Raw genomic sequence first — 72,089 nt, 5'->3', positions numbered from 1 at the left:
TGTTCCTTGATTTTGCGTTCCTTACGCGGTTGGGTGATTTATGGGACCCCCTTGACAGTTCGCTTTGAATAAAACTCCTCCAGCAAGGCCCAAACTTGGTTTTACCATTTGCCACCTATACCCTTTTTCCCTTGGGTTTTCGCGAGCCCGAGGGTCATCTTTATTTTAGCCCCCCCCGGGCCAGTGCTCCTTAGAGCGTTGGTCCGAACTGAGCCGCCTGTGGGGCCACCTCGGGGAAACTTGAGGGTTGGTTTTACTCGTAGCCTGTCTCATCCGGTGTGCCCTGAGAACGAGATATGTGCAGCTCCTATCGGGATTTGTCGGCACAGTCGGGTGGTCTTGCTGTTCTTGTTTTACCATTGTCAAAATGTCTTGCGAACCGGGATTCCGAGACTGATCGGGTCTTCCCGGGAGAAGGTTTATCCTTCGTTGACCGTGAGAGCTTATGATGGGCTAAGTTGGGACACCCCTGTAGGGTATATAATCTTTCGAAAGCCGTGCCCGCGGTTATGAGGCAGATGGGAATTTGTTAATGTCCGGTTGTAGATAACTTGACACTTGACTTCATTAAAATGCATCAACTGTGTGTGTAGCCGTGATGGTCTCTTCTCGGCGGAGTCCGGGAAGTGAACACGGTTTGAGTTATGCTTGACGTAAGTAGTTTCAGGATCACTTCTTGATCGCTTCTAGCTTCTCGACCGATGCGTTGCTTCTCTTCTCGCTCTCACTTGCGTATGTTAGCCACCATATATGCTTAGTGCTTGCCGCAGCTCCACCATATTGCCTTTTCCTACCTATGAGCTTAAATAGTCTTGATCTCGCGGGTGTGAGATTGCTGAGTCCCCATGGCTCACAGATTCTACCAAAACAGATGCAGGTGCCGAGGATACTGGCGCAGATGGCGCAACCGAGCTCAAGTGGGAATTTGATGAGGCTCTTGGTCGTTACTATGTTTCGTTTCTAGATGATCAGTAGAGGTGCCCAGTCGGGACGATCGGGGATCTGTGTAGCATTTGGGGTAGTCTTCTTTTATTTTGGTTCCGTAGTCAGACCTTGAGTGTAATCTGGATGATGGATGTTTATTTATGTATTGTGTGAAGTGGCGACTGTAAGCCAACTATGTATCTTTTTCCATTATGTAATACATGGGTTGTGCGAAGATTACCTCACTTGTGACATTGCTTTCAATGCGGTTATGCCTCTAAGTCGTGCTTCGACACGTGGGAGATATAGCCGCATCGAGGGCGTTACACATATCCTTATTCCACTAAGGATAATTTTGACCAATGTCCAGTGATCTACTCTTAGATCACTATTGTACTTCCTTGCCAAACCAGGGCAGAGTACACAAATAGGTCTGGTCCATAGCATGGCATACTTTTATAGAACCTATGACTGAGGCATAGGGAATGACTTTCATTCTCTTTCTATTTTCTACCGTGGTCGGGATTTGAGTCTTACTCAATTTCACACCTTTGCAACACAGGCAAGAACTCTTTCTTTGACTGTTCCATTTTGAACTACTTCAAAATCTTATCAAGGTATGTACTCATTGAAAATCTTATCAAGTGTCTTGATCTATCTCAATAGATCTTGATGCTCAATATGTAAGTAGATTTACTGAGGTCTTTCTTTTAAAAACTCCTTTCAAACACTTCTTTATGCTTTCTAGAAAAATTCTACATCATTTCTGATCAATAATATCTCACTCACATATACTTATCAGAAAGGCTGTAGCACTCCCACTCACTTTATTGTAAATACAGGCTTCACCGCAAGTCCGTATGAAACTATATGCTTTGATCAACTTATCAAAGCGTATATTCCAACTCCGAGATGCTTGCACCAGTCCATAGATGGATCGCTGGAGCTTGCACATTTTGTTAACACCTTTAGGATTGACAAAACCTTATGGTTGCATCATATACAACTCTTCTTTAAGAAAAGCATTAAGGAATGCAGTTTTGACATCCATTTGCCAAATTTCATAAAATGTGGCAATTGCTAACATGATTCGGACAGACTTAAACATCGCTACAGTTGAGAAAATCTCATTGTAGTCAACACCTTGAACTTGTCGAAAACCTTTTTGCGACAAGTTGAGCTTTGTAGATAGTAACACTACTATCAACGTCCGTCTACCTCTTGAAGATCCATTTATTTTCTATGGCTTGTCGATCATCGGGCAAGTCCACCAAAGTCCACACTTTGTTCTCATACATGGATCCTATCTCAGATTTCATGGCCTCCAGCCATTTCGCGGAATCTGGGCTCATCATCGCTTCCTCATAGTTTGTAGGTTTATCATGGTCTAGTAACATGACTTCCAGAACAAGATTACCGTACCACTCTGGTGTGGACCGTACTTTAGAAGACCTACGAGGTTCTGTAGTAACTTGATCTGAAGTTTCATGATCATCATCATTAGCTTCCTCACTAATTGGTGTAGAAATCACTGGAACTAATTTCTGTGATGAACTACTTACCAATTTGGGAGAAGTTACAATTACCTTATCAAGCTCTACTTTCCTCCCACTCACTTCTTTTGAGAAAAACTCCTTCTCTAGAAAGGATCCATCTTAGCAACGAATATCTTGCCTTCAAATCTGTGATAGAAGGTGTACCCAATAGTTTCCTTTGGGTATTCTATGAAGACGCACTTCCCTGATTTGGGTTCGAGCTTATCAGGTTGAAACTTTTTCACATAAGCATTGCAACTCCAAACTTTAAGAAACGATAGCTTATGTTTATTGCTAAACCATAGTTCATACGGTGTCGTCTCAACGGATTTTGATGGTGCCCTATTTAAAGTGAATGCAGCTGTCTCTAATGCATAATCCCAAAACAATAGTGGTAAATCGGTAATATACATCATAGATCGCACCATATCCAATAAAGTGTGATTATGAAGTTCGGACACACCGTTACGCTGTGGTGTTCCAGGTGGCATGAGTTTGTGAAACTATTCCACATTATTTTAACTGAAGGCCAAACTCATAACTCAAATATTCATCTCCACGATCAGATCACAGAAACTTTATTTTCTTGTTATGATGATTTTCCACTTCACTCTGAAATTCTTTGAACCTTTCAACTATTTCAGACTTATGTTTCATCAAGTAGATATACCCATATCTGCTCAAATCATCTATGAAGGTGAGAAAATAACGATACCCGCCACGAGCCTTAATACTCATTGGTCTGCATACATCAGTATGTATTATTTCCAACAAGTCAGTAGCTCGTTCCATTGTTCTAGAGAACGGAGTTTTAGTCATCTTTCCCAAAAGGCATAGTTCGCAAGCATCAAATGATTCATAACCAAGTGATTCTGAAAATCCATCTTTTATAGAGTTTCTTCATGCGCTTTACACCGATATGACCCAAACGGCAGTGCCACAAATAAGTTGCACTATCATTATTAACTTTGCATCTTTTGGCATCAATATTATGAATATGTGTATCACTACGATCGATATCCAACAAACTATTTTCATTGGGGGTATGACCATTGAAGGTTTTATTCATGTAAACAGAACAACAATTATTCTCTAACTTTAAATGAGTAGCCGTATTGCAATAAACATGATCAAATCATATTCATGCTCAACGCAAACGCCAAATAACATTTATTTAGGTTTAACACTAATCCCGAAAGTATAGGGAGTGTGTGACGATGATCATATCAATCTTGGAACTATTTCCAACACTCATCGTCACTTCCCCTCAACTAGTCTCTGTAAACCCTGTTTCGAGTTACTAATCTTAGCAACCGAACAAGTATAAATTACTCAGGGGCTACTATAAACACTAGTAAGGTACACATCAATAACCTGTATATCAAATATACCCTTGTTTACTTTGCCATCCTTCTTATCCACCAAATATCCAGGGCATTTCTGCTTCCAGTGACCATTTCCTTTGCAGTGTAAGCACTCAGTTTCAGGCTTTGGTCCAGCTTTGAGCTTCTTCGCGGGAGTGACAACTTGCTTGTCATTCTACTTGAAGTTCCCTTTCTTTCCCTTTGCCCTTTTCTTGAAACTAGTGGTCTTTTCAATCATCAACACTTGATGCTCTTTTCTTGATTTCTACCTTCGTTGATTTCAACATCGTGAAGAGCTCGGGAATCGTTTTCATCATCCTTTGCATACTATAATTCATCACGAAGTTCTACTAACTTGGTGATGGTGACTAGAGAACTCTGTCGATCACTATCTTATCTGGAAGATTAACTCCCACTTGATTCAAGCGATTGTAGTACCCAGATAATCTGAGCACATGCTCACTGGTTGAGAAATTCTCCTCCATCTTTTAGCTATAGAACTTGTTGGAGACTTCATATATCTCAACTCGGGTATTTGCTTGAAATATTAACTTCAATTCCTGGAACATCTCATATGGCCCATGACGTTCAAAACATCTTTGAAGTCCCGATTCTAAGCCGTTAAGCATGGTGCACTAAACTATCAAGTAGTCATCATACTGAGCTGGCCAAACATTCATAACGTCTGCATCTGCTCCTGCAATAGGTCCGTCACCTAGCGGTGCATCAAGGACATAATTCTTTTGTGCAGCAATGAGGACAATCCTCAGATCACGGATCCAATCCGCATCATTTCTACTAACATCTTTCAACACAGTTTTCTCTAGGAACATATCAAAATAAACATATGAAAGCAACAACGCGAGCTATTGATCTACAACATAATTTGCAAAATACTACCAGGACTAAGTTCATGATAAATTTAAGTTCAGTTAATCATATTACTTAAGAACTCTCACTTAGATAGACATCTCTCTAATCATCTAAGAGATCACGTGATCCAAATCAACTAAACCATGTCCGGTCATCACGTGAGATGGAATGGTTTTCAATGGTGAACATCATTATGTTGATCATATCTACTATATGATTCACGCTCGACCTTTCGGTCTCAGTGTTCCGAGGACATATCTGTATATGCTAGGCTCGTCAAGTTTAACCTGAGTATTCCGCGTGTGCAACTGTTTTGCACCCGTTGTATTTGAACGTAGAGCCTATCACACCCGATCATCACGTGGTGTCTCAGCACGAAGAACTTTCGCAACGGTGCATACTCAGGGAGAACACTTATACCTTGAAATTTAGTGAGAGATCATCTTATAATGCTACCATCAATCAAAGAAAAATAAGATGCGTAAAGGATAAACATCACATGCAATCAATATAAGTGATATGATATGGCCATCATCATCGTGTGCTTGTGATCTCCATCTCTGAAGCACCGTCATGATCACCACCGTCACCGGTGCGACACCTTGATCTACATCGTAGCATCGTTGTCGTTTCGCCACCTATTGCTTCTACGACTTTTGCTACCGCTTAGTGATAAAGTAAAGCAATTACAGGGCGATTGCATTGCATACAATAAAGTGACAACCATATGGCTCCTGCCAGTTGCCGATAACTTGGTTACAAAACATGATCATCTCATACAATAAAATATAGCATCACGTCTTGACCATATCACATCACAACATGCCCTGCAAAAACAAGTTAGACGTCCTCTACTTTGTTGTTGCAAGTTTTATGTGGCTGCTACGGGCTGAGCAAGAACCGTTCTTACCTACGCATCAAAAACCACAACGATAGTTCGTCAAGTTAGTGTTGTTTTAACCTTCTCAAGGACCGGGCGTAGCCACACTTGGTTCAACTAAAGTTGGAGAAACTAACACCCGCCAGCCACCTGTGTGCAAAGCACGTTGGTAGAACCAGTCTCACGTAAGCGTATGCGCAATGTCGGTCCGAGTCGCTTCATCCAACAATACCGCCGAACCAAAGTATGACATGCTGGTAAGCAGTATGACTTGTATTGCCCATAACTCACTTGTGTTCTACTCGTGCATATAACATCAACGCATAAAACCTGGCTCGGATGCCACTGTTGGGGAACATAGTAATTTCAAAAAAATCCTACTCACACGCAAGATCATGGTGATGCATAGCAACGAGAGGGGAGAGTGTTGTCCACGTACCCTCGTAGACTGAAAGCGGAAGCATTAGAACAACTCGGGGGAAATATATAACTTTGTGCAAATCAAAGAAGAGAGTCTCCCACAAGCTTGGGGGAGGCTTCTTCGATCACTTAGTGCTTTGCTTGATCATCCTCTTAAGAAAAATGAAATACTTGATATCTTTTATAATGGACTAACCGATGCTTCCAAGGATTACTTGGATAGTTGTGCTAGTTGTGTTTTCAGGGAAAGAACAGTCGCCCAAGCTGAATTGCTATTGAATAATATGTTGACTAATGAAAATAATTGGACTCTTCCTGAGTTAATTCCTGAGCCAATTGAGCCAACTCCTGAGCCCATTCCTAAACCAACTCCGAAGAAGAGGGGTGTTCTATTTCTCAGTCCCGAAGATATGCAAGAGGCAAAGAAATCTATGAAAGAAAAAGGTATTAAAGCTGAAGATGTTAAGAATTTACCTCCTTTTGAAGAAATACATGGTCTTAATCTACCTATTGAAGAAACACATTGTCTTGGTAACCCGACACGGGTAGTAAAGGTAAATTCTCTCTATAGATATGATAAGGTTGATATCCCATCTACTAAATTTCCTAGCCAATGTTTAGATGAATTTGATGACTTTATGGCTAGGCAAGAAAGTTTTAATGCTTATGTTGGTAGAGAATTAAAGAGTAATGCTTTCATGATTGGACGCTTGAGTGATTATATGGCTAGAGTTAAAGGTGAACTTAAACTCATTAGCAAATATGCTTCTATGGTTACCACTCAAGCAGAGCAAGTACTTAAGGCTCAAAGTGATTTGCTCGATGAATTAAATAATAAACATGATTTTGTTGTTATAGTGGCTACTAAAACTGGTAGAATGACTCAGGAACCTTTGTATCCTGAAGGCCACCCTAAGAGAATCAAGCAGGACTCTCAGAGAAATAATTTAGAGGCACCTAGTTCTTCTAAAAGGAAGAAAAAGAAAAATGATAGGACTTTGCATGCTTCTAGTGAACCTGTTATAGACACACATGAGAATCCCAATGATATTTCTATTTCTGATGCTGAAACACAATTAGGTGATGAACATGAACCTAGTGATAATGTTAATGATAATGTTCATGTTGATGCTCAACCTAGCAAAACTAATGATGTAGAGATTGAACCTGTTGTTGATCTTGATAACCCACAATCAAAGAATCAACGTTATGATAAGAGAGATTTTGTTGCTGGGAAGCACGGTAGAGAAAGAGAACCATGGGTTCAGAAACCCATGCCCTTTCCTCCTAAACCATCTAAGGCAAAGGATGATGAGGATTTTGAGCGCTTTGCTGAAATAATTAGACCTATCTTCTTACGTATGCGCTTAACTGATATGCTTAAATTAAACCCTTATGCCAAATATATGAAGGATATCATTACAAATAAAAGAAAGATACGGGAGGCTGAAATTTCCACCATGCTTGCTAATTATACTTTTAAGGGTGGAATACCAAAGAAACTTGGAGACCCAGGGGTACCAACTATACCATGCTCCATCAAAACAAACTATGTTAGAACTGCTTTATGTGATCTTGGAGCCGGTGTTAGTGTTATGCCTCTCTCTTTATATCGTAGACTTGAATTGAATAAGTTGACACCTACTAAAATATCTTTGCAAATGGCTGATAAATCAACTGCCATATTGTTGGCGAACGTAGTAATTTCAAAAAAATTCCTACGCACACGCAAGATCATGTTGATGCATAGCAACGAGAGGGGAGAGTGTTGTCCACGTACCCTTGTAGACTGAAAGCGGAAGCGATAGAACAAGGCGGTTGATGTAGTCGTACGTCTTCACGGCCCGACCGGTCAAGCACCGAAACTACGACACCTTCGAGTTCTAGCACACGTTCAGCTCGATGACGTCCCTCGAACTCCGATCCAGCCGAGTGTCGAGGGAGAGTTCTGTCAGCACGACGTCGTGGTGACGATCTTGATGTTCTACCGTCGCAGGGTTTCACCTAAGCACCACTACAATATTATCGACGAGGACTATGGTGGAGGGGGGCACCGCACACGGCTAAGAGATCAAGAGATCAATTATTGTGTCTCCAAGGGGTGCCCCCCTCCCCATAAGTAAAGGAGTGGAGGAGGGGGAGGGATGGCCCTCTCTATGGCGCGCCCTAGGAGGAGTCCTACTCCCACCGGGAGTAGGATTCCCCCCCTTCCAAGTAGTAGGAGTAGGAGTCAAGGAAAGGGGAGAGAGAAGAGAAGGAAGGAGGGGGTGCAGCCCTTCCCCCTAGTCCAATTCGGACTAGGCCTTGGGGGGCGCCCAACCTCTCCTCTCTCTTTCCCCTAAAGCCCAATAAGGCCCGTATACTCCCCGGCGAATTCCCGTAACTCTCTGGTACTCCGAAAAATACCCGAATCACTCGGAACCTTTCCGATGTCTGAATATAGTCGTCCAATATATCGATCTTTACGTCTCAACCATTTCGAGACTCCTCGTCATGTCCCCGATCTCATCCGGGACTTCGAACTACCTTCAGTACATCAAAAGACATAAACTCATAATATAACCGTCATCGAGCTTTAAGCGTGCGGACCCTACGGGTTTGAGAACAATGTAGACATGACCGAGACACGTCTCCGGTCAATAACCAATAGCGGTACCTAGATGCTCATGTTGGCTCCCACATATTCTACGAAGATCTTTATCGGTCAAACTGTTGGGGAACGTAGTAATTTCAAAAAAATTCCTACGCACACGCAAGATCATGGTGATGATATAGCAACGAGGGGAGAGTGTTGTCTACGTACCCTCGTAGATCGAAGCGGAAGCGTTGACGCAACATAGTGGAAGTAGTCGTACGTCCTCCGGTTCAACCGATCCAAGTACCGTTACTCCGGCACCTCCGAGTTCTTGACACGCGTACAGCTCGATGACGCACCCTCGATCTCCGATCCAGCAGAGGCGCCGAGGGGGAGTTCCGTCAGCACGATGGTGTGGTGACGATCTTGATGTTCTCCTGTTGCAGGGCTTCGCCTAAGCACCGCTACAATATGACCGAGGTGTAATATCGTGGAGGGGGGCACCGCACACGGCTAAGGAACGATCAATGATCAACTTGTGTGTCCTAGGGTGCCCCCCTACCCCCGTATATAAAGGAGGGAGGGAGGAGGTGGCCGGCCCTAGGGGGGGCGCGCCATGAGGAGGGGGAAACCTACTCCAAGTAGGTTTCCCTCTTTTTTCCTTATCTTATTTGGAGGGGGAAGGAAAGAGTACTAGTATTAGGAAGTAGTACTAGTAGTAGTAATAGGAAGAGGGGGAAGGAGAAAGGAAAGGGGGGGCCGGCCCCCCTCCCCAATTCGGATTGGGCTTGGGGGGCGCGCCCCCCTCCCTTGCTCCTTCTCTCTTCCTCCTACATGGGCCCAATAAGGCCCATATACCTCCCGGGGGGTTCCGGTAACCTCCCGGGGCTCCAAACTTCTCCGGAACCTTTCCGGTGTCCAAATATATCCGTCCAATATATCAATCTTTATGTCTCGACCATTTCGAGACTCCTTGTCATGTCCGTAATCATATCCGGGACTCCGAACAACCTTCGGTACATCAAAATACATAAACTCATAATATAACTGTCATCGAAACCTTAAGCGTGCGGACCCTACGGTTCGAGAACGATGTAGACATGACTGAGACACATCTCTGGTCAATAACCAATAGTGGGACCTGGATGCCCATATTGATTCCTACATATTCTACAAAGATCTTTATCGGTCAAACCGCATAACAACATACGTTGTTCCCTTTGTCATCGGTATGTTACTTGTCCGAGATTCGATCGTCGGTATCCAATACCTAGTTCAATCTCGTTATCGACAAGTCTCTTTACTCGTTCTGTAATACTTCATCTTATAACTAACTCATTAGTTACATGCTTGCAAGGCTTAGGTGATGAGCATTGCCGAGAGGGCCCAGAGATACCTCTCCGACAATCGGAGTGACAAAACCTAATCTCGAATTATGCTAACTCAACATGTACCTTCGGAGACACCTGTAGTACTCCTTTATAATCACCCAGTTACGTTGTGACGTTTGGTAGTACCCAAAGTGTTCCTCCGGTAAACGGGAGTTACACAATTCTCATAGTTACAGGAACATGTATAAGTCATGAAGTAAGCAATAGCAGAATACTAAACGATCAAGTGCTAAGCTAACGGGATGGGTCATGTCAATCACCTCATTCTCCTAATGATGTGATCCCATTAATCAAATGACAACACATGTCATTGGTTAGGAAACATAACCATCTTTGATTAATGAGCTAGTCAAGTAGAGGCATACTAGTGACTATATGTTTGTCTATGTATTCACACATGTATCATGTTTCCGGTTAATACAATTCTAGCATGAATAATAAACATTTATCATGATATGAGGAAATAAATAATAACTTTATTATTGCCTCTAGGGCATATTTCCTTCAGTCTCCCACTTGCACTAGAGTCAATAATCTAGATTACATAGTAATGATTCTAACACCCATGGAGTCTTGGTGTTGATCATGTTTTGCTCGTGAGAGAGGCTTAGTCAACGGGTCTGCAACATTCAGATCCGTATGTATCTTGCAAATCTCTATGTCTCCCACTTGGACTTGGTCCCAAATGGAATTGAAGCGTCTCTTGATGTGCTTGGTCCTCTTGTGAAATCTGGATTCCTTTGCCAAGGCAATTGCACCAGTATTGTCACAGAAGATCTTCATTGGTCCCGATGCACTAGGTATGACACCTAGATCGGAAATGAACTCCTTCATCCAGACTCCTTCATTTGCTGCTTCAGAAGCAGCTATGTACTCCGCTTCACATGTAGATCCCGCCACGACGCTTTGTTTAGAACTACACCAACTTACAGCTCCACCGTTTAATAAAAACACGTATTCGGTCTGCGATTTAGAATCGTCCGGATCAGTGTCAAAGCTTGCATCGACGTAACCATTTACGACTAGCTCTTTGTCACCTCCATATACGAGAAACATATCCTTAGTCCTTTTCAGGTATTTCAGGATGTTCTTGACCGCTGTCCAGTGATCCACTCCTGGATTACTTTGGTACCTACCTGCCAAGCTTATTGCTAAGCATACGTCAGGTCTGGTACACAGCATTGCATACATGATAGAGCCTATGGCTGAAGCATAGGGAACATCTTTCATTTTCTCTCTATCTTCTGCTATGGTCAGACATTGAGTTTGACTCAACTTCACACCTTGTAGCACAGGCAAGAATCCTTTCTTTGCCTGATCCATTTTGAATTTTTTCAAAATTTTGTCAAGGTATGTACTTTGTGAAAGTCCTATTAAGCGTCTTGATCTATCTCTATAGATCTTGATGCCCAATATGTAAGAAGCTTCACCGAGGTCTTTCATAGAAAAACTTTTATTCAAGTATCCCTTTATGCTATCCAGAAATTCTATATCATTTCCAATTAATAATATGTCATCAACATATAAAACTAGAAATGCTACAGAGCTCCCACTCACTTTCTTGTAAATACAGGCTTCTCCAAAAGTCTGTATAAAACCATATGCTTTGATCACACTATCAAAACGTTTATTCCAACTCCGAGATGCTTGCACCAGTCCATAAATGGAACGTTGGAGCTTGCACACTTTGTCAGCACCTTTTGGATCAACAAAACCTTCAGGTTGCATCATATACAACTCTTCTTCTAGAAACCCATTCAAGAATGCAGTCTTGACATCCATTTGCCAAATTTCATAATCATGAGATGCAGCAATAGCCAACATGATTCGGACAGACTTAAGCATCGCTACGGGTGAGAAAGTCTCATCGTAGTCAACCCCTTGAACTTGTCGAAAACCTTTTGCAACAAGTCGAGCTTTGTAGACAGTAACATTACCATCAGCGTCAGTCTTCTTCTTAAAGATCCATTTATTCTCAATGGCTTGCCGATCATCGGGCAAGTCAACCAAAGTCCATACTTTGTTTTCATACATGGATCCTATCTCAGATTTCATGGCCTCTAGCCATTTTGCGGAATCTGGGCTCATCATCGCTTCCTCATAGTTCGTAGGTTCATCATGGTCTAGTAACATGACTTCCAGAATAGGATTTCCGTACCACTCTGGTGCGGATCTTACTCTGGTAGACCTACGAGGTTCAGTAGAAACTTGATCTGAAGTTTCATGATCAATATCATTAGCTTCCTCACTAATTGGTGTAGTTGTCACAGGAACCGGTTCTTGTGATGAACTACTTTCCAATAAGGTAGTAGATACAGTTATCTCATCAAGTTCTACTTTCCTCCCACTCACTTCTTTCGAGAGAAACTCCTTCTCTAGAAAGGATCCGATTTTAGCAACGAAAATCTTGCCTTCAGATCTGTGATAGAAGGTGTACCCAATTGTCTCCTTTGGGTATCCTATGAAGACACATTTCTCCGATTTGGGTTCGAGCTTATCTGGTTGAAGTTTCTTCACATAAGCATCGCAGCCCCAAACTTTGAGAAACGACAACTTTGGTTTCTTGCCAAACCACAGTTCATAAGGCATCGTCTCAACGGATTTTGATGGTGCCCTATTTAACGTGAATGCGGCCGTCTCTAAAGCATAACCTAGCGGTAAATCGGTAAGAGACATCATAGATCGCACCATATCAAGTAAAGTACGATTACGACGTTCAGACACACCATTTCGCTGTGGTGTTCCAGGTGGCGTGAGTTGCGAAACTATTCCACATTGTTTCAAATGTAAACCAAACTCGTAACTCAAATATTCTCCTCCATGATCAGATCATAGAAACTTTATTTTCTTGTTACGATGATTTTCTACTTCACTCTGAAATTCTTTGAACTTTTCAAATGTTTCAGACTTGTGCTTCATCAAGTAGATATACCCATATCTGCTCAAATCATCTGTGAAGGTGAGGAAATAACGATATCCGCCACGAGCCTCAACATTCATCGGACCACATACATCTGTATGTATGATTTCCAACAAATCTGTTGCTCTCTCCATAGATCCGGAGAACGGTGTTTTGGTCATCTTGCCCATGAGGCACGGTTCGCAAGTACCAAGTGATTCATAATCAAGTGATTCCAGAAGTCCATCAGTATGGAGTTTCTTCATGCGTTTTACACCGATATGACCTAAACGGCAGTGCCACAAATATGTTGCACTATCATTATCAACTCTGCATCTTTTGGCTTCAACATTATGAATATGTGTATCACTACTATCGAGATTTAATAAAAATAGACCACTCTTCAAGGGTGCATGACCATAAAAGATATTACTCATATAAATAGAACAACCATTATTCTCTGATTTAAATGAATAACCGTCTCGCATCAAACAAGATCCAGATATAATGTTCATGCTCAACGCAGGCACCAAATAACAATTATTCAGGTCTAAAACTAATCCCGATGGTAGATGTAGAGGTAGCGTGCCGACCGTGATCACATCGACTTTGGAACCATTTCCCATGCGCATCGTCACCTCGTCCTTAGCTAATCTTCGCTTAATCCGTAGTCCCTGTTTCGAGTTGCAAATGTTAGCAACAGAACCAGTATCAAATACCCAGGTGCTACTGCGAGCATTAGTAAGGTACACATCAATAACATGTATATCACATATACCTTTGTTCACTTTGCCATCCTTCTTATCCGCCAAATACTTGGGGCAGTTCCGCTTCCAGTGTCCAGTCTGCTTGCAGTAGAAGCACTCAGTTTCAGGCTTAGGTCCAGACTTGGGTTTCTTCACTTGAGCAGCAACTTGTTTGCCGTTCCTTTTGAAGTTCCCCTTCTTCTTCCCTTTGCCCCTTTTCTTGAAACCAGTGGTCTTGTTGACCATCAACACTTGATGCTCCTTTTTGATTTCTACCTCCGCGGCTTTCAGCATCGCGAAGAGCTCGGGAATAGTCTTGTTCATCCCTTGCATATTATAGTTCATCACAAAGCTCTTGTAGCTTGGTGGTAGTGATTGGAGAATTCTGTCAATGACGCTATCATCCGGAAGATTAACTTCCAGTTGAATCAAGTGATTATTATACCCAGACATTTTGAGTATATGCTCACTGACAGAACTGTTCTCCTCCATCTTGCAGCTGTAGAACTTATTGGAGACTTCATATCTCTCAATCCGGGCATTTGCTTGAAATATTAACTTCAACTCCTGGAACATCTCATATGCCCCATGACGTTCAAAACGTCGTTCAAGACCCGGTTCTAAGCCGTAAAGCATGGCACACTGAACTATAGAGTAGTCATCAGCTTTGCTCTGCCAGACGTTCTTAACGTCGTCAGTTGCATCAGCAGCAGGCCTGGCACCCAGCGGTGCTTCCAGGACGTAACTCTTCTGTGCAGCAATGAGGATAATCCTCAGGTTACGGACCCAGTCCGTGTAATTGCTACCATCATCTTTCAACTTTGCTTTCTCAAGGAACGCATTAAAATTCAACGGAACAACAACACGAGCCATCTATCTACAAACAAACATAGACAAGCAAAATACTATCAGGTACTAAGTTCATGATAAATTTAAGTTCAATTAATCATATTACTAAAGAACTCCCACTTAGACAGACATCTCTCTAGTCATCTAAGTGATTACGTGATCCAAATCAACTAAACCATGTCCGATCATCACGTGAGATGGAGTAGTTTCAATGGTGAACATCTCTATGTTGATCATATCTACTATATGATTCACGCTCGACCTTTCGGTCCCCGTGTTCCAAGGCCATATCTGTATATGCTAGGCTCGTCAAGTATAACCTGAGTATTCCGCGTGTGCAACTGTTTTGCACCCGTTGTATTTGAACGTAGAGCCTATCACACCCGATCATCACGTGGTGTCTCAGCACGAAGAACTTTCGCAACGGTGCATACTCAGGGAGAACACTTCTTGATAATTAGTGAGAGATCATCTTAAAATGCTACCGTCAATCAAAGCAAGATAAGATGCATAAAGGATAAACATCACATGCAATCAATATAAGTGATATGATATGGCCATCATCATCTTGTGCTTGTGATCTCCATCTTCGAAGCACCGTCGTGATCACCATCGTCACCGGCGCGACACCTTGATCTCCATCGTAGCATCATTGTCGTTACGCCATCTATTGCTTCTACGACTATCGCTACCGCTTAGTGATAAAGTAAATCAATTACAGGGCGTTTGCATTTCATACAATAAAGCGACAACCATATGGCTCCTGCCAGTTGCCGATAACTTCGGTTACAAAACATGATCATCTCATACAATAAAATATAGCATCATGTCTTGGCCATATCACATCACAACATGCCCTGCAAAAACAAGTTAGACGTCCTCTACTTTGTTGTTGCAAATTTTACGTGGCTGCTACGGGCTTAAGCAAGAACCAATCTCACCTACGCATCAAAACCACAACGATAGTTTGTCAAATAGACTCCGTTTTAACCTTCACAAGGACCGGGCGTAGCCACACTCGGTTCAACTAAAGTGAGAGAGACAGACACCCGCCAGCCACCTTTAAGCACGAGTGCTCGTAACGGTGAAACCAGTCTCGCGTAAGCGTACGCGTAATGTCGGTCCGGGCCGCTTCATCTCACAATACCGCTGAACCAAAGTATGACCTGCTGGTAGGCAGTATGACTTATATCGTCCACAACTCACTTGTGTTCTACTCGTGCATATAACATCAACACATAAAACCTAGGCTCGGATGCCACTGTTGGGGAACGTAGTAATTTCAAAAAAATTCCTACGCACACGCAAGATCATGGTGATGATATAGCAACGAGGGGAGAGTGTTGTCTACGTACCCTCGTAGATCGAAGCGGAAGCGTTGACGCAACGTAGAGGAAGTACTTGTACGTCCTCCGGTTCAACCGATCCAAGTACCATTACTCCGGCACCTCCGAGTTCTTGACACGCGTACAGCTCGATGACGCACCCTCGATCTCCGATCCAGCAGAGGCGCCGAGGGGGAGTTCCGTCAGCACGACGGCGTGGTGACGATCTTGATGTTCTCCTGTTGCAGGGCTTCGCCTAAGCACCGCTACAATATGACCGAGGTGTAATATCGTGGAGGGGGGCACCGCACACGGCTAAGGAACGATCAATGATCAACTTGTGTGTCCTAGGGTGCCCCCCTACCCCCGTATATAAAGGAGGGAGGGAGGAGGTGGCCGGCCCTAGGGGGGGCGCGCCATGAGGAGGGGGAAACCTACTCCAAGTAGGTTTCCCTCTTTTTTCCTTATCTTATTTGGAGGGGGAAGGAAAGAGTACTAGTATTAGGAAGTAGTACTAGTAGTAGTAATAGGAAGAGGGGGAAGGATAAAGGAAAGGGGGGGCCGGCCCCCCTCCCCAATTCGGATTGGGCTTGGGGGGCGCGCCCCCCTCCCTTGCTCCTTCTCTCTTCCTCCTACATGGGCCCAATAAGGCCCATATACCTCCCGGGGGGGTCCGGTAACCTCCCGGGGCTCCAAACTTCTCCGGAACCTTTCCGGTGTCCAAATATATCCGTCCAATATATCAATCTTTACGTCTCGACCATTTCGAGACTCCTCGTCATGTCCGTAATCATATCCGGGACTCCAAACAACCTTCGGTACATCAAAATACATAAACTCATAATATAACTGTCATCGAAACCTTAAGCGTGCGGACCCTACGGTTCGAGAACGATGTAGACATGACTGAGACACATCTCTGGTCAATAACCAATAGTGGGACCTGGATGCCCATATTGATTCCTACATATTCTACAAAGATCTTTATCGGTCAAACCGCATAACAACATACGTTGTTCCCTTTGTCATCGGTATGTTACTTGTCCGAGATTCGATCGTCGGTATCCAATACCTAGTTCAATCTCGTTATCGACAAGTCTCTTTACTCGTTCTGTAATACTTCATCTTATAACTAACTCATTAGTTACATGCTTGCAAGGCTTAGGTGATGAGCATTGCCGAGAGGGCCCAGAGATACCTCTCCGACAATCGGAGTGACAAAACCTAATCTCGAATTATGCTAACTCAACATGTACCTTCGGAGACACCTGTAGTACTCCTTTATAATCACCCAGTTACGTTGTGACATTTGGTAGTACCCAAAGTGTTCCTCCGGTAAACGGGAGTTACACAATTCTCATAGTTACAGGAACATGTATAAGTCATGAAGTAAGCAATAGCAGAATACTAAACGATCAAGTGCTAAGCTAACGGGATGGGTCATGTCAATCACATCATTCTCCTAATGATGTGATCCCATTAATCAAATGACAACACATGTCAATGGTTAGGAAACATAACCATCTTTGATTAATGAGCTAGTCAAGTAGAGGCATACTAGTGACTATATGTTTGTCTATGTATTCACACATGTATCATGTTTCCGGTTAATACAATTCTAGCATGAATAATAAACATTTATCATGATATGAGGAAATAAATAATAACTTTATTATTGCCTCTAGGGCATATTTCCTTCACAAACCGCATAACAACATATGTTGTTCCCTTTGTCATCGATATGTTACTTGCCCGAGATTCGATCGTCGGTATCTCAATACCTAGTTCAATCTCGTTACTGCCAAGTCTCTTTACTCGTTCCATAATACATCATCCTGCAACTAACTCATTAGTTACAATGCTTGCAAGGCTTATAGTGATGTGCATTATCGAGTGGGCCCAGAGATACCTCTCCGACAATCGGAGTGACAAATCCTAATCTCGAAATACGCCAACCCAACAAGTACCTTCGGAGATACCTGTAGAGCACCTTTATAATCACCCAGTTACGTTGTGACATTTGGTAGCACACAAAGTGTTCCTTCGGTAAACGGGAGTTGCATAATCTCATACTTATAGGAACGTGTATAAGTCATGAAGAAAGCAATAGCAACATACTAAACAATCAAGTGCTAAGCTAACGGAATGGGTCAAGTCAATCACATCATTCTCCTAATGATGTGATCCCGTTAATCAAATGACAATTCATGTCTATGGTTAGGAAACTTAACCATCTTTGATTAACGAGCTAGTCAAGTAGAGGCATACTAGTGACACTATGTTTGTCTATGTATTCACACATGTATTATGTTTCCGGTTAATACAATTCTAGCATGAATAATAAACATTTATCATGAAATAAGGAAATAAATAATAACTTTATTATTGCCTCTAGGGCATATTTCCTTCACATACCTATCGGTATTTGTGAGGATGTGCCTGTTGTGGTTGCGAATGTCACTATCTTAACGGACTTTGTTATTCTTGATATTCCTGAGAACGATAGTATGTCGATTATCCTTGGTAGACCTTTTTTGAATACTGTAGGGGCTGTTATTGATTGCAACAAAGGCAATGTCACTTTTCATGTTAATAGTAATGAGCATACGGTACACTTTCCGAGGAAACAACCTCAAGTTCATAGCATCAATTCTATTGGAAAAATTCCAACTATCATTATTGCAGGTTTTGAATTTCCTCTTCCTACTGTTAAGAAAAAGTATGATATTCTTATTTTTGGGATGTTCATATCCCCGTTGAGGTAACCTAGTGTTATTAGAAATTTCTCCGGTTTCGTGTGAGTCGGAATGAGTTTGTTAACAAGACTTGATCAACCTTGTTATGGATTCATTTTAATGATCATGAGATGGGTGAAACTAGAAGGCACAACCTTCTGTACCCTCTTTTTACTTTCTATTATTTAGAATAAATAAAGCAAAAATAGTATTATCTGTCTATTTTCTGAACTATCCGTGCAATAAAAAATATCCCGAAAATAAAAGTGCTCCAAATGCCTTGCAAATTTAGTATGATTTTTTATGGAATATTTGAGGATTTTAGGCACTAAGAACACTGCAGGGGGGCAAGCACCTGGCCACGAGGGTGGAGGGCGCGCCCACACCCCCTGGGCGCGCCCCCTGTCTTGTGGGCCCACGGTGGGCCCCCTCCACTTATTCCTGCACCCACACACTCCATCTTCCTCCCAAAAAAATCCCCATCTAGATCAAGCACGAGTTCTAGCTCATTTTGTTGCGATTTTCGATCTCCTTGCTCCAAGCTCCATTCACAAAACTGCTTTGGGAGATTGTTGCTTGGTATGTGACTCCTCCATTGGTCCAATTAGTTTTTGTTCTAGTGCTTTATTCATTGCAAATTTTTGCTGCATAGGTGACCCTGTTCTTGAACTTGCATGCCAAATTTATGAGGTCCCAAGTAATTCTAATGCATGATATAGGCTCTAGGCACTTGTGGGAGTAGTTGCTATCAATCTTGTTTAGTTTTATTCACTTTTATTTTGAAGTTACTAAAAATTTCAGAAATTTTCAGAAAATGATAAGGAGATTTTTGAGGGGCTCCTCTAGCCAAGGCTCCAAGGATAAACAAGCTAAAAGAAGGAAAAGTCCAAGTATAATCTTCCTCGCGCAGCGGAAGTACGGCCGTGTGAATGGCCTTGTGATAATTTCTTGAGAGAAGCCGGGATTTATGAAGACTTTTATTCTTTGGCTGAAAATGCGGGCCTCATTGACTTCCTCCACGACCGAATTGATCAGTATCTCTTACTCACCAATACTTTCGTGCAAAACTTTTATTACTATCCTAAGAATTCACCTCCTTCAGATCATTTCATTTGTATGATGAGTTCAAGGAAATGTCATTACGTAATTTTTGCGTGGTATGTAGAATACCCTTTGAGGGCAGCTTAGATGAACCACATCGTAGAGATGTGGATGGTTTTGTTAACACTATTACTGTAGGGGATTCGAAGAAGGGTTACGATGAGAGAATCACTAGCATACATTTTCCTGTCTTACACTACTTTGCCATATTTGCTAGTCGATGCTTAATTGGTCATGGAAACAGTGGAAACTTCAGTGTTCCTGATATTATTATTCTGTTCCATGGCTTGTTTGGTGATAACAGTTTTAGTATGGGTGTCGTTATTGCTAAACGGCTAAGCCTGACCGTACAAAGGGCCCCATCTTTGGAGGTATCTATGATGCACGTCTTGCTAAACATTTTGAGATACCTATCAGGCACTATGAGAAAGAGGGAGACAATGTTGCCTCTTTCCTTTTTAGATTACAGGAGCATGGTAGCACATGAGTTTATTGTTGACAACAAAGATAAGATGCTTCTGTATAACTTAAGATTTAATAAGAAACACAATGAGATTATTACCCTGCCTACGCCTTTGTTGTTTGATTTGACTGCAGATAATTACCTTGTCTTGCCGGAAGCGGTGTACACTCATCGAGGCCAGGCATCCGCTCCCGAGTCTGAGCCGGAACCTCCACTGGACCCTTATCGTCCATCATCTTATCAATGGGATCTGGAGGAGATTGCTAGCCAGCGGTATCCTGATGACACTCCTCAGTACACCGGGGATAGTAGTCGCGGTCCTTGGCATTAGACCAACTTAGGCCAAAATCCTAAGCTTGGGGGAGTACGTATTTCTCACCGACTTTACATTCATGTTCACACATTATTCTAGTTGTTGGTGCTCATACTCTTTCATTGTATTATCCATACTAGTTTAATTTCTTTTTCTAGCTTTCTTCTTGTGTGTTTGTTAAACCTTAAGAAAAACCAAAAAAATAGTTAGTTTAATTTCTATGCTTGTAGTAGTAATTAAATGAAAAACCCAAACAGATTTCTCGTTCTTCTTTTTGCTTGTTGGGACCTTTCCCGTGTAAATTGTTTTATTTCTTTTCTTTCCTTTGGGGGTTAAGAGCAGAAGACCATACAGAAAATGTATAGTGGCTCTCATATGCATGATTGTTTATTTAACTTAGAGCCCATATTACTTTGTCTTCTCCCTTGAGTTGAATGCTTGCAGATTCCAGCTTAGTCCAATGCACGTGCACTATTATTATTATACACACCGTTCGGTCGTGCAAGTGAAAGGCAATAATGACGATATATGATGGACTGATTGAGATGAGAGAAGCTGGTATGAACTCGATCTCTTTTGTTTTGTAATTATGATGAGTTCATCGTTCCTGATTCAGCCTATTATGAAGTAAACATATTTGCAATGACATTTAGAGATTATAGTTGCTTATGCCATGCTTAATTAGCTATGAGTTTATAATGGTTTACCTTGCGTGCCAACATGCTATTAAATTGATTATGATGTGGTATGATGGGATGGTATCCTCCTTTGAATGAATTGAGTGACTCGACTTGGCACATGTTCACACATGTAGTTGAAAACAAATCACCGTAGCCTTCACAATATTTATATTCATGGTGGATTATATCCTACTCATGCTTGCACTTGGTGTAAATTAATTTTAATGCATGTTCATGACTGTTGTCGCTCTCTCAGTTGGTCACTTCCTAGTCTTTTGCTAGCCTTCACCTGTACTGAGCGGGAATACTGTTGTGCATCCAAACTCCATAAACTCCAAAGTTGTTCCATATGAGTCCACCATACCTTCCTATATGCGGTATCTACCTGCCGTTCCAAGTAAATTTGTATGTGCCAAACTCCAAACCTTCAAATGAAATTCTGTTTTGTATGCTCGAGCAGCTCATGTTTCAACTAGGGTTGTCTGTATCTTCCATGCTAGGTGGGTTATTCTCAAGGGGAGTGGACTCCGCTCCTCAGTCACGAGAAAATGGCTGGTAACCGGGATGCCCAGTCCCAAGATAAAAAAGATGAAAGCAAATCAAAATAATTAAATAAAACTCCCCCAGGGTTGTTGCTAGTTGGAGGCACTCATTATTTCGAGCAAGCCATGGATTGATGCTTGTTGGTGGTGGGGAGTATAAACTTTTACCATTCTGTTTGGGAACCGCCTATAATGTATGTAGCATGGAAGATATCACCATCTCATAGTTGTTGCGTTGACAGTGATAGTATACCACTCAAAATGTTATTCTTCTCTATTTTAAAATCGAGCTCTGGCACCTCTACAAATCCCTGCTTCCCTCTGCGAAGGGCCTACCTATTTACTTTTATGTTGAGTCATCACACTCTTATTAAAAAGCACCCGCTGGAGAGCACACTATCATTTGCATGCATTACAATTAGTTTATATTGGGTATGACTTGACTGGATCTCTTTTACCATGAATTACAATGTTTAGTCAGTCCTTGATCTTTAAAGGTGCTCTGCATTTATGTTTTGCGGTCTCGGAAAGGGCTAGCGAGATACCATCTTGTTATATCATATTATGATTGTTTTGAGAAAGTGTTGTCATCCGAGTTTTATTATTATTGCTCGCTAGCTGATTATGCCATTGATATGAGTAAATGTGAGACCTAAGTGTTATTGTGAATATGGTTAGTTCATAATCTTTGTTGAAAACTTGAATGCTGGCTTTACATATTTACAACAACAAGAGCAAACAGAGTTTTTAAAAGTTTTTCTTTATCACTTTCAGTTTATCAACTGAATTGCTTGAGGAAAAGCAAAGGTTCAAGCTTGGGGGAGTTGATACGTCTCCAATGTATCTACTTTTCCAAACACTTTTGCCCTTGTTTTGGACTCTAATTTGCATGATTTGAATGAAACTAACTCGGACTAATGCTGTTTTCAGTAGAACTGCCATGGTGTTGTTTATTGTGCAGAAAACAAAAGTTCTCGGAATGACCTGAAAATCCACGGAGATAACTTTTAGAAAATATAAAAAATACTAGCAAAAGAATCAAGGCCAGAGGGCCCACACCCTGTCCACGAGGGTGGGGGGCGCACCCCCTCCCCCTGGGCGCACCCCCCCTGTCTCGTGGGCCCCCTGATGCTCCACCGACCTCAACTCCAACTCTATATATTCTGTTTCACGAAGAAAAAAATCAGAGAGAAAGTTTCATCGCGTTTTACGATACGGAGCCACCGTCAAGCCCTAATCTCTCTCGGGAGAGCTGATCTAGAGTCCGTTCGGGGCTCCGGAGAGGGGGATTCGTCGCTGTCGCCATCATCAACCATCCTCCATCACCAATTTCATGATGCTCACCACCGTGCGTGAGTAATTTCATCGTAGGCTTGCTGGACGGTGATGGGTTGGATGAGATTTATCATGTAATCAAGTTAGTTTTGTTAGGGTTTGATCCCTAGTATCCACTATGTTCTGAGATTGATGTTGTTATGACTTTGCTATGCTTAATGCTTGTCACTAGGGCCCGAGTGCCATGATTTCATATCTGAACCTATTATGTTTTCATGAATATATGTGAGTTCTTGATCTTATCTTGCAAATCTATAGTCACCTATTATGTGTTATGATCCGACAACCCCGAAGCGACAATAATCGGGATACTTCTCGATGATGACCGTAGTTTGAGGAGTTCATGTATTCACTATGTGCTAATGCTTTGTTCCGGTACTCTATTAAAAGGAGGCCTTAATATCTCTTAGTTTCCACTAGGACCCCGCTGCCACGGGAGGTAGGACAAAAGATGTCATGCAAGTTCTTTTCCATAAGCACGCATGACTATATTCGGAATACATGCCTACATTACATTGATGAACTGGAGCTAGTTCTGTGACACCCTATGTTATAGCTATTACATGAGGAACCACATCCGACATAATTATCCATCACTGATCCAATGCCTACGAGCTTTTCACATATTGTGCTTCGCTTATTTACTTTTCCGTTGCTACTGTTACAACTACTACAAAACTGTTATCTTTACTTTTTGCCACTGTTAACCATTACTATTATACTACTTTGCTACTAAATACTTTGCTGCAGATACTAAGTTATCCAGGTGTGGTTGAATTGACAACTCAACTGTTAATACTTGAGAATATTCTTTGGCTCCCTTGTCGAATAAATAAATTTGGGTTGAATACTCTACCCTTGAAAGCTGTTGCGATCCCTTATACTTGTGGATTATCAAGGCCAACTTAGCATCTGATACTATGTTGGATAATGAGCAACTAGTATCCACTGAGGGCCAAAACCCAATACATGTACATGTGTGGTAAAATGCAGAAAACCCCTTATACAATGGGGATATACAGAAAGGGGACTATACACATCTAACACCTAGGACTTCATCTATATACAACAAGAGTTTGTAAATTACTAGTTGTTCCTGTGATATTGTTGTACGTGAACTACTAATGCTTTAGATGCTCACAATCCACATTTCTGATATTAAATGGAGAAGGCCTTTACATTATCCGGTGCAAAGTGGTTTGTATGTAAGAAGTGAAATTGCATGCCAAATATATGCAGAGAGTTATGTAATCTTATTAAAGTAAACTGCCATGCTTTCTGTTATGAGTGCACAATTTATCTATGGTGATGCACTGCAAGCTTGGAAAAGGTATGACTTGTATAGCTCTATGAAATGACTAGATATACACCAGATGCAATTTGCAAAAAATTCCTAAGGTTACATGTATTAGCTTTTAATGCCTACTTTTTGTCGTAATCACCTAGCAAGAAATATGATCTATTATACTATGTGTTATTTTCAGGCCAATTTGTAGCCGGATGGCAGTCCTGCAGCGGTGAAGTGATGTAAACTTTGACATGACCCATGCCTAAATTTCGAGAACCTCAAGTGGATAATGCAATAAACTGTGTAACGTTTAAAATGTGTGAAATCTCCACTGCTTTTCAAGTAGCAGTGTTGCTCTGCTGTAGATTGTATAGGATGGCATGTGCCATCTTCATTTATACATTTGTTTGGCCGGGCTTCTTCTTCAAACCATGCATAGCACCTGAGAAAATTGACAATATAGGGAAAGGGAGAGAAGACGGGGCAGGACAGAATTGAGCTGCACTTCAAGGTTTATTCTGCAAAATGTACCAATAGCTCCCCTTGCACAGCATCCTGTCCCTCTCTTTTTAATCCAAGGGCCCACGTTCCACTGGAGCACCTGGTGGATGAGTCGGTCGGGTGCACAGGATTTTCGTAACCGAAAAGAAAAAATTGGTCCAGCGAACGCAGAGCGGATACCAACCAGGTGAGCCATCATCAAAGCCGCTTCTCTTCCCCTAAAACCTAGCCGGCAATTCCCAATCCAGCCCACGCGCCTCCCCCCAAACCCTCGTCCCCAAGCTCGCGAACCTCACCGCCGCCCGCACCGCCACCGGCCGCTCCGCGCGACCGTCCACCATGGCTCGTAACGAGGAGAAGGCGCAGTCCATGCTGAACCGCTTCATCACGATGAAGCAGGAGGAGAAGCGCAAGCCCCGCGAGCGCCGGCCGTACCTCGCCTCCGAGTGCCGGGACCTCGCCGACGCCGACCGCTGGCGTGGAGAGATCCTGCGCGAGATCGGCGTCAAGGTCGCCGAGATCCAGAACGAGGGCCTCGGGGAGCACCGCCTCCGAGACCTCAACGACGAGATCAACAAACTCCTCCGCGAGCGCAGCCACTGGGAGCGCCGCATCCTCGAGCTCGGAGGCCGCGACTACTCTCGCAGCTCCAACGCCGCCCTCATGACCGACCTCGACGGCAACATCGTCGCCATCCCCAACCCCTCCGGCCGGGGCCCAGGCTACCGCTACTTTGGCGCTGCCAAGAAGCTCCCCGGCGTCCGTGAGCTATTTGACAAGCCACCTGAGGTCCGCAAGCGCCGCACCCGCTACGAGATCCACAAGCGCATCAATGCCGGGTACTACGGATACTATGACGACGAGGACGGTGTGCTTGAACCCCTTGAGGCTGCTGCCGAGAAGCGCATGCGGGATGAGGTTGTCACGGAGTGGCACCGTGTGGAGCGTGTGCGGCGGGAGGCCATGAAGAATGTGGTGAGTGGCGAGGTGGCTGCAGCAGGTGGGCGTGGTGGGGAAGCTGCTAGGGAGGTGCTGTTCGAGGAGGTGGAGGAGGAGGTTGAGGAGGAGAGGAGGCTGGAGGAAGAGAGAATGGAAAGAGAGAAGGGGGAAGAGGCTGGGAGGGAGTTTGTCGCACATGTGCCGCTCCCTGATGAGAAGGAGATTGAGCGGATGGTGCTAGAGAAGAAGAAGAAAGAGCTGCTGAGCAAGTACACAAGTGATACCCTGCAAGGCGAGCAGAAGGAGGCTAAGGAGATGCTCAATGTGCAACGCTAGGAGAGATGTACGCTCTTGTTTATCTTGGCTCTAGTAGATTACTTAACTGGTGTAGACTAGGCATGCATCCAAAATACCATACCATAAAGACTGCTCTACTGATTTTTTGTTGCCCTGTAATTTGTGTGTGCCCATTTACTCTTTAGTACCTTCATGCTGCGAATGATTTAATTTTATGAGGCAAAGCCTGTGTTCAGTCTTGCAATATGTGAATTATCGTTTGCATTGTACCATTGATTGTGTGCTTTGTTTGAATCTTGAAAGTTGTGCTCATAGTCATGGTATCAACAGCGAAATACTCTGCTCGAGCCTGAGTTAAATATGCATACGGTCAGGTGTTTTGGCCTTAGGTTTGTTATACTGCTCATGCGATTCACTGCCTCTGATTAGTTTTGTTCACAAATCTTATTTGAACCTGATGCTCGAAATAAGCAATTTATATGCTGAAATACTGAGTTTAGGCAATAAATTGATACGTCAAATTCATATACGTTAACCATATGAGCGCTGAATGGTGCAGTATCTTATTTCATTACTTTGCCATAGTTCATTTAGTTAACATCGCTGCAGCTATTTTGTATTTTCTGCTGATGAGTTGGCATGTAAGCATTTTGTGCTTCTTTGAAAACCTTTTAAAATCTACAAGAGTATTGTTTGAGTTGATGATTCTTTCGAATGTCCTTTTGACCTACCAAGTTAGATACAGAGGGATAATGCCTTATTGGTGCTGACAACAAGGTGCCTTCTTTGGGGTTACAGTTCAACTGTATATCCGTAGTTCTGTACCAATGATGGGTTTTAGTTAGTTATTTGATAGAAAACATCTTGCAAGTAGGAAATCATGCTGGTCGGGTGAGTTAACTGACAAGCAGATACTTAGTTTCTTTTTCAGAAACTAATGTGTCTGCTTTGTTCATTTCCTCATCAAACATTTGGTAAAGCAAGTCAGATTTGGTTACACATTCAAAAAATATGCGATTTAGTTCAGATTTTTTGCGCTTATGTCTGATTAGTGATTCCGTTTCTAGAATATTCCTTGTCAACTGAAGCACCTCATTCGCTGTGGGGTGTGTTATGTGTAGGTTGGAACGTGGTCTTGTATATTTGGTTCATGTTTATTTAATGATGTGGTTTAATTTTATGAGGCAAAGCTGTGCTCTGTCTTGCAATATGTAAATTATCATTTGCATTGTATTGTATCATTGATTGTGTGCCCATTTACTCTTAGGACCTTCATGCTGCGAATGGTTTAATTTTATGAGGCAAAGCCTGTGTTCTGTCTTGCAATATGCGAATTATTTACACTGTATTGTACTATCATTGATTGTGTATTTTGTTTGAATTTTGAAAGTTGTGCTCATAGGCATTGTATCAACAGCGAAATACTCTGCTGGAGCCTGAGTTAAATATGTATATGGTCGGGTGTTTTGGCCTTAGGCGTGTCTACTGCTCATGCAATTCACTGCCGCTGATTAGTTTTGTTCATAAATCTTGTTTGAACCTGATGCTCCAAATAAGCAATTTATATGCTGAAATGTTGAGTTTAGGCAATAAATTGATACATGGAATTCCCATACGTTGACCATATGACTGCTAAATGGTTAACGTATAAATTGATACATGGAATTCCCATACATTGACCATATTATTAGTTGCCGTAGTTCATTTAGTTAACGTCGCTGCAGCTATTTTGTATTTTCTGCAGATGATCTGTCATACACATCGAGTGAGCATTTTGTGCTTCTTTGAAAACCTTTTAAAATCTACAAGAGTATTGTTTGAAGTTGATGATTCTTTGGAATGTCGTTTCTACCTACCAAGTTAGATACAGAGGGATAGTGCCTTATTGGTGCTGACCACAAGATGCTTTCTTCGGGGTTACTGTTGAACTGTATATCTGTAATTCTGTACTAATGACGGATTTTAGTTATTTATTTGATATGGAAAACATTTTGCAAGCAGGAAATCATGGTCGGATGAGTTAACTGAGAAGCAGATACACTTAGTTTCTTTTTCAGCAACTAATGTGTCTGCTTCGTTCATTTCCTCGTCAAACATTTGGTAAAGCAAGTCCGATTTGGGGATACATGCAAAAAATACTACCTCTACCAAAATATAAGACATTTTTGTAGGCTAAACTAGTCTAAAAAACATCTTATATTTTAATACGGAAGGAGTATGTGATTCAGTTTAGAATTTTTTTTGCACTTGTGGTGTCTGATTAGTGATTCCATATCTAGAATATTCGTTGCCAACTGAAGCTCCTCATTTGCTGTGGCAGCACCTCATTTCATCATATCTTAACCTATTTCCCCCATTCGTATTAGGTTGGTCATTGCTGAATCCTTCACGGTATTGAGACGAGTGAAGTGCGAGGAGCAACATGTGCAGTGCTGGACAAGCGTTGACGCAACCCTAGAAGATCTGATGCTAAAAACACTGAAGGGCTTCGCTGCAATCATGTTGATCGATGTGATGTTTATTACCCTAGAATGATTGATGCCAAATGGGTAAACCTGAGATAGTGGCGGTGAACCGTCACTGTGCACGGATGTGCTGTATTCACTGGCACTGTACAAGTACATCCATTGGCTATGCATATATCTAAAAAACTACTAGACCATAATGAAAGCAATTCTGAACACTCGAAGGATGTTAACCATCTATCTTACCACAGCAGAGATTTTAAGAAGGTCAATGCCCCTTTTATCTGGTTAACATGATCGGTACAAATTTGGCTGAGAATTGCTACCTAAACGAATAGGCGGATACGTAAGGGTGTGTTGGCTGGGGAACAATGTGGAGTGGAATGCCATGGTTGACTGCATCATACGGAGATCTACAATACATCCCTGGGAGAGCTGTCTACAACATTTAACTTCGAACTTTAACCTCACACACAACAAAGAAAGAGAGCGAGTACTCCCTCCGTTCATAAATATGAGATGTTTTGAATATTTCGATATGAACTACATACATACTGAAATGAGTGAACAAATACAATAGAACGTGTCTATATACATTTGATTTGGAAAAAAGTTACTCTTGCCGACCCATGTTAATTGACGTACACTTAGTACTCCTGTCCCAAAATTCTTGTCCTAGATTTGTTAGATATATGGGGATGGAGGGAATATAAAGTTGTACAAAGTGTGCGTCAGTTGACATAGATAGGAAGGAGTAGAGCATTTTATATTTGTGAATGGAGAGAGTAGAATATATGATGGAAGAAATAATGTTCATAAAAAATAAATCAGTAGCAGATAGAAACATAAACGGGCCAACAAGAACTTGTAGTATCGAACAACCGCATTTGATATTGCCAACTGAGGGAAGTCACCTAAACTAGCCACCTAAGCCACCAACTGTAAACAGTTATATATCAAAGCTGTTCCTCTCCAAATGCTGCGAGTCCATCAACCGCCGTGCAAGCACAAAAGAGCATGACGAAGTAGTTATATACTCCCTCCGTTCCTAAATGTAAGTCTTTATAGATATTCCATTAGATGGACTACATACGGAGCAAAATAAATGAATCCACACTTAAAATGCATCTACATACATCCGTATATAGTTCATAATAAAATCTCTACAAAGACTTATATTTAGGAACGGAGGAAGTATATCAAAACTGTTCCTCTCAAATGCCGCACGTCCATCAACTGCCATGCAACTACAAAAGAGCATGGCGAAGTACAAATTTCCAACATAGTTCTTGTGTGCTGAAAACTATCCATCTACCAGGCTATTAAGTCAAAACTTGTGCTTTTCTGAGATTGTGATCATATCAAAATCCACCTGATTTCTTTTGTAGAATTTCCTCAAATCTGGTTTCTGAGACTGACAACATCTGGTTCAGAATCAACCTCACCCCACAACCAGTCATCCGAGCATACCGAGGTTTTATCCTCTGCTCTAAACTGTACCCAAAGTACTGCGGAAATTTCACGAGTTCATACCTTGGGTACCCCATCGTCAGAAAATATTCATATTTGGGAATCAAATTTTCTTGCAAGCTGAGAGTGTGAATAATCCCAAATCTATTTACCATAATGCCAATTTCCTCGATGCTGAACTCCCTCTCCAGGAAAAACTCTGTGATCGGCTTCAGCTTTGACTCTATGTTCAAACCAAAAGCCTGGGGACATTTCTGAATAAGAGATGCAGCATCTGCGCCGATCGACCGGAAGTAGTCAGCAGTTGGTCTGAGGTTGTCATTGACACTGTAGCTCATGAGATGAGGACATCGTGTGAGAATCTTGCCGATGTTTTCCTTAGAAACTCCTAGTTCAGTAAGGTAGCTCACAGTTATCTCCACCTTCTGCCTGCTATATGTGAGAAATGCAGGGAACCGGCATATCACCTTGCTCCACTGAGCTTTGTTGACACCGATATTCTCCATATAGGCCATCATAGGTTTCAGATTATCTGTCAAGCTGATTCCACATAGCTGAGGCCTCTTCCTGATGATTCCGGGTATGCCTGACCTCGGCACACCAAGCTCAAGCAGTAGCTCCACCAGGGGCTTTATCTTGCGATCCACATTGTAGTACGCAAATGCTGGGAACTTGCGCACGACATTCTTGATCTCCTCATGATCCATGCCGTAGTCCAGTAGGTAGAGCACTAACTCCGGGAGGGCTCCCCCTGAGGTTGGTGTGCTTACTCGAGCAATTGCCTTCTGCTTATTTGAGCTCGTTGGTGTAAGTATCATTGAGTAAGACAAGGACTCCCTTTCCGCGGAAAAAGGATCAGGGAAATTCTCCACCACTTCGACCAAACTATCCCCATGTTCTTTAGAAAGAGCTTCTAGATAGGGAAGGAGAGCATCTCTGATCTCAGGTGTACTCAGCTCCCTTCCTGAAAAATAAATATGTTGTGAAATGTTCAGAACCTATAAGGTACAAAGTTTATAGATAGCAACTTCAAGATACGAACCTTCAGCATATCGAGATCTGTAAGCACTTTGGAGCTTTGAACTCAGGTGCTCAATGAATCCATCTGATTTGTTGGCAATCCGTGCAGCTACCGCACTTCTCAAACCTTTCTGCCTTAAGAACAGCGATAGCACAGCTTTCGCTTCCTCTCTTTCTGCAGCAAGCAACCTTGAGAGAGCAGTTGTGGAGCTTTGGGCACTGGCTACCAGTAAATCATCAGCATCTGCAACATAGTTGATGTGGACCATAAATATAACTTGTGTATGCGACATACTCCCATGGAGGAGATCTTTTAAGAAGAGATAAACAGATAACCTCACATGATTGTGCATTGCAAATGGGATGTTGTCTGGAAATGAGAGTGTAAAGCCTGTATAAACAGAAGACCGCTATTAGTAATGCTGGAGCCAGTAACTAATGAAATACGGTATGGAAATCTTAAGTAGATGTTTGGTGGATTATCCTTTCAACGTCTCTTAAATCAAAAAGAAGCAGTACAGTGCCCAGTTACCAATGATTGAGCTCCTTCCCAGGTAGTACACGAGTTTACATACAAATCCATGTTTTGAAAAAGTTTACATATATTATAGACGATGCCGCACAATTATCTTTTTCGCATTTACTGAGGCAATTCAAATTGGAGACCAATAAACTAACGGTAATTATAACTCCCGAACGTTCGGGAGTTAAGCATGACAACCCGAACGGGTTTAGATGGCAAGTTTAGTTTGCGTGAGATTAAGGAAACATGGCAATTTTCTGACAAAAAAAAACGAAAAAGGACGAAGTTGCCATCCCCTATGAATTAAAGTTGCCATGTAAAAACGTTCGGGACGAAATGCTCAAAATCCGAACGTTCGGGAGTTATTGGATTCCTAAACTAAATCTATTACTAATATTCTTATACAAATCTCGACTAAGATTTGCACCGATCCTCTCAAATTGCAGGGCATCCATCATACCGTATAATCACGAGGAAACATCGGACAAGCTCCAATCCCTACTCAATTAATACTACGATACTAGTACAGAACCAATGCCATTAAGAGCGAGCGAGGAAGCGCGCCTACCTGCAGGAGGAGGGGGAGAGGACGAGCCTCCACGGCGGAAGCAGCCGGCCACGGTGTTCGGACGGGGTCAGGTGGAGGCTGAGGCGCGGGGCCGCCTGCAGGCTCGTCATCGCCGCCGGCCGGCCGGGGAGTGGAGCGCCCGCGGAGAGGGGTGGAGGGGGTGAAGGAAGAGTAGCAGGAGGTGAGGGGCTGAAGCTGTTTGGGACTTTGGAGCTGGGTTTTATCTTGTTCCACAAACAAACACCCGAAACTGAAATATCTCCAATTTCATAGACCCCGTTAAAAAATGAGATAAATTTAGGATGCCGATAACGCCTACACGTGTGGACGTTAAGGGATCTGGCCACACGTTTTGTGTGGTGTTTAAGAGGACCAGTTCACACGTTTACATGTGGGCAAAACAACTAGCATCTACACGCATCTTTTTTTTCTCGCGGTCCCTCTTACACGCATACGTGTGGGCAAAATGGATAACGCCTACACGACCTCTCTCAGCCACCTACCTCACGGTCCCGCACGCCCCGCGTGACAGTCACCACGCGTCCCTGCAGTTGCCATGGTCCGGACCCTCTTCAGTGTCCGTTTAACTGTAGTTGCCATGTCGTTGAATTACAGTTGCCATGTCGGACAACTACAATTGCCATGGTTGCTCAACTACAGTTGTCATGTATGGTCTGGTCTACTGCAGTTGTCGTCATTTCAAAACTTTAGGAGTTGCCACCTACTAACACTAGGCAGTTGCCATGTATGGTCTGGTCTATTGCAGTTGCCATGATTTCAAAACTTTAGAAGTTGACACCTACTAACACTAGGCAGTTGCCATGTAGCACTCCAAAAAAGGCATGGCAAAAAAACATGTTCGGGTAAAAGAAAGAGTTGTCATGTGCTCACAAGCACGCTAGGGCAGTTGGCATGTAAAAGAGAGAGTTGTCATCTGCTTACGTGCACGCTAGGGCAGTTGCCATGTACCATGCAAAAACACATGGCAATTCCGGTAAAAAAGAGTTGACATCTGCTTACAAGAAAAGCTAGGGCAGTTGCCATGTACCCTGCAGAAACACATGGCAACAGACAGATTTGGGTGTGGGCAAGGAGACGGGCGTGTGGGCGAAGTGATAAACACCCACACACTAGCCCCTCTGCGTGCGTGAAAACTGGTGTGTGGGCGAATTGCTAAACGCCCACACACCAGCCCCCCGTGTGGTGAAAAAGGACGTGTGGGCGACCGGATGAATGCCCACACACCATCTCAGTCCTACGTGGCACACAAAAACTGCTAGAACGCGCCAAGATTCGTGCAGAATTGATTGGACGAGGATCCATACATGTGAGCGAGTTGTCGGACGCCCACATATGTGGGCGTTAGTGTTTCCGTAAATTTAAGGGTGTTTCTAGGAAATAGCTCTCCAAAGCCCAATTGTACATTACGAAAGTGAAAATTTGAAATTACTTCGCCAACAACCACACTATTAATATATTTTTCAGAAACTTCGAGTCTAGTTGTTGTATGTCATGACAGTACAAAGAATACCGGAAATAACACAAAATACAATCAGGTTCGTGGACCAGGTAGCGACAACTATAAATACTGGAGCGAGCCAACAGCGCGTCACCGTCACCCTCCTCCCTCGTCGGAGCCGGGCAAAACTTGTTAGTAGAAAGTCGGGGAATCATCATGCTAAAGCCTCAATAGGTCAGCGCACCAGAACAACAACCGTCAGCGATCGAGAAAAGAGTAGGTTGAAATACTGAAACATGTAGACACACGACCGAAGATGAACAAAGACTGGATCCTAATAGATCCACCAAACCGAATCCGCGAGATTTGATGAAGACACGCCATCACACGTGTTAGGGCATATCTCTCTCTAAGTGGTTTTGATGTTTGCTGACAATGCATTTGCGGACTAATCGTGTGCGTTGAGCATTTCAGATATTCATTCATTGGCACGAGACGATTTATTCCCCTCGGAGCTCAAAGTAAAGACGATGTAGTTCTCTTTAGTTTCAGTTTTGGTGGACTTGAGTCATAGGAGATACCGTACTATCAAGAGAGGGTCCGTATCTGAAAGGCTAGGGTGGAATCAACACGTACACATCTCTTCTGCACCCACCGCTCCTTCCCTCATCCTTGGAGTATCCTTGTTATCGTGGAAGTGGCATAGGGGAGGTGCCAGCGGCAGTACCGTGGCCCAGAGCGGCAGTACCGCTGAAAGCCATAGGCGGTAGTACCGCCCAGGGCCACAGGCGGTAGTACCACTCTGGTGCCGCGTTAGTACCGCCTCGACTCGAGACCTGCGTCTCTCGTGTCGGGTTCAGCGGCAGTAGCAACGGTAGTAGGAGCGGTAGTACCACACCTACTACCGCTACTAGTGCCGCTCAAAGGCCCTCTCCTCCGTTCCTTCTTGCTTTTCCTTTGCAGGTGCTGTGCGCGGTCCCAGTGGTAGTACCGCTGGGCCAAGCGGTAGTACTGCTGCCGCTAGTGGTAGTACCGCTCCCTTGAGCAGTAGTACCGCTCGCTGCGGGCTGAAAGAGGGGATAACAGTTGGATTGTTCCCCCACTATAAAAGGGGGTCTTCTTCCCCAAGAAGACTTACCTCTTCCTCCCCCAAACTCCATATTGATCCAAAGCTCATTTTCGCCCGATCTCTCTCCTTAGCCAATCAAACTTGTTGATTTTCTAGGGATTCGTTGAGAAGGCCCCGATCTACACTTCCACCAAGAGAATTTTGATTCCCCCCACTGATCCCTTGTGGATCTTATTACTCTTGGTTGTTTGAGCACTCTAGACGGTTGAGATCACCCCGGAGCCGCATTCCATTGTGGTGAAGCTCCATGGTTCGTTGGGAGCCTCCAATTCGGTTGTGGAGAGAGCCCCAACCTTGTTTGTAAAGGTTCGGTTGCCGCATTCAAGGGCAACACTAGTGGAATCACGACATCTTGCATTGTGTGAGGGCGTGAGGAGAATACGGGCCCCCTAGTGGCTTCTTGGGGAGAATTGTTCCTCCACACGCTCCAACGGAGACGTAGTTTCCCTCAAAGGGAAGGAACTTCGGTAACATATCCTCGTCTCAACCCGCTCCACTTATGGTAATCACTTACCTTTACTTTGTGCAAGCTATTGTTGTGTTGTATCATTTGCTTGCACTTGTTGTTCTTAGCATCATATATGTTGCTCACCTAGTTTCACATCTAGACAACCTTTGTTGCTAACCCTAATTTGTTAAGAAAAGTTAAAATTTGGTAGTTGCCTATTCACCCCCCCTCTAGTCAACCATATCGATCCTTTAAATTGGTATCAGAGCCTTGTCTCTTTATTAAGGGTTTCACCACCCGAAGAGTATGGTTGACACTGAGGAGGAAGTGCCCGAGGCCATGGAGTTGACTTCAATCACACAAGATGACTTAAATGAAGCTATGGCTTCACTTAAGACATCTATGACGACCGAAGTCAAGTCTATGCTTAAAGAATTGCTTGAGGGGATGAAATCCACTCCCAACCCCTTGCTTGTGGTTAATCCCACGACATCGGAGTCGGAGGCCAATTCCGCCAAGGAAGCGGCTGAAGGTACTCATGTTCCTTCCCCTCATGACAAGAATGGGATGGGAACCTTTGGCTCGGTCCGCCCCCCCCTCGGTCTATGGAGGACCGGTCCCTACACCTCGCATTAATAATCACGGTCCTCCTCCCAAGCTTGTTAAAGGTGATTTTACTAATTGGGTCTTTCGCATCAAGTCTCATTTGAATCACAACTCAAACTTTTGAAGAATCATTGAGCAAGGCTTCTACCCGCATGATCCAAACAACTTCACCCTAAGAGAAGAAGTGGAAAATCAATACAATCACTTTGCTTTGTTCATCCTTCAAGATGCGGCCCCACCCGAAGATCTATCCCACTTGCATCCCTTCACGCGTGCAAAGGTTTGTGGGGAACACATTGTATCTATGTACAAGGGGAGCTCAAGCATCCAACGGTCCAACTTTGAAGTGGTCCTTGATGAGGCTGATGAATTCGTGATGCTAGAAGATGAGGATCCGCGTGATCTCTATCGGAGGGTGACAACTCTTGCGGTTGCTCTCCAAGACCATGGGAGCAAGGATACGGATGACACTTGGATCAAGCGCAAGTTTCTCAAGGCCATCATGCCATTCAACAAGGCCATGTCTTCCGTGATTCGTCAAAGGCCGGACTTTCACACCTTAACCTCAAGTGAAGTGTTGGATGAGTTTATTGCCATGAACATCATGAACAAGACCACCGACAATGCTCTTGCTCGTGTCCGGTCAAAGAAAATCTCAACTGCCCTTGCTTTGAAGGCCAAGGTACTTCCGGAAGAGGAAGAGGAGGAAGAAGAGGAGTGTTGCCCCGAGGACACCAAATATGCTTACCATGAGCACATGGCTCTTGCATCAAGGCAATTTTGGAGCAACAAGAGGAACTCAAGGCCCAACTTCACCAAGAACAACTCAAGTGGGTCAAAGAACAAGAAACGAGTAAGGACTTGCTACAATTGAGGCAATGTGGGTCACTTTGTGGTGGAGTGCCCGTATGAGAAGATGGAAGACAATGGTGGCAAACTCATTCACAAAGACAAAGCCAAGTCGTTCCCTAGCAAGAACAACTTCACCAAAAAGACTCCTCCAAAGGGCTTGGTGGCACATGAAGAGTACCCCTCCGATGATGATGAGGAAGATACAAGTGGAGAGGGAATAGCAACGGCAACCATTGCCATTTCTACTTCTTCCCCCTCCAAGGTGTCTCTCTTCGGCGCCCCCAATGAAAACATCATTGCCAAGTGTCTCATGGCCAAAGGTATCAACAAGGTAACTCCTAACATCAAAACCACCATCATTACTACTCCTTCATTGTTAGATTGTGTTGATGATAGTGAGGTGGTAAAAGTTAATGAGAATGCGTTCACCAAGTTTGTGAGCAAGCTCAAGGGTGAATCAAAGAAGCACTTTGTTGCTCTCTTGGAACAACTTGGTGAGGCCAATGATATCATTGATTCGCATGAGGATACTATCTCCAAGTTGGAGGGGCATAGTCGTGACTATGCCGATGAGATTGCGGATCTTTCCATTGCTCTGGAGGGAGAGCGAGATCTTCGTTTGACTCTTGAGGAGTCACACATCATGGATCATGCTAAATTGCAAAAAGATCTTGATCATGCTATTGTTCTTACTCGTGTGCTTAATTCCGAGAAAGTTGCACTTGGGGTTGGCCATGATAGACTCAAGGAAGAATTTGATACACTTGACAAGGGTCACAAGGTCTTGAAGGGCGTTCATGCTTCTCCCAAAGAGTGTCATGATCAACTCCAAGTGAGGCTAACCAAGGAGATTTCCACGTGTACTCCCTTCATTCTAATTGAGAATGCCCATGCTACTAATTGTAAGTGCATCTAGTGACACCCCTAGTTGGTTTTGGAGTATTGACGACGTACGTGGTTGAGGGACTAATGTGTTTGTGAGAATTGCAGGATAACACAAGTAGTAGTCCCTCATTGATTCGGTTTACCTACCAGAGATGACCCCTAAAAATGTGTGAAGACATTGAAGACAATGGTGGTTCATGAAGACATTCACGATGAAGATTATGACATGTGAAGATATTCACTTGAAGACTATGGAGTGTGAAGACATAGCTATTTTGTAGTTTCCTTTCTTCTTTATTGAGTCATAGGAACCACCATACTGTTAAGTGGGGTCCAAGTGAACAAAGTCAGAGTGACTGATGTGATGCTCAACCAAATCCTATGTCTTCGAGCGAAGACAATGAGAGCAAATCTTATCCAGAGCTGGATGAGTCAGCTTTGCTTGTAGCCCAAGCCAAGCTGCCACGTGTGTTTGAAATCCCACCATTGGACACGTGTCGGTTCCTTAGTGACCCAGGGTCATTTCAGACATATCAGGTCGGGTTGCCACTTAGCTATAAATAGCCTACCCCCTACACCATAAATTGGTGGCTCCTTAGAGTTAGTGCATGGCTTTTCTCATTTGAGAGCAACCCACCTCTGAAGCATTTGAGAGAGAGAGATCCTTGCGAGGACTAAGCCCAAAACACCCAAAGCCAAAGAGTGTTAGGCATCACTGAAGTCTTTCTGTCCGCGTAATCTAAAGACTTGTTACACTTGAGGACTGTGAATCCTCCAGCCGGTTAGGCGTCGCGTTTTGAGCATCCAAGAGTCATTGTGGATTGCCGGTGAACGAAGTTTGTGAAGGTTTGTAAGTCTACCTTGAAGACTTACCAGAGTGATTGGGCGAGGACTGGGTGTCCTTAGCTCAAGGGGAATAAGGTGAAGAAACGGTCTTCTGAGTTCAATCTCAGCCTCCCTAAACAGACGTATAGTTGTCATAACAACTGGAACTGGTCTACCAAATCCTTGTCTTCACCAAGCAACTGGTTCTATCCCCTACTCTCATTACTCTTCAGTTTGTCTTCGTGAAGTCATTGCTTGCCTACGTGATTCATTTGACTTCACTGTGTGAAGACTCGTATCTGTTTGGCTTCGTACTGTCTTCCATCCTGATCATGTCTACCTAGTTGTAGTTAGTCTTCGTGCTTCCACTGTATTGTATGCTTGACTAATGCTTGCCTAGTGTAGTTTTCATTCTGTTGCTTACTATATAGGTTCAGTTTACTTGTTTGTCTTAAAATCCATCGTGTTTTGAAGACTTTCACAAAAATCGCCTATTCACCCCCTCTAGTCGATAACTAGCACTTTCAATTGGTATCAGAGCAAGGTAGTCCCTTGTTCTGTGTGATTCGGTTTAACCACCTGGAGTTTTAGCTATGTTGACTACAGGGATAATCAAGGTCTCCGCTGCGTGTCCTATTTCTGATGGTCATGATTATCCCAAATGGAAGGCCCTGATGAGGAAGCGCCTCCTTGCAATGAACAGTGAACTGTGGACCGTCACAGAGATTGGTCTCACCGATCTATGCAAGATGGCGCATGCCGACAACATTTGCAAGTACACTCAGCTGGATATCATGGCTAAGGATATCATATGCTCCTGCCTGTCCAATGACGAGTTCATGCGCATCATGCATCTCTGCAATGCAAAGCTTATATGGGACCGAATTTCTGATGTTTATGAAGGTCATCAAACTCGTCAAGACCCCTGGTTCTGCGATTTCAAGGAGTCTCTTAAAACGATGACTTTTAAACCCGAGCCATCTACTCCAACCTACTGCTTCATGGCACGTGGTGCCAAGGTAACCTCACGAGATGCCTATTTCCAAACCTCTAGTGAAGATGACTCTGATTGTGAATCCAAAGCTAGATATAAAACACTTGCTAAAATTGCAACTGAGCAACAAACTGCTACGGAACATATTTAAAGCTGTTAGACAAAAGCGATGACCTGTTGGACGTGGAAATGAATCAAACTCAGTCCTTAATTGAAGATATTAAAAGTCTTCGCGTTAAGTATGAAGAAGTTCAAAGTCGTCATGAAACTCTCTCAGCCTCTCATGAGAAGCATTCCTACGATTATCTTCAAAGGAAGCAAGACCTTGAGAAACTGAGAGTGTCTCATGAAGATCTTCAAAAAGAGAACGATTCACTGCTCGCCCAACAGATTAGTTCCACTCAGGTAGAATTTGTTCCACCATGTTTAAAATGTCTTGTGCGTGATAATGTTGTCTCAGTTGCTGGATGTTCTACTACTTCTAATGTTGCAATATCTTCAACTGATGATGTGGTAACTAACCCCTCTTCTGAGGATGCCACTACTATTGCTCATGAGAATGCTAGGTTGAAGACATTGCTTGAGACTGGCATGTACAAGAACCTCAAAGGGCATCAGACTTTGTGCGATGTCCTCAAAAAACAGATTCTGAACCGAAACCCTAGGAAAGAGGGTGTTGGGTTCGAGAGGGAAATGAACGTTGATGGTTCATACTGGATGCTTGAGTAGTACCCCAAAACCACTTGGGTTGCTGCTAAGGATCCTTCTGTGGATCCATCCACTTTATCTGGCTTCACTTGTGCTAACCCAATTGTCATTGATGAATCCTTTGATGCCAATTATAAAATGCTTAAGAATCAGAATGGTGAAGTGTTTGCCAGGTACATTGGTACTAACTGCAGGAACGGGCTATCCCAGAAGAAGATCTGGGTGCCCAAAAGTTGTCTTGAGAAGCTTCTCGTGAATGTCGTAATGACACCACCTGGGAAGAAGACAAACCCCAAACCAAAGGCATCATATGGCCCAAAGGCTTCATACATACATAGGACCACTCATGGTCACCCTAACGCCAATGTTTTGCAGGAGAACCATTATGAGACTCATGAATATGAGCGTGTTTCCTCTAACCGCTATGTTCACAAAACTAAGAACTTTTCTGCATATTCATATGAGTACTATTCTCCTCCTGCGAAGCTATTTGCTAGGGCTCCCAAGCCAAAGTTCTCAGATGCTGCACTTAGACTCATTGCTTCTAAGCCACCCCTGAAGATGTGGGTGGTTAAGAAGAATTAACTTCTCTTGCAGGGAAAGGTCTCCAGCCGGAAATCAAAGACTTCTGACGCCAATGCTGGAGACCTAAAACATCTTGTGGGACGCAAGATAAAATGCCCCAATGGTCTTACCATGTATTTCGTCCCAGGGTTCCTTGACGAGCATCCTATCATGCCTAACCAGAATCTAAACTTTGATAATATGCTTGTTCGCTACATGTTTCTGCTTCACAATACTCTTGGTGAAGCCTATCCCGCTAACTGCACTGTAGGGTACAACTCCGAAAGCCACTGAATGGATCATGGACAACGGCTGCACCAACCACATGACTGGTGATCGAAGTCTTCTTATGGATTGAACCCTACATCCATCTACTAAGAGCCACAACACATTCACTAACACAGGTAAAAGCAAGGTATTGGGTCTTGGTACAATTGTTATCTCAAAGGATCAGCACATGGACAAAGTGATGCTTGTTGAATCCCTTGGATACAACTTAATGTCTGTGTCAATGCTCTGTGATCTGAACATGATTGTGATATTTGGAAAATATCGTTGTCTTGTGCTAATGGAATCTGACAAATCTCTAGTCTTCGAAGGCTATCGAAGAGGTGATCTGTATATGGTAGATTTCTCAGCAGGACCACAACTTGCCGTATGTCTTCTAGCAAAGGCTTCAGAATGCTGGCTATGGCATCGACGGCTAGGACATGCGGGCATGAGGAACCTGTACACTCTCGCGAAGAAGAAGCACATCATTGGCATTGAGGGCGTCAAGTTCAAGAAGGATCATCTATGTGGTGCTTGTGAAGCTGGTAAGATGACTAGAGCCAAGGATCCCTCGAAGACAATCATGACTACCTCACATCCCTTCGAGCTGCTTCACATGGACTTATTTGGCCCTACTCATGACTCTACCCTTACTACCACTGCACATATCTATGGCTTCGTTATTGTTGATGATTATTCGAGATACACCTGGGTACACATAATTCTCTATAAGACTGAAGTGCAGGATGTCTTCAGACGCTTCGCAAATCGGGCCATGACGAATTATGGCATCAAGATCAAGCACATCCGGAGTGACAATGGCACTAAGTTCAAGAACACTGGCCTCGACACTTATCTTGATACCTTGGGCATCACACATGAGTTCTCTACTCCTTACACACCTCAGTAGAATGGCATAGTGGATCGCAAGAACAGAATGCTCATTGAGATGGCACGAACGATGCTTGATGAATACAAGACTCCAAGAAAATTCCGGCCCCAAGCCATTGATATTGCATGCCACATCATCAACAGAGTCTATCTTCATAAGTTCTTCAAGAAAACATCTTATGAACTTTTGACTGGTAAGAAGCCAAACGTCAGTTACTTCAAAGTCTTTGGTGCTAGGTGCTGGATCAAGGATCCACATCACACGTCTAAATTCGCACCGAAAGCACATGAAGGTTTTATGCTTGGTTAAGGAAAGGACTCGCACACCTACAGAGTCTTCAACCTCTTTCGCTACAAAGTGGTTGAAACTGTAGATGTGCGGTTCGATGAAACTAACGGTTCGCAAAGATAGAACCTGCCTGATGTGCTAGATGAAGCTACACAAGCTATCAGGTTGATGGGTACTGGAGAAATCATACCCATCGAGGAACAGGCTTAGGATGAGATCATCATTTCTGCACCTAACCAACATGAATACAATGCTTAGTCTGAAGCCAATGCTGAAGATGAAGACGATAGTCAGTCTGATCAAAATCTTCGTCCAGCTCATCCTCGGGTCGCAAATGAAGTCCAGATTGAGAAGATTATCGATAGCATCAATGCACCTGGTCCTCTCACTCGATCAAGAGCTATGCAACTGGCAAATTTCTGCGATCACTTTGCTTTTGTCTTTGTGTCTGAACCCAAGAAAGTCGAAGAAGCCTTCATGGAACCTGAATGGATTCAAGCCATGCAAGAAGAGCTTCAACAGTTTGAGCTGAATAATGTATGGGAGCTTGTCAAACGTCCCGATCCTCGCAAGCACAATATCATTGGCACGAAATGGATCTATCACAACAAGCAATACAACTTGGACAAGTTGTCAGAAACAAAGCTCGCCTCATCGCTCAAGGTTACACACAAGTGGAAGGAATCGACTTTGATGAAACCTTTGCTCCTGTGGCTAGGCTTGAAGCCATTTGCATACTGCTGACCTATGCTAACCATCACAACATTCTTCTGTATCAAATGGATGTGAAGAGTGGCTTTCTCAACGGCAAAATCTAAGAAGAAGTGTATGCCGCTCAACCGCCTGGTTTTGAAGATCCAAAGCATCCTGATATGGTGTACAAGCTCAACAAGGCACTATATGGCCTCAAACAAGCACCTCATGCCTGGTATGACACACTCAAAGAATTCCTGAAGAGCAAAGGCTTCAAACCTGGTTCTCTAGATCCCTCTCTCTTCACGAAGAACATATGATGGCGAACTGCTTGTGTGTCAAATATATGTGGATGACACCATCTTCGGCTGCACTAATAAGAGATACAGTGATGAATTTGGATACATGATGCAAGAGCAATATCAGATGTCCATGATGGGAGAGCTGAAGTTCTTCCTTGGTCTTCAAATCCATCAACAATGCAATGGCATCTTCGTATCACAACAAAAATACCTCAAAGATTGCCTGAAAAAGTTTGGAATGCAAGACTGCAAAGGGTACACAACGCCAATGCCAACCGAAAGTCATCTTGGCCCTGACGACAACGGTAAAGAGTTCGATCAAAAGGTATACCGCTTCATGATTGGTTCTTTACTATACTTATGTGCATCTAGGCCTAATATTATGCTTATCATTTGCATGTGTGCCCGATTCCAAGCGGCACCAAAGGAATCGCATCACCTTGCTATGAAGCGGATTCTTCGAAATTTGGCTCACACCCCAACACTAGGATTATGGTATCCAAAGGGCTCATCGTTTGATCTAGTTGGATACTGAGATGTTGATTATGCTGGTGACAAAGTTGATTGCAAGTCTACATCAGGCACATGTTACTTTCTTGGACGATCTCTTGTCTGTTGGTCTTCAAAGAAGCATAACTGTGTATCCCTCTCCACTGCTGAATTTGAATACATTGCTGCTGGATCTTGCTGTGCTCAGCTTCTCTGGATGAAGCAAACTCTCAAGGATTATGGCATCAACATGAAGAATGTGCCACTCTTCTGCGACAATGAAAGCACCATCAAGATTGCCAAGAATCCAGTTCAGCACTCGAAGACAAAGCACATTGAGATTCATCATCACTTTCTCAGAGATCATGTCATCAAGGAAGATATTGATATCATACACGTCAAAACTGAAGAGCAACTGGCAGATATCTTCACAAAGCCCTTGGATGAGAAAAGGTTTTGCAAGCTGCGGTGTGAGCTAAATATCTTAGAATCCTCAAATGTCCAGTGAATGGACACACATCCTAACGCTTATGCATGTTGATGACTTAGATGTGCAACACGCAAAGTAACGTATTTCTTCAATCAATGAAGACTTACCCTCTGAGTGTGAATACATTAATGTGGAATTTTACTTCGGAGCGCCACGATAATTGTGCGCCGTGTCTGGGTCTAATACTTCCTATACGGTGGGTAACGCCACCACCACACTTTCTTGAAGATTTTCATTTGGCGTCATGATTGCATTATCTTCACATTTGGATTGTCTTCAACATTGATTTGTCTTCAAAATCTATATCTTCGCAATGTTGATTTATCTTCAATACTATATATGTGTTCTGTCCTCTACAACATTCACTTATAGCTATGTCTTCAAGTTGCTATTTTTCTGACCTAAGTGAATGTGATCGGACCCTAATCCCTTATGTGCTACTCCCTCAAATTCTTTTTGTCTAGTCATATGCATTCTGTTGACACCTGTCAAATATCTTCATTGTGTCCTTGTCAGCTGAAGATACAAAGACACACATTTAAGACTGCTTTTAATGCCTTATCTTTTACCTGAAAACCGGAGAAGCCGGAACGACCACCCGACAATCCAGGCATGCGTAGGAACATGGTTCAACTCCTGATAAGTTGCATGCATGCCACGTGTCCTTCAGATGTGAACCGCCAGGGGCACCTGCGTAATTGCACTGCGCTGCCCTCCTTCTTATAAATACTCGCCCATGCGGTCATTATCCCCTCTTCCACCTCGCCATCTCGCTCAAACCCTAGTGCCACCGCTAGCTCGTGTCGACGCCGGAGACGAAGCGCTTAGCTGCCGCGGCTTCTTCGACGCCGGCCTCACGCCGGTCGCTGACCTCGTCTTCTCCGCCACCGCCATAGGTGTCTTCCATCGCCAAGATAGGGCACGAGAGATTGGACTGCTCGACATCCATTCTGCCTCGTCTAGCAGTTCCTCTGTGGTAAATAAAACTCGCTTTTTACTACCTTTTAGATCCGTCAAATCTGTCAACTTCACCCAAAAGTGGTTTCTGAACTTCCAAATCTGGATCTTTCCTTTTCTGCATCTCATATCTTGCAAAGTATGTTCACTTATGCTTCACAACTAGTTAGATTCCTCACCTGTACTTATTCATTCGTACAAATCTGGAACCAACTTCCTTCAAATAAGTGAATGTCTTCGCACTGTGAGGTCAATGTCTTCTAACTGATTTATCTTCAAAATCTTCTAAGAATGCATATGACCTCTTCCCCTTCCCTCGCATCTCTAATGCTATCACAGGTACATGTCCGTGGGAGAATCCCTTGGTTCTCATAGTCTGCATTCATTTGCAGAATTCTTACAGCGTCATATTGAATCTCCTGAAGCCAGTTCTTGTTTGACAAGTCGACGGAAGCCTTTCACTGTTCTGAAGCCAATCCGTCTGAACCCAATGGCCACTGAAAAATCTGCAAGGAAAGGCGGCAGGCAACACCATGGCAATACTGATCTGGACCTACCCCCAGATCTGTATGAGCTCTAAAAATCTGATCCCGAAGAGAGCTATACACAACGCAAGTACAGAATCCAATGGATACGAAGATATTGGGCTAAGCAGTGGTACAAGTACAACTTCGTGACACCTGAATATGCTAAGAAGAATGCCATCAAGCGCCCATGGGGCGATATTCTTTACAAGAACTTAGCACCAAAGACAAAAGCTGAAGCTATTGCTCAGAAGTTCTATCCATGCATGGTCCGAGGACCTCAGCCAGAAAATGCCGACCCATCATCTCTTCTATGGTGTTGTGATGATGATCTCTTCAAGCGCAACTTCTAGTTTGCAAAGGATTCTGCCAAGCAGAACAAGAAGGAGTTTGGACTCGATTTTAACCCTGGTCCGTCTGCACTAAGGTCAGATGGTACACGTGAAGCCAATGAAAACAGAATTGGCCCCTTTGCCAACTTTGATGGGCTTCTGTCTCACATTGCTACCCAGAGGGGCATTGTGGAGCAATCTGCTGAAGATGCAGACTCTGATGATGCTCCTTCACCACCGAAGCAGAAGAAAAAGTCCAAAGCTTCAAAGCCCTCTGCTGTTGCTGCTCCAAAAGCTTCGACGAAGAAGCCATTGAAAATGCACCTCCTGAAAGCCAGTGTGCAATCAGAAGATCTGTCCCATGTGTCCAAGAGGACCAAGAAGCCAAAGCCTAGGAAGGTTTCTGGGCAGGCTCTCACTCCAGCTGCCGTCCTGCGCAATGAGGAAAACACTATTGATCTGTCAAGTGATGAAGATCTTGCAGATGATGCTCTGGAACAGCTGATCAAGAGCAAACAGGAGGCTGAGATCTTCCAGGATCTGCCTCTATTTGATGCTGACATTCTGAACAACTTCATTGATGAATGTTTTGAGGACCAACGCATCAACCTTGATGATCTGCAGCTGCCAGTGGACATCAGTGTTGCCTTTCATGGAGCCATTACAAATGAACTTGCCTTGGCTCAAAAAATCATCAGGCTCAAGAGCAAGATTGACCATGAGAAGGCACACTTCAAGAAGCACATGCACAAGCTCAGCATGGCTGATGTGCAAATCTTCAAGAAGATGATGAACGACCTCAAAGCTGAATTCAACAAGAAGCATGAAGAAGCCAAAGGCTCATGCGAGCGCATGAAGTATTATGCACAAAAATGTGTGCAAGCACACAATGAAGCTGAAAAGAGAAAAGCTCTTGGGTGTCCTGGCATCGACCCCAGGATGGCTGCCAAGAAAAGCAAGAAGCCTGCAGAAGCTAATCCCGATGCTCCAAGGCAGGGACAACCAAGCATTGTCTTCCCTACCAGCATGACTGGCTCGAAGCCAAAGGTCCCCTCTGCCGCTTCTGAACTCAAGAAGACTAGGCAAGATGAAGTCGAAGCCAGGAAGAGGAAGCTCAAAGATACATCTGACGATGCTCCCTCCAAGAATAAGTTGAAGACAAAGGCTTCAAAGTCTTCAAGAAAAGAGCGTGCTGCTGCCACAGAGCCCCTCATTGTTGAATCCATCTCTGTTGCCTTACCTGCCTCTGCCAACCGCGAGCGCCGCCTCGTAGTCCATGAGCCTGCTTCCATAGAGGCTCCAGAAAATGAAGAAGTTCCAGCTGCTGACCCCAACGCTGCTGAAGACATTGGTCGTGAAGACAATGTGAATGATGATGAAGTTCTTCCTCAGCTTGAACCTACACCCATGGTATCATCGCCTGCTCCGACGAGTAGTGAATTGTTCAGTATTGGTCGTCCTCTAACTCCTCGTCCTATGACGCCAATCACTCAGGATATGCCAATGGATGATGAAGCTATTCTGCGCACTCCTCCAGCTCAAGTCACCACTCCGGTGCTTGAGACTCAGCAAGAAAGTCCTGACGACTTTGATTTCACTATCCCCTCACCATAGGTTTCGCCTTCCTTCAGGAGGCTTCACAGAGGTCCCAGGTCTCAGGCGTCCATGTCTATCATACCAGAGGAGGATGTGCAACAAACTGGCTCAGTAGCACGTCAAGTGTTCCATGACGCCATCCCCTCTGCGACTGTTCAAGAGTCCGAAGCAAAAGCTGTTGAAGAAATTCTGGCTACATCAGCCGATGAAGAAAGAGAAGAAGAAAGAGAAGCCACTCCCCCTGCCAGTGATCTAGTCATACAAGCCGAGAATGTGCTTGTGCCAGACCCTCCAGTCGTTGAAGAGATGGAGGTTGAAACCAATGTGGCTGCCACAACATCAATATTGAAGCCAATGACACTGTCATGGCTGAAGACAATGTGGAGCCCAAAGCCAATGTAGCAACTGACAATATTGAACATCCAATCACTTCTGATGACGCCATTCCTCCACCAAGGCCACATACCATGGAACGTGCATTCTATCAAGATGAGTTGGTAACTGTCAGATGGCCTATAATGGTTCCACCCACTGCTCCCGGGCCACAATATGATTATCATGTGGAGCAGAGGCCTCAGACCTTGAAGCCAAAGCCAAGATTGCCAAGGCTTCCTAGTGAAGCCAAAGCACAACACATTCTTCGACAGTGCCAAGAACCCATACACAAAGCCCAAGATCTCCTCTGATAGGTTTTGGAGCCGACAGCAATGAAGCTATTACTCGTATATCCTATACAACCAAGACCAGATTTTTCCTTATAAGCGTCTGGATTATGATGCTGTTGCTGGTCTGCCATGTCTTGAAGAGGCACTTGATTGTTTCAGAGATGTTGGGCTGTTGTCTTTTGTGACTGACAAGGAGCACTGGAACAAAGAGCTTCTGCTGCAGTTCTATGCAACTTTGCACATTCGAGGCTACAACAGGGATCCGAAGACTTGGGTCCTTGAGTGGATGACAGGAGATGTTCATCATGAAGCCAAAGCTCAGGACGTTATTGAGCTTACTTCCTTGCCCACTCCTGGTGAGTTATATGAACCAGGTTGTCAGCTCTATCAAGATGAACTGCAAAGCATCTTTTGGAAGCCCGAGCCAAATATGAATTAGATGCTGAGCATGATGAAGCCATTGCCTCAAGACACTGATTACCCTAAAGAGTTCTTTGTTGAACACCTCAAGTACTTGCCTCGCACAGTATATCACATTCTAAGGCATACTCTGAGGCCAATCAAAGGACACTCTTCTGGAGCTAAACTCGAAGGCACCATGGAGACATTAGTCTTCTATATTGTCAATGGCATAAGATTCAACACTCAGGATTTCTTCATTTGTCAGCTGGCTGCTTTTGGAATTGATCTGTTTGGCCTGAAGTTCTATGCCCCCTGGATCATGCGTCTCATCAAGCTTCATTCCATAGTTGACTATCAACCTTCAGCGCACAATCATGTCGTATTCCTACCTGATGTTGACATGTCCAATGAAGCCATCTACTCTGATCTAGCTAAGAAGCCACTCCATCTCTAGAATGCTGAATATCAAAGCTTTGCTCAACCTATTGAAGACATTCACGTACCAAACTCCGCTACTCCTAAATATCCCCTAGCTGGCAACTTGTGTATGCCGCATCGTGCCAATACTGAAGCCACTACCAGTACAATTGCACAAAGGTCTCAGAAGCGTTCAGGTGTCCTCAATGACCATGAGCTTCTAGTATCTTTGCATCAAAAGCAGGATAAGCATCATGAATGGCTGAAACGCCAAATGCAGAGTCTTCTGGTGGATGTCAATCACATTCGCAACCTGGCCACCAAGAATTCTTTCGTTACTCATGAAGCCTGTCGGCGGTCCTGGAAGAGCCTTACCTTCCTCTGCTCTGAAGATGATCTTCGCAAGGATGGCTACACTGAGAAATTCAAGTTTGACTCCAGGCCACCACAATCTGCAAGTTGGCGTCCAATACCTTCCATTGAAGATTTTGAGTACTCATCTTGGGCTGCAACTGTTGTTGCGAGAGTCGTTGATGAAGAAGACGATGCCACTTCACCAGCATTAGCTTCACTGCATCAAGATGCTGCCCTAGGCCCTTCTGCACCACCTAACTCCAACGTCGACCCTACCGCTCCAATTTCGTCTCCACCTGGGAACGCGTAGAAACTCTATGTCTTCAAATCTTTTTGGTCCTTACTAATAAAAGGGGGAGAAGCATATGAGGTTGGTAGTCTTCAAGCGGGTCCATATGGGTGGTTGCCTTAATCTTTGCTAAGGGCTAGCAACTCTCGTTCTTGAAACTATTTGGCTCTTGAGTTGTAACACTTAAACTTGATGGTCGTCTGCTACTTTTGGTACTATGTTGTGATGCGATGATAAATTCCGCATGAAGTCATTCTGCAGACGTCCATTTTTCATTATGCATATCATTATCTTCATTACTTTCATATATGCATGATGAATAGTCTTCATACATTGAAGATGACCTCCACAAAGCAAAACCTGCCTTGTGCATTTGCATTCAAAAGCAAACTACTTATATGCACATATTTAGGGGGAGCCTCTTTTGATCTATGAAGACAATGCTCAAAAAACTGAACTTTCACACACTTTTATCCCCATTGAATACTTCAACCAGTTTGTCATCAATCACCAAAAAGGGGGAAATTGTAAGTGCATCTAGTTGATACGTCCATTTTGCATCATGATTTTATATCAATATATATTGCATTGTGGGCTGTTATTACACATTATATCTCAATACTTATGGCTATCCTCTCTTATTTTACAAGGTTTACCATGAAGAGGGGGAATGTCGGCAGCTGGAATTCTGGTGGAAAAGGAGCAAACATTGGAAACCTATTCTGCACAGCTCCAAAAGTCTTGAAACTCCACGAAACAACCTTTCAGAATTAATAAGAATTTCTGAGCGAAAGAAATATGCCAGGGGCCCACACCCTGTCCAGGAGACAGAGGGGCGCGCCCTATAGGGCGCACCCCTATCTCCTGGGCCCCATGGTGGGCCTCCGGCGACCATCTACTGCTATATCATCACTTTTACCCTGGAAAAAATCGTGGGCAAGCTTATGGGACGAAACTCCGCCGCCACGAGGCGGAACCTTGGCGGAATCAATCTAGGGCTCCGGCAGAGCTGTTCTGCCGGGGAAACTTCCCTCTAGGAGGGGGAAATTATCACCAACGTCATCACCAATGATCTTTCATCGAGAGGGGGTCAATCTCCATCAACATCTTCACCAGCACCATCTCCTCTCAAAACCCTAGTTCATCTCTTGTATCCAATCTTGTATCAAAACCACAAATTGGTACCCGTGGGTTGCTAGTAGTGTTGATTACTCCTTGTAGTTGATGCTAATTGGTTTACTTGGTGGAAGATCATATGTTCAGATCCTTTATGCATATTATTACTCCTCTGATTATGAACATGAATATGCTTTGTGAGTAGTTACGTTTGTTCCCGAGGACATGTGTCACGCCCAATATGCGACCCTATCCAAAAGGAACTCGGAGGTCCCACCAAGGATAGACCCGCATATTGAAACGCTTTTGCAAGGTGGATATCATTACATCAACATTACATAATAGATGGGGATACATACATAAGGCATACAATGCCACACGAATACAATATTACAATACATAAGAGCATCATCCGTCTACGGATGAATCACAAACAGAAACTCAAACGACATCCACCCTGCTAGCCCAGGCTGCCGACCTGGAACCTATCCCCTGATCAAAGCAGAAGCAGAAGAAGAACTCAACGCAAGCAAGCATCGCTCTCGCATCATGATCATCGCATAACCTGTACCTGCAACTGTTGTTGTAGTAATCTGTGAGCCACGAGGACTCAGCAATCCCATTACCATGGGTATCAAGACTAGCAAAGCTTAAAGGGAAAGGAAGGGGTAAAGTGATGAGGCTGCAACAGCGACTAAGCATATATGGTGGCTAACATACACAAATGAGAGCGAGAAGAGAAACAAGCAGAACGGTCATGAAACTAGCAATGATCAAGAGGTGATCCTGAACTCCTACTTACGTCAAACATAACCCAAAGACTGTGTTCACTTCCCGGACTCCGCCGAGAAGAGACCATCACGGCTACACACGCGGTTGATGCGTTTTAATTCGGATCTGGTGTCAAGTTATCTACAACCGGACATTAACAAATTCCCATCTGCCTATAACCACAGGCACGACTTTCGAAAAATTATACCCTGCAGGGGTGTCCCAACTTAGCCCATGACAAGCTCTCGCGATCAACGAAGGAATAGACCTTCTCCCAGGAAGACCCGATCAGACTCGGAATCCCGGTTTACAAGACATTTCGACAATGGTAAAACAAGACCAGCAAGACCGCCCGATGCGCCGACAATCCCGATAGGAGCTGCACATATCTCGTTCTTAGGGCAACCCCGGATGAGCAATCCGTACAACTAAAACCAGACCTCAAGTTTCCCTGAGGGGGCACTGCAAAGGGCTCTAGTTCGGACCAACACTTAGACAAGCACTGGCCCGGGGGGGCTGTAATAAAGATGACCCTTGGGTTAATTACTCCCAAGGGAAATATAGGTGGTGGTGAGGCAAATGGTAAAACCAAGGTTGGGCCTTGCTGGAGGAGTTTTATTCAAAGCGAACTGTCAAGGGGTCCCATAAATCACCCGACCGCGTAAGGAACGCAAAATCCGGGAACATAACACCGGTATGACGGAAACTTGGACGGCAAGAGTGGAACAAAACACCAGGCATAAGGCCGAGCCTTCCACCCTTTACCAAGTATATAGATGCATTAATAATATAAGAGATATTGTGATATCCCAACCAAAATCCTGTCCACCATGGAGCAATCTTCAACTTCACCTACAACTAGCAACGCTATAAGAGGGGCTGAGCAAAGCGGTAACATAGCCAAGCAACGGTTTGCTAGGAAGGGTGTCAAAGGTTAGAGGTTCATGGCAACATGGGATGGCTCGACAAACAGATGATAGGTAGCGTAGCAAAGCGATAGAACGAAGCAACTAGCATAGCAATGATAGTAGTGAGATCCAGGGTAGCGGTCATCTTGGCTGAAATCCCGCTAGGAAGAAGAACGAGTCCATGAAGAAGACGAACGGAAGTAGTCGAACGGATCCTCACAATTGCAACATTATCGGAACTAAGAAGCAACACCGGAAAGAAACAAACAACATGGTAAATGCACAAGCATAAACATGGCATGATGCACAAACAAGTATGATGCATGTCCGGTTTAATGAAGCATGGCATGGCAAAGGCAACCAAACAATACTACAAGTTAAGTGGAGATCAATATGCATCGAGTTGCATATTAACAAAACACCACATCAAATATTTAGTTCTCTCTCGTTTAAGCTACCAAACAATATTAAATGTTATTAAACATGGCAAGGGGTGAAGCATATGAAAACTACCTATCTAGGCAATTTTAAATGAGGCCGAAAACCACAAACAACAAGTCCGGAAAATCCCCATATGCATATTTTAGATTCGGTACTGTTCTGCACTAAACACCATTTTATTGTTGTTAAACAGGAAAATAAAGTGCACCATGTTAAACTAGGCATTTTTCCACCCCATTTACATATAAAGTTTATTTAAAACCGAGCTACGGTTATTTAGTTATGAATTGAAGCATTTTACCATGGCATTTATGGAAATTAACACAAACAACATGTTAAACATCTTAAACATGGATGAAAATGGCATATTATTAATCTACACAATTTTATGAGCATTTTACATATATAAAACATTTTAATATGATGCACGGCTCATGAGTTATTATATGCATGAAGTTTAGGGTCCAATCTGCAAATCTGTAATTTCCTGGATAATTAGTAAAATCGCTGAACAGGAAAAAAACACTATGTGGGCCGAATCTGAATAGAGCTGGGGCTGGGGGCCTCACCCATGGGCTTGACCCAGGTCGGCGTGGAGGCTGGAGGCAGGCCAGGCGGTGGAAGGAGCTGGGCTGGGCTGACGGTTGGGCTGCGGGGCCCACGCGCGAACGGGGCCGGTCCAAGCGGGCACTCATCGTGCCCCTCGTCCTCCCGCACGAGGAGGGGAAGGGGCGGCCATGGCAGAGGGCGCTGCGGCGCCGGAGCGCAGGGAGGCCGGGAGGGGACCGGGGTAGGTCCGGCGAACTGCGGAACGGACTGATCCGGCCGTGGGGGGGCCGGATCCGGCTTGCGGAGGGGTCGGCGGCGCTGCCTCGGAGCTCCGGCGGCGGCGGCAACCTGCGGGAGAGAGAGAGGCAGTGAGGAAGGAGAGAAGAAGGGCGGTGAGGTCGGGGCTCACCAGATCTGACGCAGCTCCGGCGGGGTCGCCGTGGTGCAGGCGGCGGCGAGAGGCCGGGAGGCGGCGGGGTTCGATCTGGATCGGGAGCTCCTCTCCCGATCTGGATCGATCGAGTGAGCGGGCGAGGAGGCGAGGCGCTCGGGCGCTCGGGCAGAGGGAGCGGGATGCGGGCTCGGGTGGGCCTCCCAGGGCCCGATCTGGGTCCTGGCGGCGCTGACTGGTGGGGGGAGCGAGGCAGGGACATGTGGCGCGAGGGGATTGGAGGGGAGCTGCGGCTGGCTGAGGTGGCGCCCTAGGAGTGGCTGGAAGGACGTGGCGACGGCGGCGCCAAGTGGCGGGCAAGAGGTGGCCATGCACGGAAAATGGAGGTAGGGGAGGGGCTAGGCTGCCCAAAATGGAAGGAAGGGGTCTATATATAGCAAAATTGCTAGGGTTTGGGGGGTTTGAGGCCGGTTCGGAGCCGTTCGATCTTGATCGGACGGTCCGGAGCGGAGGGGGGGTTAGGTGGGCTGTAGGTGGGCTGTGTGAGAGAGAGGCTTGGGCCGAGAGGAGAGAAGAGAAGTGCAGCCCGGCGGCAGTTTCGGAGACCGAAACGTCCGACGAATAAACCGGAAACGGTGCCGCTACGGATGAGGGTTGGGCTATCAAACGGACTCCGAATGCGATGAAACTTGGTAGACGGCCTGTCTACACTATAATAAGACCGCATGACAAGTTGCAACCGATTTCGAGAACATTTTTATGCCACTTATAAAATAATATTACGGAGGTGCCGCGGGCGCGTGCGAGTGTGGTCGGGCTCAGAACGGACAACGGAGAGAACCGGGGAAACCCGAACGGATGCAAGTTTTATGAAAACATATGGATGCGATGCACATGATGCTATGAGATGAGATGCATAACAAGAACAAAATGCAAAACAAACGACAAAAACGCAACCACGAAGGAAATATCATATAGCATCTCCGGAAAAGCAAGAGTCGGAGTTACGAATATGGAAAGTTGTATCCGGGGCGTTACAACACTCCACCACTACGAGAGGATCTCGTCCCGAGATCTAGGATGGCACCGTAGGGAAAAGGAAGAGGAAGATAAGCGGTAAAACTAAGTTGCTTCTTCGACCAATGAGTGAAACCACGAACCTTGAGAGGTTGAGCAATTAGAGATGAACGAGATTGCAAACAATCCGTTAGAAAGGAGGAAGAAGGAACATTACGAGAACTTGAAGGTTGCAAAGACATGAATAACGAGCACAATGGACAAGAAGGAATTGAGACCACTCTGGTTGAAACGAGATAAGAATGAATAAGAATGATATAATTTTGACAGCACTCCGACTGTAAAAGGAAGAAATTGAACATGAACTTGACAAGACGAGAGGATACTTGATGAAATCAACAACACACTACCTCCAGAACTATTGAAGGAATGGCACAAGGGGTAAGAAAGATTTCAGACAGCACTCCGGTTGAAAAGAGAGGCAAAACTTGATAAGGTGAAAGAACTTGAAGAGATGACACAACACTCTAGTTAAATGGAGAAGCAAGGAGAAGAACATGATCTTGCCAAAGAAAGATGATGAGTGAAAAGAGCAACATCACAATGCCTCCGGAATGAAAGAATAGAAGCTAGATTGTTGGGATAAAGGGACGGAGAAGAAAATGACAATTTCTGCCACAAATGAACTTGGAAAGCATCCTTGCAAAGAAGGATTGAATGGAGTTGTTGGAAAACCAACAACGAAAAGAATAAGCTTGTAGTGGGCTTATGGACAACTTCTCAAAATTATGAGGTGACAACCGGCCACTAACTGAAACAATTGCTTGTTTGAGATCAACGAAGAGATGAAAACTGCTTTCGCCGCGAGGATAGGAGAAAAACTTGGATCTTAGATAAGCACCACAATAGCAACATTCCTTAGGGAAGGCTTTAGGTGAAATCTATACCAAAATAACTCCAAGGAAGAGATTGATGGATTTAAAATACCTCGTTCTTGACAATATGTGAGTCGCGAAACATGAATGAAAATTGTCAAGAATGATATAACACCACCTCAAAAGATAAGGTAGAAAGAATTGCACTTCAGAATGCAAGATGAAGAATGCTTGAACTCCTCAAAACAAAACATGTGTTGAACACCATGTTTACTTTTGAGTATAGCTTGGCGGATCATAGCTTCGAGAGAAATCTTGAAGAACAATTGAAGAATGAAAAGAATCCTTGACGAACCACCATGTAGAGCCTCCATGAAGAACTCTGGTAATGAAAGGATGATAAAAGAAAGAGAACTTGAAAACACAAGGTGAAGCCTTGCGATGATTTAGATGGAGCTTTGCGACGATATAACCAAGAAAACTTGGAACTCCGGAAATAAAAGAATTGAATCACCTCGAGGAAATAAGAATAAGATTTATTGTATGCTTATCCTTGATCAAATTAAATTGATGACAAGCAATGGATTTGGCATACTACTTATTCTCGTAGAAAGGATTAAGAGGGATATAGCGCAAACTTGAGAAGGTATTGATGGAACCACCGGTGGGATTTGGAAACAACGAATGAATGGATGAATTGATACGATAACGAAGAAAGTGAAATCTTTAACGAACCATCGAAAGAATTGAAAAAGACCATAGCAAAGGCACAATTCACCAGGAAGAATTGGAAAACGAATGAAGATACTTGAGGCGATTTAGATACAAGTGAATGAAGAGATCATGAGCTTATTAGAGAATACTTGAATGATGCACCGGTAAGATTTGGAGAACGAGAGCTGAAAGCTTGAATGAATAATTATGACATGATGGCCTTCGGAGGAAAGAAATGAAAACAACTCATGAAATGCTCCGGATGGTAAGAAAAGAATTGTCACAATCAAAACAATTATGAGGATAGCATGAAGCTAGAACCATGAATCTTGAAGAGAATGGAGCAAGATTTAAGAGAAACTCTTCTTCGGTCTTCAAATGTTGAGAATGACGACGAGGAACACCAGCAAAATTACTGAGATACTCCGGTATGATGACAAGCGAAGAGGTTGAGCCAACAATGAAATGATTTGAAATCGATCTTGGAAAAGGCATGTGGCTGATGAGAATTCATTCTTACGTCAAACTTGGAAAAGAATTTGGGAATGGCTCGAGGAAAATTAGAAGAGTCAGGTAAGATCCTGGGAAAAGACCTGTGGGCTAGGGCCCACTGAAAATAAAACACCGTTGGAAATGATTTTAAAGAGAGATTGCACTGGTTGAATTAAATAGCTTGAATGAGATAATGATCTCCAAATAGATTCAACGGATTAAGAATGGAAACACAAGTCTTCTGAGATATCTTGAGCACTCCGGATAAGAATAGAGAGAGGTGAACAATTAAGAGGTGCACCGACGTGGAAAAACATTTGAAGCGAGGAAAGGGATATGATCAACACCGAAAGCTTGAATTAAATCCACCGGAGAAGAAAAAGAACGAAGGATGATGAACTTGAAGCTCGTGAGCATCTTCACGAGGGATCACCGGATTAGAACATTGATTGAGAAGAGTGAAGTGACTTCACATGAATAAATGGATACTTGATTAAAAAATCTGAGTCCTTGAAGAAAAAGGGTGGGAGGGCGGGAAAACAAAGGCAACTTGGGGCAGATGGAATGGATACCATTGAGAAAAACTTAGAATTGATCTTGCGGATGGGGAGAATGATCGGATCCACTTGAAGAGAAGCACACTGGTTGAAAAAGAATTGACATGACAATCTCAATGATCAAAAGGATTAGTATTCACATAGCAATATGAGAACACCGTTTAGGAAAGGTATGGATTCAACACTTGACATTGAAGCAACTCGAATACCACAAATAAAACAAAACAAAGGATTTGGCTTGCAGAAATAAGCCGAAACAAATACATATGATAGAGATTTATCCAATCCCATATCATGCATCTGTTGGAAAGATATTCTAAGAGCTACTTGAATTCCCACCTATAAAACTCCCGAAACTCTCTGGTTATGCAATCTGGTGTTGGGGATACAGGGGAAGCAATATATCTCACCCAAACTAACAATACCTACATCCAGCTGTATCCATCCGTCAACACATAACCAAGAAAACTCTAGAAATCGTGTACCTCAACCTTCGAAAAGCATCCGTTATACGAGTTATGGCAATACTCCCGAGCTCGCCCCAGTACTGGGTTATCGGGGTTATCTCACCAACAACTGCATAAAAGAGATTTTCGATGTCGACAAATCTCAGGTATTCCAGAACTGCAACGATAAAATTGTGACGACAACACCTCAGAGCTCAATTCCCCGGGTCAATGCCACATAAATAGACAGGAGGCACCAAGAACAATGTTCTCGTCACAAAACCATCGGAACGATTCCAAGATACCCGCGTGATCCTAAAAAATTTTAGTGAAATTTGAGGAGAGGAAAGACAAAACATCTACATCAGGAGTCCTCACCAGAGCGACGAAGGGGCTGAGGAGTAAAAAGAATCCTACTCTCCGATATATATAATCCTAAGACTCAAAATAGTTTTCTTCTAGACTCAACAACGGCCAACAAACAAGGGGGCTCCTATGGTCGGTCGAGGCTCTGATACCAACTTGTCACGCCCAATATGCGACCCTATCCAAAAGGAACTCGAAGGTCCCACCAAGGATAGACCCGCATATTGAAACGCTTTTGCAAGGTGGATATCATTACATTAACATTACATAATAGATGGGGATACATACATAAGGCATACAATGCCACACGAATACAACATTACAATAAATAAGAGCATCATCCGTCTACGGATGAATCACAAACAGAAACTCAAACAACATCCACCCTGCTAGCCCAGGCTGCCGACCTGGAACCTATCCCCTGATCGAAGCAGAAGCAGAAGAAGAACTCAACGCAAGCAAGCATCGCTCTCGCGTCATGATCATCGCATAACCTGTACCTGCAACTGTTGTTGTAGTAATCTGTGAGCCACGAGGACTCAGCAATCCCATTACCATGGGTATCAAGACTAGCAAAGCTTAAAGGGAAAGGAAGGGGTAAAGTGGTGAGGCTGCAGCAGCGACTAAGCATATATGGTGGCTAACATACGCAAATGAGAGCGAGAAGAGAACAAGCAGAACGGTCGTGAAACTAGCAATGATCAAGAAGTGATCCTGAACTCCTACTTACGTCAAACATAACCCAAAGACCGTGTTCACTTCCCGGACTCCGCCGAGAAGAGACCATCACGGCTACACACGCGGTTGATGCGTTTTAATTCGGATCTGGTGTCAAGTTATCTACAACCGGACATTAACAAATTCCCATCTGCCTATAACCGCAGGCACGGCTTTCGAAAGATTATACCCTGCAGGGGTGTCCCAACTTAGCCCATGACAAGCTCTCGCGATCAACGAAGGAATAGACCTTCTCCCAGGAAGACCCGATCAGACTCGGAATCCCGGTTTACAAGACATTTCGACAATGGTAAAACAAGACCAGCAAGACCGCCCGATGCGCCGACAATCCCGATAGGAGCTGCACATATCTCGTTCTCAGGGCAACACCGGATGAGCAATCCGTACAACTAAAACCAGACCTCAAGTTTCCCTGAGGGGGCGCTGCAAAGGGCTCTAGTTCGGACCAACACTTAGACAAGCACTGGCCCGGGGGGGGGGGCTGTAATAAAGATGACCCTTGGGTTAATTACTCCCAAGGGAAATATAGGTGGTGGTGAGGCAAATGGTAAAACCAAGGTTGGGCCTTGCCGGAGGAGTTTTATTCAAAGCAAACTGTCAAGGGGGTCCCATAAATCACCGGACCGCGTAAGGAACGCAAAATCCGGGAACATAACACCGGTATGACGGAAACTAGGGCGGCAAGAGTGGAACAAAACACCAGGCATAAGGCCGAGCCTTCCACCCTTTACCAAGTATATAGATGCATTAATAATATAAGAGATATTGTGATATCCCAACCAAAATCCTGTCCACCATGGAGCAATCTTCAACTTCACCTGCAACTAGCAACGCTATAAGAGGGGCTGAGCAAAGCGGTAACATAGCCAAGCAACGGTTTGCTAGGAAGGGTGTCAAAGGTTAGAGGTTCATGGCAACATGGGATGGCTCGACAAACAGATGATAGGTAGCGCAGCAAAGCGATAGAACGAAGCAACTAGCATAGCAATGATAGTAGTGAGATCCAGGGTAGCGGTCATCTTGCCTGAAATCCCGCTAGGAAGAAGAACGAGTCCATGAAGAAGACGAACGGAAGTAGTCGAACGGATCCTCACAATCGCAACATTACCGGAACTAAGAAGCAACACCGGAAAGAAACAAACAACATGGTAAATGCACAAGCATAAACATGGCATGATGCACAAACAAGTATGATGCATGTTCGGTTTAATGAAGCATGGCATGGCAAAGGCAACCAAACAATACTACAAGTTAAGTGGAGATCAATATGCAACGAGTTGCATATTAACAAAACACCACATCAATATTTAGTTCTCTCTCGTTTAAGCTACCAAACAATATTAAATGTTATTAAACATGGCAAGGGGTGAAGCATATGAAAACTACCTATCTAGGCAATTTTAAATGAGGCCGGAAACCACAAACATCAAGTCCGGAAAATCCCCATATGCATATTTAAGATTCGGTAATGTTCTGCGCTAAACACCATTTTATTGTTGTTAAACAGGAAAATAAATTGCACCATGTTAAACTAGGCATTTTTCCAACCCATTTACATATAAAGTTTATTTAAAACCGAGCTACGGTTATTTAGTTATGAATTGAAGCATTTTACCATGGCATTTATGGAAATTAACACAAACAGCATGTTAAACATCTTAAACATGGATGAAAATGGCATATTATTAATCTACACAATTTTCTGAGCATTTTACATATATAAAACATTTTAATATGATGCACGGTTCATGAGTTATTATATGCATGAAGTTTAGGGTCCAATCTGCAAATCTGTAATTCCCTGGATAGTTAGTAAAATCGCTGAACAGGAAAAAAACACTATGTGGGACGAATCTGAACAGAGCTGGGACTGGGGGCCTCACCCATGGGCTTGACCCAGATCGGCGTGGAGGCTGGAGGCAGGCCAGGCGGTGGAAGGAGCTGGGCTGGGCTGACGGTTGGGCTGCGGGGCCCACGCGCGAACGGGGCCGGTCCAAGCGGGCACTCGTCGTGCCCCTCGTCCTCCCGCACGAGGAGGGGAAGGGGCGGCCATGGCAGAGGGCGCTGCGGCGCCAGAGCGCAGGGAGGCCGGGAGGGGACCGGGGCAGGTCCGGCGAACTACGGAACGGACCGAATCGGCCGTGGGGGGGCCGGATCCGGCCTGCGGAGGGGTCGGCGGCGCTGCCTCGGAGCTCCGGCGGCGGCGGCAACCTGCGGGAGAGAGAGAGGCAGTGAGGAAGGAGAGAAGAAGGGCGGTGAGGTCGGGGCTCACCAGATCTGACGCAGCTCCGGCGGGGTCACCGTGGTGCAGGCGGCGGCGAGATGCCGGGAGGCGGCGGGGTTCGATCTGGATCGGGAGCTCCTCTCCTGATCTGGATCGATCGAGCGAGCGGGCGAGGAGGCGAGGTGCTCGGGCGCTCGGGCGGAGAGAGCGGGATGCGGGCTCGGGCGGGCCTCCCAGGGCCCGATCTGGGTCCTGGCGGCGCTGACTGGTGGGGGGAGCGAGGCAGGGACATGTGGCACGAGGGAATTGGAGGGGAGCTGCGGCTGGCTGAGGTGGCGCCCTAGGAGTGGCTGGAAGGACGTGGCGACGGCGGCGCCAAGTGGCGGGCAGGAGGTGGCCAGGCACGGAAAATGGAGGCAGGGGAGGGGCTAGGCTGCCCAAAATGGAAGGAAGGGGTCTATATATAGCAAAATTGCTAGGGTTTGGGGGGTTTGAGGCCGGTTCGGAGCCGTTCGATCTCGATCGGACGGTCCGGAGTGGAGGGGGGTTAGGTGGGCTGCAGGTGGGCTGTGTGAGAGAGAGGCTTGGGCCGAGAGGAGAGAAGAGAAGTGCAGCCCGGCGGCAGTTTCGGAGACCGAAACGTCCGACGAATAAACCGGCAACGGTGCCGCTACGGATGAGGGTTGGGCTATCAAACGGACTCCGAATGCGATGAAACTTGGCAGACGGCCTGTCTACACTATAATAAGACCGCACGACAAGTTGCAACCGATTCCGAGAACATTTTTATGCCACTTATAAAATAATATTACGGAGGTGCCGCGGGCGCGTGCGAGTGTGGTCGGGCTCAGAACGGACAACGGAGAGAACCGGGGAAACCCGAACAGATGCAAGTTTTATGAAAACATATGGATGCGATGCACATGATGCTATGCGATGAGATGCATAACAAGAACAAAATGCAAAACAAACGACAAAAACCCAACCACGAAGGAAATATCATATAGCATCTCCGGAAAAGGCAAGAGTCGGAGTTACGAATATGGAAAGTTGTATCCGGGGCGTTACAACATGGGTGAAGTCTTGCTATTAGTAGTCATGTGAATTTGGTGTTCGTTCGATATTTTGATGAGATGTATGTTGTCTTTTCCTCTAGTGGTGTTATGTGAACGTCGACTACATGACACTTCACCTTTATTTGGGCGTAGAGGAAGGCATGGGGAAGTAATAAGTAGATGATGGGTTGCTAGAGTGACAGAAGCTTAAACCCTAGTTTATGCGTTGCTTCGTTAGGGGTTGATATGGATCCATATGTTTAATGCTGTGGTTAGGTTTACCTTAATACTTCTTTTGTAGTTGCGGATGCTAGCAATAGGGGTTAATCATAAGTGGGATAATTGTCCAAGTAAGGGCAGTACCCAAGCACCGGTCCACCCACATATCAAATTATCAAAGTACCGAACGCAAATCATATGAACGTGATGAAGACTAGCTTGACAATAATTCCAAATGTGTCCTCGGGAGATCCTTTCTCATTATTAGAAATTGTCCAGGCTTATCCTTTGCTACATAAAGGATTGGGCCACCTTGCTGCACTTTATTTACTTTATTTACTTGTTACTCATTACTATTTGTCTTATCACAAAACTATCTATCACCTACAATTTCAGTGCTTGCAGAGAAAACCTTACCGAAAACCGCTTATCATTTCTTTCTGCTCCTCGTTGGGTTCGAAATTCTTACTTATCGAAAGGACTACGATTGATCCCCTACACTTGTGGGTCATCAAGACTCTTTTCTGGTGCCGTTGCCGGGGAGTGTAGTGCTTTTGGTGAGTGGAACTTGGTAAGGAAACATTTATATAGTGTGCTGAAATTTTCTGTTACTTGTCACTATGGAAACTAATCCTTTGAGGGGCTTGTTTGGGGTATCTTCACCCGAACCAGAAGAGCAAAGGGTTGCTCCTCAACTTACTGAACTTCATGAAAATATTTACTTTGAGATTCCTTCGGGTATGATACAAAAACTGCTAGCTAATCCATTTGCAGGAGATGCAACATTGCATCTTGATTTACACCTTATCTTTGTGGATGAAGTTTGTGGATTATTTAAGCTTGCAGGTATTCCCGATGATGTTGTCAAAAGGAAGGTCTTCCCTTTATCTTTGAAGGGAGATGCATTGACATGGTATAGGATATGTGATGATACGGGATCTTGGAATTATAAGCGGTTGAAGTTGGAATTTCACCAGAAGTTCTATCCTATGCATCCTGTTCATTGTGATCGTAATTACATATATAAATTTTTGGCCTCGCGAAGGAGAAAGCATCGCTCAAGCTTGGGGAAGGCTTAAGTCAATGTTATATTCATGCCCCAATCATGAGCTCTCTCGGGAAATGATTATTCAGAACTTTTATGCTCGACTTTCTCTTGATAATCGCAACCTGCTCGATACTTCATGTGCTGGTTCTTATATGCTGAAGACTATTGATTTCAAATGGGACTTATTGGAAAGAATTAAACACAACTCTGAAGATTGGGGTTCCGATGATGGTAAGGAGTCAGGTATGACACCTAAGTTCGATTGTGTTAAATCTTTCATGGATACCGATGCTTTCCGTGGATTTAACTCTAAGTATGGACTTGAATCTGAGATAGTAGCTACTTTCTGTGAATCTTTTGCTACTCACGTTGATCTCCCTAAAGAGAAGTGGTTTAAATATAATCCTCCTGTTGAAGTGAAAGTAGTTGCACCTATTACAGTCGAAGAAAAGACTATTACCTACAGTGATCCTATTGTTCCTACTGCTTATGTTGAAAAACCTCCTTTTCCTGTTAGGATAAAGGATCATGCTAAAGCTTCGACTGTTGTTCGTAAGAGTAATACTAGGACTTATACACCTCCTGAGCAAATTAATGTTGAACCTAGTATTGCTATGGTTAAAGATCTCTTGGATGAGGACTTAGATGGGCATGTTATTTCTTTCTTGGGTGAGACTGCTAATATTGCTAGACCCGATACTAACACACGTAGACCTGTCGTAGGCATGCCTGTTATTTCTGTTAAAATAGGAGATCATTGTTACCATGGCTTATGTGATATGGGTGCTAGTGCTAGTGCAATACCTTATATATGCATGACATTGCACCCGTTGAATTAGAAGACATTGATGTTACTATTAAGCTTGCTAATAGGGATACCATTAAACCTATTGGGATTGTTAGAGATGTCGAAGTTTTGTGTGGGAAGGTTAAATACCCTGCTGATTTTCTTGTTCTTGGTTCCCCACAAGATGATTTTTATCCCATTATTTTTGGTAGACCCTTCTTGAATACAGCTAGTGCTAAGATTAATTGTGAAAAGAATATTGTCACTGTTGGCATAGATGGTATGTCTCATGAGTTTAATTTCGCTAAGTTTAGTAGACAACCTCGTGAAAGGGAACCACCTAGTAAGGATGAGATTATTGTTCTTGCTTCCATTGCTGTTCCTCCAACTGATCCGTTAGAACAATATTTGCTAGACCATGAAAACGATATGTGTATGAAGGAAAGGGAGGAAATAGATGAAGTGTTCCTTAAACAGGATCATATGCTGAAACATAACCTTCCCATTGAAATTCTTGGGGACCCCCCTCCACCCAAGGGTGATCCCGTGTTTGAACTTAAACCCTTACCTGATAATCTTATGTATGCTTATCTTGATGAAAAAGAAATATATCCTGTTATTATTAGTGCTAACCTTTCAGAGAAAGAAGAAGAAAGATTATTGAAAACTATGAAGAAGCACCGAGCAGCTATTGGATATACTCTGGATGATCTTAAGGGCATTAGTCCCACATTATGTCAACACAAAATCTCAGTGGAGAAAGATGCCAAACCAGTTAGAGATCCTCAAAGACAATTAAATCCCAAGATGAAAGAAGTGGTAAGAAAGGAGATACAAAAGCTCCTTGAGGTAGGTATTATTTACCCCTCTGCTGATAGTGAATGGGTAAGCCCTGTTCATTGTGTTCCTAAAAAGGGAGGTATTACCATTGTTCCTAATGATAAAGATGAATTGACCCCGCGAAGAATTATTACAGGTTATAGGATGGTAATTGATTTCCGTAAGTTAAATAAAGCTACTAAGAAAGATCATTACCCCTTACCTTTTATTGATCAAATGCTAGAAAGACTATCCAAACACACACATTTTTGCTTTCTAGATGGTTATTCTGGTTTCTCTCAAATACCTGTGTCAGCGAAGGATCAATCTAAAACTACTTTTACTTGCCCTTTTGGTACTTTTGCTTATAGACGTATGCCTTTTGGTTTATGTAATGCACCTGCTACCTTTCAAAGATGCATGATGGCTATATTCTCTGATTTTTGTGAAAAGATTTGTGAGGTATTCATGGATGAATTTTCCGTTTATGGATCCTTCTTTGATGATTGTTTGAGCAACCTTGATCGAGTTTTGCAGAGATGCGAAGACACTAGTCTCATCTTGAATTGGGAAAAGTGTCACTTTATGGTTAATGAAGGCATTGTCTTGGGGCACAAGATCTCCGAGAGAGGTATTGAAGTTGATAAAGCCAAAGTTGATGTTATTGAAAAGATGCCATGTCCCAAGGACATAAAAGGTATAAGAAGTTTCCTTGGTCACGCCGGTTTTTATAGGAGGTTCATTAAGGACTTTTCTAAAATCTCTAGGCCTCTGACTAATTTATTGCAAAAAGATATTCCTTTTGTCTTTGATGACGATTGTGTAGAAGCATTTGAAGTACTTAAGAAAGCTTTGATCACTGCACCTATTGTTCAGCCGCCTGATTGGAATTTACCTTTTGAAATTATGTGCGATGCTAGTGATTATGCTATAGGTGCTGTTTTAGGGCAAAGAGTCGATAAGAAATTGAATGTTATCCAATATGCTAGTAAGATTCTTGATACTGCCCAGAGAAATTATGCTACTATTGAAAAAGAGTTCTTAACAGTTGTGTTTGGATGTGATAAGTTTAGATCTTATATTGTTGATTCCAAAGTTACTATTCACACTGATCATGCCTAGACGCATTAGATGGGTTCTCTTGCTCCAAGAATTTGACTTGCATATTATTGATAGAAAGGGAGCTGAGAACCCCGTTGCAGACAACTTGTCTAGGTTAGAGAATGTTCTTGATGACCCACTGCCTATTAATGATAGCTTTCCTGATGAACAATTAGCGGTCGTCAATGCTTCTCGTACTGCTCCTTGGTATGCTGATTATGCTAATTATATTGTTGCTAAATATATACCGCCTAGTTTCACATACCAGCAAAAGAAAAAGTTCTTTTATGATTTAAGACATTACTTCTGGGATGATCCTCACCTTTATAAAGAAGGAGTAGATGGTGTTATTAGACGTTCTGTGCCTGAGCATGAACAGGAACAGATTCTACGTAAGTGTCACTCTGAATCTTATGGAGGACACCACGCTGGAGACAGAAATGCACACAAGGTACTACAATCTGGTTTTTATTGGCCTACTCTCTTCAAAGATGCTTGTAAGTTTGTCTTATCTTGTGATGAATGTCAAAGAATAGGTAACATTAGTAGACGTCAAGAAGTGCCTATGAATTATTCTCTTGTTATTGAACCGTTTGATGTTTGGGGCTTTGATTATATGGGACCTTTTCCTGCCTCTAATGGTTATACACATATTTTAGTTGTTGTTGATTACGTTACTAAGTGGGTAGAAGCTATTCCAACTAGTAGTGCTGATCATAACACTTCTATTAAAATGCTTAAAGAAGTTATTTTTCCGAGGTTTGGAGTCCCTAGATATCTTATGACCGATGGTGGTTCACTTTTTATTCATGGTGCTTTCCGTAAGATGCTTGCTAAGTATGATGTCAATCATAGAATAGCATCTCCTTATCATCCGCAGTCTAGTGGTCAAGTAGAGTTGAGCAATAGAGAGCTCAAGTTAATTTTGCAAAAGACTGTGAATAGATCTAGAAAGAATTGGTCCAAAAAACTTGATGATGCATTATGGGCCTATAGAACTGCATACAAGAATCCTATGGGTATGTCTCCATATAAGATGGTTTATGGAAAAGCGTGTCATTTACCTCTTGAACTTGAACATAAGGCATATTGGGCTATCAAAGAGCTCAATTATGACTTCAAACTTGCCGGTGAGAAGAGGTTATTTGATATTAGCTCACTTGATGAATGGAGAACCCAGGCTTATGAGAATGCCAAGTTATTCAAAGAAAAAGTTAAACGCTGGCATGATAAGAGGATACAAAAGCGTGAGTTTAATGTAGGAGATTATGTTTTATTATTCAACTCTCGTTTAAGATTTTTTGCAGGAAAACTTCTCTCAAAATGGGAAGGTCCCTACGTTATCGAGGAGGTCTATCATTTTGGTGCTATAAAAATCAACAACTTCGAAGGCACAAACCCGAGGGTGGTAAACGACCAAAGAATTAAACATTATATTTCAGGTAATCCTATCAATGTTGAAACTAATATTATTGAAACCGTAACCCCCGAGGAATACATAAGGGACACTTTCCAGAAAGTTCCAGACTCCGAAAAGGTATAGGTATGTGGTACGGTAAGTAAACCGACTCCAAAACAACTCTAATGGCAATTTTTATCAGTTTTGGATTATTTAAGAATTTTAGGAAGGAAGAAGTAGTCCGAAAGGGACACGAGGCTCCCATGAGAGTGGAGGGCGCGCCCCCCTATAGGGCGCCCCCCTGTCTCGTGGGCACCTCGTGTACCTCCCGGACTCTGTTTTCTTGCACGTTACATATTTTGGTCGGTAAAAATTCATTATATATACTCCCGAGGGTTTTGACCACCGTATCATGCAAATATCCTCTGTTTTCGTTTCGAGTTGTTCCTGTTGCAGAATAAAGCAAGATGTCTTCTCATGAGTCAGTTGGGGAGAGCCGGGTGTCGCACCCAACGCCAGGTCCCGGAGCAAATAGCGATGCCTATCACTTTGGACCATCAACGGAGGATGAGATGGAGGCTGATTTGAAAAGAATAGATGCCATGGAGGAGGATCAAGAAGTTACCTCTCGTCTCCGAGCAGAATTCACTATGGGGGAACTACCTAGCCTGGCTGTCCCTATTTCGGTCATCCCTTCCAACTCTAGATTTCTTTCTTATGAAAATATGAAAAAGAGTTTCACTTGTTCTCCAGAAGCTATGCAGCATCCTTGGGTAAAAGGAGCTTCGGCCGTTACGGGCAAGCTCTGTAAAGAAATTATGGATCTCAAACAACAAGTCAATAAGCTCGAGGAGGAGAACCGTATCCTGAAGGGCATCATCGCCAAGAAGATCATAACACCAACCATGAAGAAGGAGAAATAATCACATGGGTATGGGCACTCCCCTTGGCAACTGCCAAGCTTGGGGGAGGTGCCCCGGTATCGTATCACCATCACACTCCTATCTTTACCGCATTATTTAGTTCGACCCTTTTAGTAGTATCTTGATCTAGTAGATTCAGGTTTTTATTTCAAGTATTTTTGAGTTTTGCTTTGTGATCTCTTTTTGTAATCGAGTCCGTGAGCTATCTATAATAAAAATTAGTGTTGAGTCAAAGGCTTTGCTATGTTGCTATGATCTTGAGAAAGTTGAAAGAATAATGGAGTTCATATTGATCTTATGGATAGTGATGACTTCACACATAGAAAGTATGAGGCATAAAAATTGTTGAGAATTGATGAATGTAGCCTTGGTCATCGTTGCAATTAATAGGAAGTGATAAGGAAAGAGGGGTTCACATATAAATATATTATCTTGGACATATTTTATGATTGTGAAGCACTCATTAAGTATGACATGCTAAAAGAGTTGACGTTGGACAAGGAAGACAACGTAATGGTTTATGTTTTCTGACATCTCAGTTAAAGTATATTGTCATTGACCTTCCGAACATGTTGAGCTTGCCTTTCCCCCTCATGCTAGCCAAATTCCTTGCACCAAGTAGAGATACTACTTGTGCTTCCAAATATCCTTAAACCCAGTTTTGCCATGAGAGTCCACCATACCTACCTATGGATTGAGTAAGATCCTTCAAGTAACTTGTCATCGGTGCAAGCAATAAAAATTGCTCTCTAAATATGTATGACTTATTAGTGTAGAGAAAATAAGCTTTGTACGAACTTGTTGTGGAAGTAATAAAAGCGACAGACTGCATAATAAAGGTCCACATACAAGGGGCAATATAAAGTGACGTTCTTTTGCATTAAGATTTTGTGCATCAACCCTAAACGCACATGACAACCTTTGCTTCCCTCTGCGAAGGGCCTTTCTTTTACTTTATCTTTTGTTTTTACTTTATGTTTGAGTCAAGGTGATTCTCACCTTCCCCTTTTTCATTTTATCCTTTGGCAAGCTCCTCGTGTTTGAAAGATCATGATATATATATCCAATTGGATGTAAGTTAGCATAGGCTATTATTGTTGACATCATCTAAAGGTGAATACGTTGGGAGGCAACACAATAAGCCCCTATCTTTCTCAGTGTCCGGCTGAAACTCTATAACCACAAGTACTGCGTGAGTGTTAGCAATTGTAGAAGACTACGAGATAGTTGAGTATGTGAGCTTGCTGAAAAGCTCTATTGTTGAATCTTTCTGATGTTACGATAAATTGCAATTGCTTCAATGACTGAGATTATAGTTTGTTAGTTCCCAATGAAGTTTTTGAACCATACTTGACATTGTGAATTGATTGTTACTTGAGCATAGGAAATCATACGATAAAATCTATATATGTTGTTGTTATAAGAATGATCATGATGCCCTCATGTCCGTACGTTGTTTTTATTGATACCTATATCTCTAAACATGTGGACATATTTTTCGATTTCGGCTTCCGCTTGAGGACAAGCGAGGTCTAAGCTTGGGGGAGTTGATACGTCCATTTTGCATCATGCTTTTATATCAATATTTTATTGCATTATGGGCTGTTATTACACATTATATCTCAATACTTATGGCTATCCTCTCTTATTTTACAAGGTTTACCATGAAGAGGGGGAATGCCGGAAGCTGGAATTCTGGCTGGAAAAGGAGCAAACATTGGAAACCTATTCTACACAGCTCCAAAAGTCCCGAAACTCCACGAAACAACCTTTTGGAATTAATAAGAATTTCTGAGCGAAAGAAATATGCCAGGGGCCCACACCCTGTCCAGGAGACAGGGGGCGTCCCCCCCCTATAGGGCGCGTCCCTATCTCCTGGGCCCCCTGGTGGGCCTCCGGCGTCCATCTTCTGCTATGTCATCACTTTTACCCTAGAAAAAATCGTGGGCAAGCTTACAGGACGAAACTCCACTGCCACGAGGCGGAACCTTGGCGGAATCAATCTAGGGCTCCGGCAGAGCTGTTCTGCCGGGGACACTTCCCTCTAGGAGGGGGAAATCATCACCAACATCATCGCCAATGATCTTCTCATCGAGAGGGGGTCAATCTCCATCAACATCTTCACCAGCACCATCTCCTCTCAAAACCCTAGTTCATCTCTTGTATCCAATCTTGTATCAAAACCACAAATTGGTACCTATGGGTTGCTAGTAGTGTTGATTACTCCTTGTAGTTGATGCTAATTGGTTTACTTGGTGGAAGATCATTTGTTCAGATCCTTTATGCATATTATTACTCCTCTGATTATGAACATGAATATGCTTTGTCAGTAGTTATGTTTGTTCCTGAGGACATGGGTGAAGTCTTGCTATTAGTTGTCATGTGAATTTGGTATTCGTTCAATATTTTGATGAGATGTATGTGTCTTTTCCTCTAGTGGTGTTATGTGAACGTCGACTACATGACACTTCACCATTATTTGGGCCTAGAGGAAGGCATGGGGAAGTAATAAGTAGATGATGGGTTGCTAGAGTGACAGAAGCTTAAACCCTAGTTTATGCGTTGCTTCGTTAGGGGTTGATATGGATCCATATGTTTAATGTTGTGGTTAGGTTTACCTTAATACTTCTTTTGTAGTTGAGGATGCTTGCAATAGGGGTTAATCATAAGTGGGATACTTGTCCAAGTAAGGGCAGTACCCAAGCACCGGTCCACCCACATATCAAATTATCATAGTACCAAACGCGAATCATATGAACGTGATGAAAACTAGCTTGACGATAATCCCCAATGTGTCCTCGGGAGCTCATTTCTCATTATTAGAAATTGTCCAGGCTTATCCTTTGCTACATAAAGGATTGGGCCACCTTGCTGCACTTTATTTACTTTATTTACTTGTTACTCGTTACTATTTGTCTTATCACAAAACTATCTATCACCTACAATTTCAGTGCTTGCAGAGAAAACCTTACCGAAAACCACTTATCATTTCCTTTTGCTCCTTGTTGGGTTCGACACTCTTACTTATCGAAAGGACTACGATTGATCCCCTACACTTGTGGGTCATCACTAGTGCCACCCCTAGTTGGTTTTGGAGTATTGACGACAAACGTGGTTGAGGGACTAATGTGTTTGTGAGAACTGCAGGATAACACAAGTAGTAGTCCCTCATTGATCCGGTTTGCCTACCAGAGATGACCCCTAAAAATGTGTGAAGACATTGAAGACAATGGTGGTTTGTGAAGACATTCACGATGAATATTATGACGTGTGAAGATATTCACTTGAAGACTGTGGAGTGCGAAGACATAGCCATTTCGTAGTTTCCTTTGTTCTTTATTGAGTCATAGGAACCACCATACTGTTAAGTGGGGTCCAAGTGAACAAAATCAGAGTGACTGATGTGATGCTCAACCAAATCCTATGTCTTCGAGCAAAGACAATGAGAGCAAACCTTATCCAGAGCTGGATGAGTCAGCTTTGCTTAAAGCACAAGTGCTCCCTGGGTGATTATTGTAATTAATGTCAGCATATCTCTTGTTGGACTAATACTTTCATCTAGTATATTTTAGATAAGCCCAATAGCGGAGTGGCATGGATAAAAGGATGTGGAACCCCTTCAAGATGCTAAGGACAAAAGATTGGCTCAAGCTCAAAGTCCAGGACTCTAAATTTTCCATTT

General features: G+C 43.6%; 2 protein-coding genes across 2 annotated transcripts; one reads left to right on the top strand and one right to left on the bottom strand.

Moving 5' to 3' along the window:
• Window positions 1–24,889: 24,889 nt before the first annotated feature.
• LOC123137394 (pre-mRNA-splicing factor ISY1 homolog) lies at window positions 24,890–28,658 on the top strand. Its single transcript, XM_044557138.1, has 2 exons — window positions 24,890–26,021; window positions 28,342–28,658. The coding sequence occupies exon 1, from the start codon at window positions 25,079–25,081 to the stop codon at window positions 26,012–26,014; it is 936 nt and encodes a 311-aa protein (XP_044413073.1). The 5' UTR covers window positions 24,890–25,078; the 3' UTR covers window positions 26,015–26,021; window positions 28,342–28,658.
• Window positions 28,659–29,583: 925 nt separating this feature from the next.
• On the bottom strand, window positions 29,584–32,253 carry LOC123137393 (transcription termination factor MTERF5, chloroplastic). Its single transcript, XM_044557137.1, has 4 exons — window positions 32,022–32,253; window positions 31,272–31,321; window positions 30,953–31,174; window positions 29,584–30,874 (listed from the first exon to the last, which is right to left on the bottom strand). The coding sequence occupies exons 1-4, from the start codon at window positions 32,129–32,131 to the stop codon at window positions 29,802–29,804; spliced, it is 1,455 nt and encodes a 484-aa protein (XP_044413072.1). The 5' UTR covers window positions 32,132–32,253; the 3' UTR covers window positions 29,584–29,801.
• Window positions 32,254–72,089: the final 39,836 nt, after the last annotated feature.

This window comes from Triticum aestivum, chromosome 6B, assembly GCF_018294505.1.
Source record: "Triticum aestivum cultivar Chinese Spring chromosome 6B, IWGSC CS RefSeq v2.1, whole genome shotgun sequence".
In the NCBI taxonomy this organism is placed as follows: Eukaryota; Viridiplantae; Streptophyta; class Magnoliopsida; order Poales; family Poaceae; genus Triticum; species Triticum aestivum.
The sequence above is the reverse complement of the archived record's forward strand: the minus strand, read 5'-3'. Positions and strand labels throughout refer to the sequence as shown.

Bases quoted from the DNA above. Each gene is read 5' to 3' on its own strand.
- LOC123137394 (XM_044557138.1), top strand. From the start codon at position 25,079: ATGGCTCGTAACGAGGAGAAGGCGCAGTCCATGCTGAACCGCTTCATC.
- LOC123137393 (XM_044557137.1), bottom strand. From the start codon at position 32,131: ATGACGAGCCTGCAGGCGGCCCCGCGCCTCAGCCTCCACCTGACCCCG. The intron at 31,175-31,271 runs GTGAGGTTATCT...ACTATGTTGCAG, and splicing joins CATTTGCAATGCACAATCAT to ATGCTGATGATTTACTGGTA. The intron at 30,875-30,952 runs GTTCGTATCTTG...TTTATTTTTCAG, and splicing joins CAGATCTCGATATGCTGAAG to GAAGGGAGCTGAGTACACCT.